The sequence below is a fragment of the Aulonocara stuartgranti genome (assembly GCF_965226115.1).
Source record: "Aulonocara stuartgranti genome assembly, chromosome: 1".
Lineage (NCBI taxonomy): Eukaryota > Metazoa > Chordata > Actinopteri > Cichliformes > Cichlidae > Aulonocara > Aulonocara stuartgranti.
In genome coordinates, this window is record NC_138939.1 from 25,152,816 (window position 1) to 25,224,904 (window position 72,089).

Here is a 72,089-nt window from a genome sequence, read left to right on the forward strand (position 1 = left end):
CATGCTATAAGTGAAACGAATCTAAACAAGTGGCATTTAGTAAATTGCACAACTGTTGTATCTGTCCATCAAATTAATTTAGTGAAATATGTGGCATGAATGACAGCATACATTCTGTCTTCTTTTAAAGCCGTCAGTCACCCCTGGCAAAACTGCAGGCGTGAACCTCAGCAGCTGTGAACACAGCATTGCTGGAATCACCTGCTTGGATGCAAACATTACACCAGGTTTCTCTGTTCTGGGTTTGCAGCAGCATGCTGCTCTTGCTTTGATGTTTTACATTAAAGGCAATTATTTGCTAAATGAGGAAGCCTTTATTCGCTAAAACAAAGCATTTCACATGTATGACTGTACAACAGCTTAATAATGACTGTTTTGTTTGTGGAGGGCAAGTAAAGGAAAACATTATAATTTGCTGTCATGCTGCTGAGAATAACACTGGCAAAACCACTAAGAGCTCTAACAGTTTTGGTTTTCCATCCGTCTATCAAGCACAGGGAACATTTTCTTGGCCAGCTGACCCTTTATGATCAATGCCCCATCTTCTGATGGCTGCTTCCAGCAGGATAAAGCCTAAAGTCTCAAAGCTCTGATCATCTCACACGGATTTCTTGAACATGACAATGAGCTTGCTGTACTCAAACTGGCTCCACAGTCACCAGATCTCAATCCAACTTTTGGGATGTTCTGAAAGCAGAATGGTCCAACATAAGTGCACCCAGTGTTGGGAAGTAACGCAATACATGTACTGGCGTTATGTATTTAAAATACAAAATATGAGTAACCGTAATCCGTTACGGTTACTATTTAAATTGGTGATAATTAGAATACAGTTACTTTGTTAAAATAAATGGATTACACGGCGGTCTTTTCCTGTTTCATATGTTGAACTATCCCCTCCCAAACAAAACACGAAATAAGAGGCTCCAATGTAAGCGTCCTGTTAATGTTGATGGCGTGAGTAACACAATGGACCTGAAGCCAGCACAACAGAGCCAGCAAGCAAGAAATGCAGGAATGCATTTCTTACTTGGAAATTCGGACACCACTTCATATTTAAAGAAGAAAGGGATGGGCGAAATCTGACTGTGCAATGCAACTCTGTCAGCAACTAAGCTGCTCTCAGCCTCAAAAGACTCCACCTCCAACCTTGTTTTAGTTGTGGCAGCTACCTGGGTTATGTGCCACTTCAGTATCTTTGACGTACGATTGCTGTGCGATTTATTAATATTACTGAAGGCTACTTGCCACCGAGCTAACACTGTTACCTGGCGTTAGCTGAGGTTAGTTCATAGACTATTAAACTTGACGGATAGCATCAACAACCTGCCAGCTGCAAATAATCATCTGCAGTTCTGAAAGCAGTCTATGAACCAACCTCAGCTAACGCCAGCTAACAATGTTAGCTTGGTGGCGAGTAGCCTTCAGTAACAGTAATAAATCACACAGCAATCACTCAAAAAAAAAATTCATTGGATGACCGTAATTTTATCTTGCCACTTATATTCCATCTAAACAAATCATGTTATATTAATCCATCTTGAATGTGTTGTTTCAACACGATATATGTAGATAATAGTAACATTAACATTCAATTAAGTTGACTTTTATTCAGTCAACATGTTTGTACCAAGTTAGTCTAATTAAATTTATTTAAATTCATGTTATATTGTTTAAACACTTTTGCACATCATAAGTCAGTCTTGTTAAATGACCTAGTAAAATATTTGTTTGTTACACCAACAATAATCTTGTTGAATAAAACAATGTAACTTCTGTCTGTAGTACATGTTGTATTCATATTACATAATGTTCAACAAAGTCAACAGATATACAGCAACTTCCAATCCACCCATCTTCTTATCTATCTGGGCTGCGGAAGTGATAGGGTAAGAGGGGCAGGGTACATCCTGGAGAGCTCGCCAGTCTACCATATAGAGACAAGCAACCATTTGCACTTTAACACCTGTGGGTAATTTAGAATTGCTAGTTACCCTCACTGAAAAAAAGGGATTGGCCAGCTCTTGGATTTACGTAAGCATCTTGCGTGTATTTAACACAAGTGCCTCATGCTTTAAAGTTAAGTGTAACTACATAGTGTAGAATCTACATGATATGCAGAGAGGCTAGATTAAATTGTTCATATCATGTTCAAGTGAAGCAAGTCAAAAATATATCAATGTTAAATCCCGCGAGACTGCACGGGTTTCAGACTCGCGCTCTTTAGATCGTGGTTTCAGGAAGGCATCCATCTCAGTCAAGTCGAGCAGCCACCTCTACTTTTTTTAGTATACCAAAAAAAGTAAATTGGGTGGTTGTTACATTAAAAAAGTCTAACTTGTAATTTGAACACAATAATTTCATGTTTCTATGAACGTAATTAACTCATGAAGAATCTGTACGAAATTCAACAACTTAATTTGTTCTTGTTGAGACGACCTGATACAATCTAGTAAGAGTGGTTAGTTGCTGAACTCATGAAATTCACAAGATCGCACAAGATTTCAAACTGCAGGACTGGAGTTATAAGAGGCAGACAACTACACACGCACCACGTGCATGCTATTGCTATTTATTGTGTATTATTACAAAAACAAAAAAATTCTGCATCAAATACAGGAAATCATAGCTTTCCTACATTTCCTAGATTGTTGGCATGGTGGTTAGTGCTGTTGCTTCACAGTAAGAAGGTCTTGTGTTCAAATCCACATTCTGGCTAGTTTGCAGGTTTCTCTCTGGGTATTCTGGTTTCCTCCCGCAGTTAAAAGTCATGCAGTTGTTAGAGTTAGGGTTAACTGGTGATTCTAAATGACCTGTGAATGTAAGTGTAAATGGTTGTTTGTTTCTATGTGATAGACTGGTCAGCTGTCCAGGGTGTACCCTGCCTTGTAACCTATCTTCCCAGCCCTCCTGCAACCAGGATAAGGATGGTAGTTGTTGAAGACCCATTCAATTTTTATGGTAACCAGGATCTAGACTTTGTTGAACATTATGTAATATGAAGACAGCATGTAGTATTTAAGTGACCAAGTAGTATTGGGGTAAAAGTTATTGAATAGTGTTGAAATAAAATGACAAAATTGTGAAGGATTAAAATATTCCAAGAGCTCAACTTACTTCATCTAAACATGTTTCAATCGCGTTTTAAGAACACAAAATGCACAGATTTACTGAATATGAAAAAGTTGTGTTGATTTAACTCAGTTGTTTAAGTTTCTGCCAAAGCAAAACATTTGTGTGCAACCAATGTCCACTATCAAGTAAATCCAACATGGCCTTTTTTTCCAGTGCTTATATCTGCATGACTTATAACTGTGGACGAAACCAGAGTACGCAGAGAGAACCCATTGCAAACTTGGCCGGATTGTGGATTTGAACCCAGGACCTCCTTGCTCTGAGGCAACAGCGCTAACCACCATGGCACTGAGCTGTTAATACAGACCTAACAAAAGTAGGAAAGCTATGCTTGATGCAGAATTTTCTTTATGTTTTTGGCCTTGACAAGTTAAACCATAATAAACGGTTACAGCATACACGTGGTGTGTGTGTGTGTGTGTGTGTGGTTGTCTGCCTCTTGTAACCCCAGTGATTTTCATGTGGTTTGACATCTCGTGTGATCTTGTGAATTTCGTGAGCCCAGGCAACTAACCACTCTTCCTAGATTGTATCATGTCATGACTGAGAACCTTCACAGACATATCATGTCATCTGAACAAAAACAAATTAAGTTGTTGAATTTCATGCAGATCCAACATGATTTAATTGCGTTCACCATAGAAACATGAAATTATTTTGTTCAAATGACAAGTTAGACTTTTGTAAATGTAACAACCACCCAATTTCCTTTTTTTGAGTGTACATTCATGTACTTGTAAAAAGCATGACAATATATTAAGTAATCCAAAGTATTCAGAATACGTTACTCACAACTTAACGGAAGATGTTACAAACTACAGTCTGAGGTATCTATTCTGTAATCTGTAGAGGAATACATTTTAAAAGTAACCATCCCAACACTGAGTGTAACTAATTAAGTGTAGTTTTTGCATCATGCGCGTTTTCAAAAAATTGTTTTTTTTTTGTGTATTGAACGAAATTTGTTTTCATGAGTTTTCGAGAAGTTTTCGAAGAACTGCTGGTTTGATTTAGTTAACTTTCACATCTATACAGCTGTGAAGAGTTTCTTTAGATAAAACTGAAGTTATTACAGCTGAACTCCAGTTAACATTTCTGAAGGCCGTGTGCTTTTCTTTTGACCACAGTAAGAAAAAACATGTTTCATGAAAACTTGCTTTGCATGGAAAAAATGCATTCCACACAATGTTTGAATTGAAATCAGTGGATTGAATCATCTGTCAAAACAACTTTTGTTCGCTTCTAAGAAAACCTCACAGGCTACCTGTAAGAACCAGAGGACTGTACAGCAGTCCTGACACAGATAATCGGATTCTCTTAACTTGGCAGATGCACTGTAAGAATGGCACTGAATAAAAGCCCCTTGACTTTATGCTTGAGGGCCAATAAAGAATTTATTATTCAAGCCTGATGAGCACCACTCGGGTACTTTACTTTCTAAAGAGCATGCCACTTAGTTTTTAAAGTCAGCATGAACAATTGTGTAGAATGAAATGGCTTGATGTGTTTTGCTAACAAATGAAATAAGAAATAAATCGGGTAACAATGCCACTGCATTATGAACGCCCACTCCTTTGTAGTAAGGTCAATAATAGGAAATCAGAAATGGAAATTGGTGACAATATACTGCCCAGCTACATACATAGATCCTTATATAATAATTATGTCATTTTCTCTCGCTATACATTGTGTATTGCATTTATTATGCAAACTGTATTCATACATTGATATTCTATAGACTCATGTAGAGGAGTGTGTGTGTGGGTGGTTTCAAGAGAACTCGCTTCTCCATCTGTATCATCGACATTAACATTATGCTTTATGCACTTTTTGGCTTTTAGTGTGAGGTAGAAGAAGAGCTCTAGGGTATGTAGGTTAATTTAGTTTCCTTACAAAATGTGAGCGCCTTAGTCTTTAACATTTAATCCAAAGGGAGGTATTTTTCAAGAAGCCAAAAGGGTGTGTGAAGGGTAATAAATCCCCAGTTCGACTCCACAGAGCCTCTCAGAGGTTTCAACACATGCTAAAAACCCAGGCTCTGAGCTATATTGTGTGAGAAATTGTGGGTATACTTCTCACCTTAATAATGCACAAGGTCAAAAGGTCATGATAGAATTTCCATTTCTATAAATTTAAGAGAGCGGCAGGGTGGGAAAGAGGTCCAACGCAATTACTTTCATTCATAACACTAAGGAACCATGCTAATTACTTGATGTATTAATAACCGCCCTTGCTGCTGTGACTTGTGGCCTCCACACTGCATTTCAATCTTTAAAATTCAACCTATTAAAATGTGATGAATTGCTCCAGTTGTTTTTCCACCTGAACAGGCCATTTCAGTGGGGGGGATTTCCTTCGCATGCTGTTTTCGGGATTCTACAAGTGCATCTCTTGTAATGTCCCCAGAATACATGAAGCTTATAGATATTCACAGACAAAAGATTTTACTTTATTTAGTGCTGTGTTTGGTTTCTTTTGTTTTCTGACTGAATTGAACTGGATTGTGAATCAAGTATCCAGAGAAATTAAACATTTACACATGTATTTTTGCACTAATTTGGATATAAAATATGTCAGTGTGATAAGGGCGGCCTTTTGCGGCTGGATTTAGTGAGGAAGAAGAAGACACAGTATGGCGGAAGCAAGAAGCATTTGTTTGACCACATCTCTAAAGCCTTACAATCACTGGCATGTCAAGACAAACAATCACTCTCCTGTCTAATGAGCATTGGCAGCCTTAAATACTCTCAGCTGTCAAGGACTAAACCATTATTTTACGTTCAGGTGAGTTTTCCAAATTCCACCAGCATTCTGCAATACACCATTTTATTAAATAAATATATACACACATTTGACCATTTTCATATGATTAAATATTTTACACTTTACCCTTACACCAGTTTCACACGATTACACACAATCGTTATGAAAACCCCAAAAACTCCATGCACTGAGATTCCCCACACTCCCTTAACCCTTGGCCTCTCCTTTTACCTTTAATTGGTGTCTGGCGCCCTGGGGAAACATTTTCCCAAACACCCTGCAGAGGATGTCGAAAAGACAGCCACTTCTTTGCACCACCTTTACTTCTAGACTTTGCACACACATTTGCCTATGTTTTCCTTAACAGTAGCCCTTATTTGCTGCGAGTAACAATTCTTTCCTCCTCAGAGACAACCACCGCATTTGTTAATGAGGAGCGACTTTGCAGGACCCAGAACAAAAGGCTACCTGCTAATTATTAAAATACTCAATAAAAATTAAATTAATAGTTAAATCTCTTGTGTGCAAATGTGATTGATGTGCAACTCTGTGCTAAAAGTGTGACGCTAAATAAAGTGCTAGTTAAAGTGCTTTTAATAAAGTGTAAGCGTGCTCTTAAAGTGCTGTACAAGTCATAACACTAGTAAGGGAGTCCTCTTCCTTACAGTCATCCTAATATAAAATCAGTGTATGTAATTTGCAGTAAATGGCCTGCATTTGTATAGCGCTTTTCTAGTCCATAGGACCCCAAAGTGCTTTACACTACATTCAGTCATCCACCCATTCACACACACATTCACACACTGGCGATAGCAAGCTACATTGTAGCCACAGCTGCCCTGGGGCGCACTGACAGAGGCGAGGCTGCCGGACACAGGCGCCACCGGGCCCTCTGACCACCACCAGTAGGCGGTGGTTAGTATCTTGCCCAAGGATATTTAGCATGCAGCCAGGATGCAGCCTGGGATCGAACCACCGACCTTCTGATTAGTGGCTGACCTGCTCTGCCACCTGAGCTACAGCCACCCATACATAAATCCAAACTTTTACTTAGAATTATCAAGACAGTATTTTAAAGTTGGTTCTGTCCCTTTAATGTAGTCTACCTATGCATCCATCCATCCATCCATCCATCCATCTTCATCCGCTTTGTCCGGGGCCGGGTCGCGGGGGCAGCAGCCTAAGCAAAGAGGCCCAGACGTCCCTCTCCCCAGCCACCTCCTCCAGCTTGTCCGGGGGAATACCAAGGCGTTCCCAGGCCAGCCGAGAGATATAATCTCTCCAGCGTGTCCTGGGTCTGCCCCGGGGCCTCCTCCCGGTGGGACATGCCTGGAACACCTCACCCAGGAGGCGCCCAGGGGGCATCCTTGTCAGATGCCCGAACCACCTCAGCTGGCTCCGTGGAGCAGCAGCTGCTCTACTCTGAGCCCCTCCCGGATGGCCGAACTTCTCACCCTATCTCTAAGGGAGAGGCCAGCCACCCTTCGGAGGAAGCTCATTTCTGCCGCTTGTATCCGCGATCTCGTTCTTTCGGTCACTACCCACAGCTCTAGTGATGGGTCGTTCGCGAACGAAATGGCTCTTAGAGCCGACTCTTTGACGTGAACGACGCGAGCCGGCTCCTTATCGCGAGCCGTCACGTGTTTTTTTTTTTTTTTTTTCTCTCAGCCTCTCTCGCACTTTTTTTCCGCTTCACTCTGCACGCGAGCCTTGTGCTTTACGCTGGGCAGAGGGGGGAGGGGCGGTAGTTACACTCAGTAGCACAGGAACAGAGCCAGAGAGAGAGAAAGAGAGGCAGGGACAACAACATTAGAAAGGTATAGTAATCATCCACAACTATTTTCGGTTGCAGATGATAAAGGATTGATAAAGTTTATTCATGCAGGTCCATATGACAGAGAATATGCATGTTCTTTTAGTTTTCATATTATAATTTATATTTAATTGTGTTGTGGTTTGCAGTGTTTTGTGTTCTTTTCACTTTAAATTTGTGAAAGGAAAAAGCTGAAAATTTAAATAGTTAAAACTTGAAATGTGAATAGTTGATTTTTGTATTATATGATTTATTTATTACATTTTATGTGGAGTGAATAAATAAAAGTATATTTACGGTGGCCCCTAGAGACAAAGCACATACAAACTTCAAATCACGTACAAACTCTGAAGCATGTACAAACTCCAAAACATGTAAAAACACGTACAAACTCCAAAACACGTAAAAACACGTACAAACTCCGAAGCACGTAAAAACTCAGAAGCATATAAAAACTCAGAAGCACATAAAAACTCAAAACACGTACAAAAGACAACAGAAGTGCTCCAGGATGCTGGGCGCAGTGTTGAGCCTTTGTTATCTTGTGGCTACACAAGCCAGCAAGTACCAACGACCGGATTTGGTGTGTCGTAGTAACAGGTAAATGAACTTTTTTTTAAAATTATTTGAATATATATATGAGTGCCTGTGTATAAATACACAAACAATACACACATGCTTTCAATTGTGTAATTTAAGTGATCTAGTAGCTCTGCTTTGGAAGTTCAGTTCATGCTAGAAATGTGTTTTGGAGTTTGTACGTGTTTTGTCTCTAGGGGCCACCGCATATATTTATATATAAACATATATAAATAAAACCACTTGTTTTTATGTTAGTAATTCCTTTTGTGCATAATTTTATATTATTGTTAATAATAAATTAATTAAAGCAACAAAACAACCTGAAGAGCCGAAAGAGCCGGCTCTTTTTAGTGAGCCGAACCGAAAGAGCCGGATCTCTAAAAAGAGCCGGAAATCCCATCACTACACAGCTCGTGGCCATAGGTGAGGGTAGGGACGTAGATCGACCGGTAAATTGAGAGCTTCGCTTTTACACTCAGCTCCCTCTTCACCACGACGGACCGGTGCAGCGTCCGCATTATTAACTACTACCTATGCATATTAACCTATATAATAATAATAAAAGTGAACACTATCCATCTCTGTGTCTGAGTCAATAAATTTTATAGCCATAGATGACCAAGGACAAGGGAAACACAAAGGAGACATGTTAGATGTTCTTTTAAACACTGAATGATAGCTGGTTGTGTGAAGAACAACATGAATTTCTCTGTAAACACATTTGCACTGCACTTTTTAGTCATATTCTGAGACTTTCTTTGTTGTTATGATGTGAGGTGCAATGCTGGAAAATGTGTCATATGGTGAGGATCAATAATTTTAATGACACCTTGTGGATTTATTATTCACATAAAAACGTAGGAAAGTGTTGTATTTATTTACTAGCGAGATGAAAAGTTCAAGGATATGCTGCTCATAAGAGATATTAATTATTCAAGTGATCTAATTCCTTGCCATCCTGTTTTCCCACTAAGCCTCCACTCCTTCCTCAAGTGTTATTTAGCACACAGAGACGCAAATCTGACATTTTCTGAAGTTTATTATGTTATTAGGGCACACAGACTGACCTTGATGTTTCCTTGGAACATTTAACCAACCCCAAGGTGGCTATTACTGTGATGAATATTCGGCACTGCTGACAGCGCCATGGCTTATTTATTTACCCAGCGAGTGGTAGCTCGCTACCTCACCATGACCTCATGCTGTGTCCTCCTCCCTCATTTGTCAACTTGCACCTCCTCTGGTGGCCATGGAGCTCCAACAAAGTGAAAGACATGAAAATAACGTGTAACTGAGCAAAATAGATAAAATTGAAACAATTAAATAAACAAAGGAAGGGAAGCTGATTTGGCAAATTATTCTGAAGTGCCTTAATCATTCAGACTTGTTTCAAAAGCTTCCCAGCTTGTGTTTCTGAAAGATTTATGACTTCCCTGCATGAAAAGCTTAAAAAAAAAAAAAAAAAAAACTGGTGACAATTTAACGGTAACTGAGTGCTCAACTTTCTGCACGGGAGCCTTGTATGCTGTTTATGTTCCAACGACCACACCCACATATATAATAAACTTGCTTTGAAAACCGTTTGCGTTCTCCTTTGGGAGTTTATGATGGTAGTTATTTAAAAGGTAGTTAAGAAATGAGATGCTGATGCAAACACCATAGCTAAAGTGCTTTCAGCCTGCTTTTCACAGAGTTAATAGTGTTATCTATAATCATTTAAGCTTTAATACGATGGTACATCACAGCCCCTGATATTAACCCTCTGAAAACCACACTATAATGGGCAACAACCTCAAGCCTAAGCCCAACTTTAACTCAACTGTTACAGTTAGTTTAGGCAGTGTTTCCCAACCGGTGTGTCGCGAGATATATTACCTGGTTCTAAATATAAACTGTATGCAAATAATGGAGGAAACTGAAAAACTTCAAAACTGGGAAATGGGTAGAAATGGAGTCGAGAATTGTGGTTGGAAAGGTTGGCATGACCAGATTTTTGTAACAGTGTGCAATGAACTTGTGATCTCATTGACTTAAACACGGTTACTTTCAATACATTGACCAGATCTGCAACCACTTGCAATAGGTTGCTGTTTTCAGAGCAACTTTGGTGTGTCAGGATGGCAATAAAACAATATTAAGTTGGGGTCCATCTCCTATCAGTTTGTTATGTCACTGAATGAGTTTCAGTTGACACACATTCACATTAATGTGTGGCAACTGAAACTTAGCAGTAATGTGAAATTATTTACGTTCAGAGTCCAGCCAGAACCTCACAGATTGTACAGCAGAGTTGCTGCTGGACGGCAACTTAACTGCAGAATGACAGAGACACTCTGCAACTTTGAATCAAATCCCCCACTGCAAATACTGTATGCCCTGCAGACCAGTTGCACTCATCGGCACAGACCTACACTGATTACAATGTGTTGCCAATCTGTCTGTGTTTATATATTAGATGGTAATTCTTTGCAAACTTCACCAGTCTGTCTGACAGTGATTATAGTCAGCCTGAGCCACAGTGCGATTGTTTGGAGATCACTTGCATTCGAAAGTGGTCGCACAAAGATTGAAAATCGTGTCAATGAGCCACAGCTAAACCACTGGTGTTCTCAAAGTGAAATACATAAACAGACCAACCTTCACACCTATAGTTTTGAACTTAATCCAAACTTTTCTACCAGCAGAAAATTATCTTGATGCACTGTGACTTGGTTGAGGTTACAGTGGATAAAGATCTACAGTAAACCTTTTCCTGGCCTCAAAAGTGTTTTTGCTGACTTAAATGAACCAATTCCACCACTGCCTCATATGTTTGTGTCAAAGCCAACCAAATAAACCAGTAGAACATTTTTTATTTAGTTTTTTCACCAAATGCCGTGAGACATGGTTGGCTATCCACACAGAAATCTTGTCATTGTAATGCTATTTAGAAAATGTACTAACATATAAACAGAATTTGTGGGTAAAGCAGCTGACTGTTAAAAATACAGCAGACACAATTTAACATATAACTGTTAAAAAGGCCACTAATACTCCCAGCCCTGTATGAGTTAGAGCAAATGAATGCACAGTACCAACAAATGTAAAATTACATAATTTTTTTTCTCCAAATGTATAAAACGGCACATTTTGTTACATCCCCCTCACTGTGCCCTGTATAGCTAGGTTTGGCCACTGGCCTATCAGATTTATGGGAAAAATTCATCATCACAAAAGAAACCTTTGCCCCATACTGCACGTCAAAGAAAACTCTAAATCTTAATGCTGGCCGGAAATGTTGAAGCTGCAGCGCGCATTCACATGAAAGAGCGAGAGATCTGAGGGCTGCCATAAGCTGGGCTCTAGGGCCTCAACAGAGAGACCCCTAAAGACATGCTGGGAATATTAGAGAGTGATTGATACACACAGCTCGGGAACAGAGAAGCAAAGAAATGTTGAGGAGTTTTTATCTTGCTTAGTTCCTTTTGAAATATGGTTTACAATCTTGTGCTCATCCCTGTTCCTCTAATAACCTATAGATTAGAGCACCAAATGTCTCCCCTAATTCTCATGAAAAGCTACATGATATGCACACATGCCTCCCACTACTCCGAATCTCACACCACAACTCAGAAAGACATTATGCCCTCCTCATATACTTTCTAACCCTTTGTGTCTCTGTGCAATCAGATTATATATGGTATCTGCATGAAAATGAAATGAATGAAAATATATCACGACTGCTGTGAAGGATCAAGCTGGCAGGCATGAGGAGTAATATTGTGGGATGGAAAACAATGAGCGGAAAGAGGCTAAAGTCTCTGTTGAGCTGAGAGGAAATGCAGGCCTAGGGCATAATTCAGCCCATTGCACATTTCTGTACACATGATAGGATTACTATTTAATGAATGAAGTGCTACTTTGATGAACAGAAGCAGGAGGTGTGTGTGTGTGTGTGGGGGGGGTAGTCACACAAAAGACTCAACTATTAAGGTTAGAGAAAGATTTCGGTGTTAGTTTACTGCAAATAAACATGTTAATGTAAAACTCTGCAGATTTTTCAGTCATGTTTTTCAAAACCTGAGCAAAGCGACGTAAGTGCCAAAACATAACCAGAAAACCTTGAACAATTCTACATTGCTTCCAGCGAATATTGTACTGCAAGATCAAATAATTCAGTATCAGCCTTTTTGAAATCATCTGAAATCTGCTTCCTAATTCCAATAAACTACTCATTAATTCTTGGTCTAAATCCTCCCTCACTTTGCCAGCCAATCATAAATAAGCACTGAGGCACCATTGCAGAGCCGGGCACTATCAAGTTAGTTCAACATACTCATACTCATCCAACATCAAGCTGGTTATCATATTGGTCAGAGGGCCCGGTGGCGCCAGTGTCCGGCAGCCTCGCCTCTGTCAGTGGGCCCCAGGGCAGCTGTGGCTACAATGTAGCTTGCCATCACCAGTGTGTGAATGTGTGTGTGAATGGGTGGATGACTGGATGTGTAAAGCGCTTTGGGGTCCTTAGGGACTAGTAAAGCGCTATACAAATACAGGCCATTTACCATTTACCATTTGATCAATTAACCAGGCTTTCCTGACCTATGTACCAGCACAATCACACGAAAGGGGTGGCAGCATTTAACCAATCACACTTATGGTTAAGTGTCCTGGCATCAAACATCAAACTAGACTATGGGAAAAAACATATAGAAGTTAATACAGACTGAGAGCAGCACAGCTGGTGCAGACAAAAGTAGAGGTTCATGAGCTTGAGTGAGAGGACAAGCACTGTACAGTATTAAAAAAATAAGGCAACGAATGTGTGTGTGCTCTAAGTGCTTTAGAAAAGACCTGCTGTATCTATAAAGTCTAGCCTATTTAAAGCCTGGAAAGAAAGCCAGCAAAAATGCCGACTGTGTAACTTAAAAGACTCATCACTATCACAGCTCTGTCATTAAGACGTGGGAGAATATGAAGGATTATGAGAGAGTATTTCATTAAATTAATGTTTAAAAGACAGTTTTTCTTCTTTCAGCTGCAGCCTTAGTGGTGTTTAATGCTCTGAGAGCAAGTAAAGAATTAAGATAAAAACAGAATTCAAACAGGTTTAGACTATTTTCCAAAACATTTGATTTAAGTAGGTGCTCTGTGTTAGGATCATATATTAAAATTTATAGAACAATAGCATTGCAGTAATGCTAATCAGAGAGAAAAAAAAACACCAACTTCTTACTCTCCACACAGACATCCAAAGGATCTTCTGGCAGTGGTGATGCTTTTTTCTAGTGAACTGATTGGTCAACAGGCAGGGATTTCATACCTGCTGAGTGCTTATCTACAACCCGACCTGCTCTGGAACAAGTTAGACTTGCAGAATAAGTTACCATGGCAATACAGCCTGATAAGAAATGAACCACCTTTGCAGTAGATAAAACACAGTGTTGAATCTGAAGTTACCTATTCATTTATACTTGTTTTGTGTTTTGGCTGTCTGCTGTTCCAAAAATACATGGAATAACAGTAATCTGGGCTACTCTTGTACATGCTTGTCTTGTTGGTCTTACCATGTTTTTCCAATATTACTGAGTGTGAAAAAACTAGTAAAAGTCTCCCCTGCAGCTACTGTCTGTGCTTCTCCTCCATCTGTTTTATTTTTGAGTTCTATCTATCTATCTATCTATCTATCTATCTATCTATCTATCTATCTATCTATCTATCTATCTATCTATCTATCTATCTATCTATCGCTTTTTATTTTTTTATTTTCATGATCTCCTTTCCTATATTTCCTATATTGAACTCACAACCTTCTTGCTTAAAAAAATAATAAAAACTAATGATTAGTTATTTATATTAGTGAAAGAAAAAATTTAATTTAGTGTAAAATGAAACAAGAAGCTCCCAGCAGCATAAAGCTATTGTCTACATTATCCATAAAGCCCACCTTATTATTTGACAGACAGATAGCAATTTAACGCGACCCAATATCACGTTGGCTTCTAATAAAATCTCCCTCTGCTGTTTCTGCAACTTATTGCAACTTCTGTATCCGTGTCTGTTTCACGCCGTGGACCTGTATGTCTATTACACGCTTTGCCCTGATAAGGAGAAAATGTCACTCCTGCTCTGATTGGGGAGGGGACCAGAGAAACTAGTCAGACATTGTTTTGCCAGAGTTACACACCGATTCAATATTAATTGATGTGGCTCTTAGTCCTGTGCAATACTCCAAGTTTTGGTATCAATTGATACCAAATAAGTATTGCTGAAACCAGTAACAATACCATTAATTTTAACCAATAAAGGCAGCTTATGAAGTGCAGAGCAGAGTATTGTGGTTTATGAAATGAATCATTATCAATTTGCAAATTCTAAACACATTTTAATGACCACTACATCCCATTTTTACTTTCCACAAAAATTTGTTATTACAACAAAACACACCTTTCAGCTTTTTAGTCATTTTGAAAGTGTTTTTTTTGGAGACCTGGGAAAAAAGTATTTAAAGCACTTTGAGTCGAGTTCTGTTGCTTAAATGCCTGTGCTACGGCTACAAATAAAATAGATGTGACTGTCAACACAAAAAGGTCCAGACAGTTTTCACAGTGCACGTTTGAAGTATATATTTTTATTTTCCAAAAACTAATTTATTCAGCACAGTTTAGTGCAATACATACTGAGCTCAGAGGACAGAAACAAAGTATCAATCCTATTGCAAAAGTATTGATCTGATATCAGTACTAGCACTACAAAACTGCAACTATGAGTGTCTGAAAACCATTTACTATACAAAGTTAGTAAATCATGTGTTACTGAGTAGTTTCAGTTATTTCCCTTCAAAATTGATTGCATGAGGGTCTTGGTGGGGTCTGGAGCGTAGAATTATACTTAACAGATTAGAAAAAGGCTGTACAGCATTAGAAAATGGCACAAACCTCAGATTGGACCTTTAAACACTATTATTGGAGTGCTGATACGTCATCAATTCACCAGTAGGTAGAACATAATCCTCACAGTTGTTCTTCCTTGAACCCTATTTATTTTCTTAGAAAAGGAGACAAAGTTAGCATATTATGCAAATTAAAAACATGAATTCATACATATGTTACTGACGAATACAGCAAAGCATCGATAACTGTTCTGCTCCAGTCCTGGTATCTGTCTGACTGACCTTTGTAACCTTGAACTGATGATCTCTCGCTGAGGTAATCATTCATGATCAATAAGCAATCAGGGAACTTGTCTCAGCATGCACTGGCCATCGGAAGTGTTTACGAAGCAAGCGATCGCTTTTGCAAATCACAGTTTTATTTGCTGTCATATAACCTTACCTTCACCCATATCAAGCTATGAAGCTGTTGGCGTAACATCCATTTGCCAATGCAGTAATTGACCTTACAACACATTATGCATTTTCATTGGGCTCAGGCTCAGTTCATTGTATTCATTCATTCTTATACGTTTACACATGCACCTGTAGTTCACAAGCTGCTTGTAGACCGAGACACTGAGAGCACTCCAACAACGCTGCACTTAAAACAAGTCTTTCATGAATATGTTTCAACCGTGTCAGCGACGGAATCTCAGAGGACACAGAGTGACAAAGACCTGTCAGGCAACCTTATAATGATGAAGCCTGTAGTAGATATTGTAATATTTGCCATTCACATAAGAACTCAGCAGCAGATGACATTCTGCTCTAATCTTGCTGCTGCAGCGCAGGATTCATGGTTTACTAAATCAAAAAGTGTTTGAGCTGAAACCGAGCTCAAAATGTCATGTTCCTGCAATGGAGACGTTATGAAGGGATTCACAGTTCTTCTAGTCTTTTCTATAGATAGCTGTGTTGTATGTCAATTACTTTGTGGTTTAAAAAAAAAATCAATAGGCCTACCGGGGGGCGGGGAGAACAACTGATGTAGTTGATTTGGCTTTGGCCTTGAAAGCTGAATTTAAGAGATGCTCTTGCTTTGCGTTTCTGCAGGATATCATATTAATGCCATTTGCATTCAAATACCTTTAAAAAAAACAAATTACTTGAACATTAACCTCAGTAAAATGATTGAGGTAAGACAATATAAATATCAGTAGTACTGGATCTTTCTGTTTTTTAATATCTGGCCAACATGCAGAGTCAAAGCAAAATTCTTCTACAGGGACATGAAAGTATGCTAAAGTAGAGCAAAAGCAAGCCAGCCAACTCATGGACTCTTTAAATATTAACTAGCACAAAGCACAGACAGCTTCTTATTGAGTCTGCCAATTGATTCTTCTTTATTGGTTTAAATTCAAACCAAGAGGGACCTGCACTTCCCGCTATAAACCGTTTGAAAGCTGGAAGTCCATGTGGAGTACATCGAGACACTTTTTGTCTAAATCAACACTGACCTGTGTAAATTATTTATTTACTTTTCTGTCTAATTCAGACAGAAAGACTGTTTGGAGGAAGACAAGCATCACCACTAGGAAAGGCTGTCGTGTTTTAGTCGTAATCGCCAATTTTTTGTCAAAAAGAAAAAAAGAAAAGAAAACATGTTCCTAAAAATTAATTTCAAAATCCTGGCAGATTTTTTTTTCCAAAAGGAGGCTGGGTATGTGACATTCAAACAGGCTGCTTTTAATTAAAATTCCCAGTTACTTTGATATAAGTTAAGTCACCTGAACATCTCATTTGCCTTCTGTAATAAAGATCAGTTGAAGACTTTTTCTACCTCCCCAAAGTTTGCAAACACTTTGCTTTTTCCAGAGACGTCCTTAAAATCAATTTGGGTTGATGTAAGTTTGTTTGAAGAATAAGATGTTTTGAGGTTCTCAGCTGAACTTATTCTCTTTAATGTTTCTGAGATTGAGGTTTTCTCCCAATTATAATGATCTAAATATTCTGTTTATATAAGTGTATAGAGCAACAAAAACTTGGGTTGGGTTGGCTATCCTGCAAGTACCTTTACAGTTTTTTCTGATTGCTTAAGCACATTTTTTGTAACTATTGGCTAATTTTGCAAAACTCTTCACACAAATAAGAAAACCTGTCACCCAATAATCAAAACATTGTAGTTCTCTTGCAAAAGCAAACACAGCTAGATTAACTCTTCACACCTTCGTAAAAATGGTGTTTCCGTATCAAACAGTACACACAAGCCATCATCTACTAAGCACACAATGCGCCAACTGCACACTGATGGTATGAATACAAAACACATCTGGCTTTTGCGTTCTCTGTGCACAAGGTAGGCTATGTCAGTTTGAGCTCATACTTCTGTCATAGATCCATAAGCATAGAGGTTTCCAAACTTCAAGTACTGGTGTTTATTCAAACACATCAAAACAAACACAAGTGTTTATTTCCAAGTATAGGATTATTTGCAGTCTGGGTTACTTGGTCTGCAGTGAACATGCTTCCTCTGCCCCCAGCATCTGGTCATCTAGCAATTCTGTAAAGTAACAATTTCAGTATTTTTACATCAATGGTATTGGTGTGTTTCTCATTGGCATATGGCAGTGCTACAAATCTTTGTGCGAAGTGACTGTACTAACCGATTCTCATTTCAAGATGTCCTTATGGTACTTGCTACAGTGTAGCGGCTCGAGTTAGGCTGGACCCGTTGGCCAGCTACCCTCAGGGTCATTCCACGGTTGATTACATGGTCCACTATTGTAGCTCTGATGTCATCAGCAATTCTATTTCTTACTCTTCCTACCCTTCCTCTCCCCCCTCCTCATCTTCCTCTCCCCCCTCCTCGTCTTCCTCTTGCTCCTCCTTGTCCTTGTCATCCTCTTCATCCTACTTCTTCACCTCCACGTCCTCTTCCTCGGCCTCCTCTACTTCTCACTCTTTCTGCTCCCTCCATTGTACTCCGCACACACAGCTTACCTGTATTATAGTGCTTAGGCTGATTGCAAAGTGAACTAATGATCTAAAAAAGTTTTGACATGTGAAAGTGTGCCAGACAGTTGGCAAATTAGTGTTAATGATAGCCATACATGTGTATACTTTTGCTAGGAGTGTGTTGGAAATTTGGTAATTGAGTGTTGTGCAGTGAATTGTGCCTAAAGTTTTGCAAAGTGTGTGTTACAAAATTGCAAACTGAGTGCAAAGCAGTTTTTGTGCTTTTAGTTTTGCAAACTCAGTGAGTGGTTTTGCTATAAGTCTGAATAGTTTTAGAGATTGTGCTACAGGAATCACAGTTAGGGTTTAAGCATTCAGAAAAAACTGTAATTAGTCTAATCTAATTGTCTTTACCACGTCAGTGAAATGCTTTAGTTTGATTGCAAAGTGTAGGAAACTTTTTTTTTTTTTTTTTTTTTTCCTAAATGACATCAGAAACAGCAGTATGCGACATTACGTGATGGCAGAGCTTCAGTTCATCCTTTGTCATTTTTTTTTTTTTTTTTTTTTTTAATAAATAGGACAGGGGGAATGAATGAGAGAGAGAGGGGGAGAGAAAGAAAGAAAACCAAAGGGGAGAAGAGACGGTGAGAAGGGGGGGGAAGAGAGACAAAAAAAAAAAAAAAAACTCCTGGGTCACCTGTATGGAGAAAAAACAAACAAACAAACAAACAAACAAAAACAAACAGAGGAGACAGCAAACAACAAAGAGCAACATAATAATAGAGAAAACAAAGCACCATCACAATAAACTAGCTAGTCATAGATATCAGTATTTACTAAGTAATAAACGATATTGTGCAGCACGCAAGATAGACAGCGCACAGTGTGCTTTGAGGCAGCAGCCAAGAAAGCTTTAGTCCGCGTCTGTGAATACCCATGTGTGCATACCTGTGTGGATCAGCATGCTTGCATTCCAAAGGTTTCTCCATGTAATGATCTGCTAGGGAGTGTGGGGGCGCCACAGCCCCGTCCTCCAGGGTGTGAAGCGGGTATGGAGGAGATCAAAACTCCAGACATCCAGAGGCCCCCAGAACACAAGAGACCATGGAAGACCAACAGAGGGGCAGCCGCGCCACTGTTCCAGTAAGAGCTGAGGAGAGTCCCAGATGAGGGCTCGCCCAGCAGCCGCGGAGCAGAAGTCAGGGGGAGTTGCAGTGACGCGCCCGTGAGCTCCGCCGGCCCCCAGCTGCGCCTGAGTGACCGAGCCCTAGGCCGAGAGGCCGGGTGCACCCCACCTCCAAAGGGGGCCCGAGCGAGCCCCAGGCCCCAGGCCCCGACAAGCGGCCGCCAAGGAGTGAGCCGGTGTGTACCCGGACGCCCACCCCCAGACACAAAGAACCACCAACACACCGACACCTGAGGGAGTCCGCCACCGGCAGGGGAAGTGGTGGTGGGTGGAGATAGGCCTCCAAACCTTGGAGGGCATGAGGTGTCCCCAGAGAGGTGGCGTCTGATACCCAACCTGACATATAGACACAGACATACAGGCACACACAGACACAAACATCCATTCCCACCCTCATGCTCTCATATTCACTCACTCCACACTCAACCAACGTGGAGACAGACATAAAGAGACGCTGTACACACAATCACACTCCCCAAGCGTACTCTACAAACCGGGTCTAGGTACCCTTGCCCCTGGAGGGGGGAATTGCACCCAGACCCAGGTGGTGTTACCCTTTTCCCTGCGGTGGGGAGAGGCAGACCACCCCGACTCCGCAGCAGCAGGGAGGCCCCACACCCCAGACCGCAGTCGGACGGCCAACTCCTCCTACTAGCCCTCCCGCTCCAGCAGGCCGCAGAGAATGGGGGTGGGAGAAGACTCCAAACCTCCCTCCACCCGCTCATTGTAGTGTTGATGCATATGTGTTCTAAGGTGCAATTAAAACCCAGGAGGGCATGGAGCTACCTGCCAAGGAGCAGCAGGTAAGCGCATAGTCCCTCCTGCTAACCCTCAATGACTAAGTGTATTTAAAATTGAGAGGTGGGCAACGACGTCAGGGGTGAGGTATACACCCTGATGGTGATTTGGACTCCGTGATTGTGCCCACCCCCAAGATCCTATATGTATGTGTAATGAGAGTGTGAATAATGTGAATGTCTAAGTTGTGGGATAAAATTGAGGCAGAGGCAGCCAGAAGGGGACAGGGGGGGGGGGGGGGGGGGGTAGCCTCCTCTGCACCCTGGTGACATACCCCTACTCCAAGGCCCTGCATGTGTGGGTGGTTGTGGAGGAGCGGGAAGAGGGAGGCAGCTGGAGATGGGGAGGGAAGGAAGGGAGGGGCAGGTAACCCCTCCCTGGGGCCAGCTCCCCCGCTGACCCCAGTAGGCACTCCCACCCTCCGCGACCCGCCAGGGAAGGGGGGCCCAGGCCCATCAGACCGGGGCCCAGTGCAGTAGCGCCCCCCAGCTCCACAGAGCCCTGGACAGTCCACCCAACCCCACCACAGAGAAAACTGCACCCACCCCACCAACCACACATCTTCCAGACTACATAAGACGGTAAACGCCCAGGCTGAGATCTTCCTCCACCTCTCCTGTATCTCCCCCTCCTGCAGAGAGTTCCTGAGAGAAGAAAGCTCCTGCAAGATGTGACCATCCCCCCCACCAGTTGAAGAGCCCCCCAGGCGGCTCGATGCACCGGCGGCACCCTGCTCCAGGGCCGGGCCCCCATGCACCCACCCGCCCACAACCCCGGCAACACACCAACCAGGACCCGAGCCCCCGAGGCCCGGCCCGGGCCCCAGCCCAGAGACGGAGCGCCCCCAGAACCTCACGCCCATCCCGGACCCACCCAGGGGCAGCCAGGTTGCCAGGTCAGTAACCCGCGTCCGTCAGCACAGACCCAAAGTGTAGGAAACTATAGCGTCTATGTAAATGACTATTAAAAAAAATCTCACCTCGTTTGATCACCAGATGAAGAGACAACCGTGTCCCACCACCTCGCAGTCTGTCTTCATGAAATAACAAATTGAAGGCTGTAGCTCACATTTTTTTTTCTGTGTATTTTCTCAATTGGTGTGACCCCTTTCTCTCTTTTTGATAACGGTTCAGTGCGACTTGCTCCATTTATCAGAAACTCTTTACCAAGCTGCCGAAACTCAATAAATTATTCTGTTAGACTGCTGCATTTGAATTGCAGCTCCTTCTTCCCTCACTTTCAGATTTCTACTCTTTGCGCCAAGCTTTCACTCTCTCCTCCCGTTCTCTTTCCCCCACTTACTTACTTACCCCTCACATTCACTCATTTTCCTGCCTCACACAAACTCCTATTTCTCACGCTAGGCAGCAAGTAATATCCAAGGGTACTTTAAGATAGTTTGATAGTTTCTGTGGCCAATAGAGAAGGCAGGAATGCTCCAAAATAGCATCAACAAACCTCGGCGATCGTAGGTAGAGGCAGTCACGATGCCTAATGCCATTTCAAATCGAGCCGCTGTGGCAACTTATTGGCAAACACATTACTTTAAGTTTCTTTTTCTCAATCAATTCACTGGAAAGCTAAAAACCAATCTGGGCCATGACAGCTCCCATGAGGCCTGATTGATGAGTCAGAGTGGGAATGTGCATATCCAAGCAAGGTTTGGTTTATGTGTCCTCAAATTCCATTGGGTGGAAAATGTGGATTGAGTGAGGCCGTCATGGATTTGGCATCGCTAACTTTGGGGCAGATTGCGGAGAGTGGATTGATGCTCAGTGGAGGGGATGTGACAGTTCATCTCAAGGAAGAATGGGAGTGAGAAGGGAAAACAAACAGGCAGATCTATATAGAGATTGACAGTGCCGTGAGGCTGACACTGTGTGAAAGAACATGAGAAAGTGGATATTGAAATGAAAGTAACCCAGACAGAGTAATTGGAAACTGGCACAGTTTTTAAATTAGTAATTAGTTTAACAAATAAACACTTCCTGATGCACTCAATAGCTGTCAGAAATGAGAAAAAAAAAACATATAAAACTTCTGCCTCCTCTGCATTATGTTTTTGTAGTAGTGCTGCTGGTGTCACTTCTTTTATGTCCAAGCAAACTCATAATGAGGTCAAAGCCCACTTACTCTGCTTTATCTGAGTATGAAGGGAAAACACATAGGAATGAGTAGGTATGAAAGACCGCTAAAATAAAGTCACAGTCATTCAGAAATCAGTACTGAAAGTCACACATTGTAAACGTTAAAGGTTACTTAATTTTATTTTTTTCTCCTTTGGTCTCCTTCTTGTGGCGGTAAAGCAGCTAGTGTGTGCAAAGGTTTCTTCACACATCATAAATATCATGAATTCTTTAACAGTTGTCACTGAGCAAATCATTAAATCTCACGCAGGGTTACATCAGTGGAAACAGCAGAGATAAAAGGCGAATGCTTACAGTAATTGCTTGAGTGTATATTGAGTGCGTGTAGCGTATTTCTTCTTCTGGATTTGTGCCACGCTTGTGCTGGAACCTTGCTGCCCTAGAAATCTTGCAAATTTACCTGCGTTAGCTGGGACCAGAGCCTGTGTTTCCACATCAGTATCTGGGCTTACAGCTGGCCCATCTCCTAACAGCGTGCCAACCGTGCCAATGGTGGTGCTGCTACATCTCTCACTGCAGCAAGTGATATCCTGCCAAGTATCATGGGTGGCTGGCAGACTCGCAGATGTGGGCACAGAGAAAAAGAAACCTGTCTGCTCACGCTAACTACTTTACGTATCTATCCAAGCGGTGTAGGTATAATAGAGAACGGAGTATGGTTTGTTGAGCCACTTATAGAAGACAAATGGAGCTGGACAGGAACATGATTTTATGTGCTAACAATTTAGAACCTGAAGAAAAGGGAATGGGACTTAGACAGCGGGCCTAATTAAGATGTTAAATGTTAAACTCACATTCTGTTTCTGCAAATGTGTTTCCTAAAGGATCCAAACACACCCACAATTTTAAAGTTAACATTAGATTAAAGCTTATCTAATACAAGGTTAAGGTTTCAGCTGGGGATGGATGGGGTTTCAGGGGTATTTTCTGGAGTGTTGTTGCGCAGGAGACCTACAGGGGGGCATCTTCATTTTCCTTTACACAAGTACATGACAACATGACAATAACCTTTGCATTAAAAATAATTTCCAAAAGTACAACTGTGGGCAGGTGAGCCTGAGGTAGCGAGAGCGAGAGGGGAGTCTGCACTAATCAGCAGGCTGCCTTCAGGGATCAGTCTGCACAGGCAAGGACTTCTGAATGAGAGAAAGCCAGAGAAAAAGAGGGCAGGCTGCGTATGTGTGTGGGGGGGATGAAGTACTAATACATTACAAAAGACCAAAAAAATGCCTGCACGAAAACCTAAATAATGAAATGATAGTGGAAGCGAGGGACAGAGACAGAGGATGATGGCAAAATACAAAGAAAGACGAAGTGTGGAGGAACAACTCATGTACTGCATCTTAAGTGAGACGTGAGAGCATGAGAGCTGAATAATGAAACCAAGATTAGGTGTTAGGTATGCCAGGTAGGTCTTTGTTGGAGAGCTCTTGGAAATATTTAAAAAGGTTAGTGTATGAATAAACATAGCTTATCAAGGTCCCTTTACGCGGGGAAAAGAAAGAGATCCTAATGAATAATAAAGAGCTGATGTGACAGGAGAGCCAGCCTTGTGCTCTCCAGCCCACCCTCCTACCGAACCTCCCAGCCCTGCAACGCAGTAATGGAATGTTTCCTACAGGACTTTTTTACCACAAAGGACAAAGGCATAATCATTAAAATGGCAGAGCAGGGTGGAGTCAATATTGCAAAGAGCTGTTGTTATTCATTGTGCAGGCTACAGATGGACTGTATATTAGGAGCATGGTGCTCCCATTAGATATTCCACTGACACATGTTCACACACACCACTATTCAACTGCTCCCAAGGTCTCTGTTACAGTTCTGTCACACACATGTAGGACACCGAAACAGTGAGAGGAACAGAGATAGGGATATAAAGGAGTCTCTGCTGGGAGGTGGGTCTTGCATAATTTTTATGAGCCACAGTTTGCATAATGAAATAGACTGTGACATGCATGTTATTTGTTCACTGGTGCTCTGCACTGTTAAACAAAACTGGGTTCTCCTCACTGGTAATTAACCCTGTTATATCATACGTGTGTAATAGACTAAACAGTTTGCTCTTTGTCTATTGAATTTGGTGGTTTTGAAGCTAGAAAACCTGTAATTTTGACATTTGGTAAATGACCTGTATATGTATAGCGCCTTACTAGTCCCTAAGGACCCCAAAGTGCTTTACACATGCAGTCATCCACCCATTCACACACTGGTGATGGCAAGCTACATTGTAGCCACAGCCACCCTGGGGCGCACTGACAGAGGCGAGGCTGCTGGACACTGGCGCCACCGGGCCCTCTGATCACCACCAGTAGGAAACGGGTGAAGTGTCTTGCCCAAGGACACAACAACCCAGACTGTCCAAACCGGGGCTCGAACCGGCAACCTTCCGAATACGAGGTGAACTCCCAACTCTTGAGCCACGATCGCCCCATTTCTTAGTACAATGTCTTTAATTAACTTCCTTCTAAATATTTTATGCAACAGATGTGATGCTTGGCTTCTGAATGGTAAAACAATAGCATCAAAAACTGTAAACTGTACATATAACAGTGGCATCTTTTGTGAAGAGGAGGAGGAAACTGATTTAAATTCAAAGCCATTTCTGGCAGTGCACATTATGTGCTATATCTCTGAAAACACTGAGTTAGCTTTGGATGAAAAGATTTGCCTTTTCATGTTCTGACTCTTATTATAACAGAAAGAGAATTCACAAAAAATGAAACTGAAAAAAAAAATCTCTTAATTTTTAAAGGTAATACACGCTTTTGGCTCATACAGATCTTTTCTTACATTAGCATAATTTTCAGACAATCAGCAATAATCACAGCAATTTAGATTCGAGTTAACTCTGGGGGAAATCAGGTGATAAAGTAGGCAAAAAAACATTATTAACCATCATAACCATGTTTTGTCATCTGAGTTGAGGAAGTTGCTCTCAGGTTACTGCTGCCTTGTACCCAGTACATACTTAAAACCCTTCATTTACTTGGCTATCAAATCATTTAACTCTGACAGGGGGAATTTGGATTAAGTTCTTTTTACGATTGTTCATTTTTAGGCCAATTTCTTTGTCAGTTTCTTTTCTTTGTGTTTTTTTTTTTATGTGTTTGACTATTTATTGCTTTTTTGCCTATCATCCTGATTGTTTGTTGATCTGTGGTTTGACACAAATCTGTTTTGTGCTTAGCGTTTAAGGTTGATTGTGCAGCTGATGACTGTGTAGATCCTCGCTCGACAGATGCAACATACTTTTGTTTAAATTACGCATTTAATCCTTAAGATATATGTGTGTGTTAATGTAAGAAAAAAAATGCAATTTCAAGAAATTCTACTGTGGTAAATGAAAGAAGTTGGCCGTCATGCCCTTTTTAAGCTTTAACTGCAAGAAATAAATGTGCAACATTACGGAAAAACTTCTAGTAGTTTCAGCTCATTAACTGTCCTGTAATTATAAATCAGAAAGTTTCTGTTAATTCACAGAAAGTTCTATAGTACATCGTGAAAAAACTTTAAATTTGGTGCAGCATGAATGCCCAAATGGGAGGTTTTTATTAGTAAAGATAGAGCTGTGAAGTCTAAACATTCTAAAAAAAGTCTAAAAATTTAGCCTTTCTTCATGTTTTACAAAGCTGTCCAGTGAGGCCGGATTAGAGTCTTTGCAGTGGCGATTCTGGTCCCGGGGCCTTAAATTTGATCATCCTGGCGTATATGAACTCAAACCCCTTTCTATAACAGAAATGTTGCAGAAAGGTTAGACCTCTATGCCCTGTTGCCTCTTGAGCTCTCAGTAACTCAACACCTTGAGTAAACAACTCACCCTGCTGCCTAACGTGTGTGAACATCCAGACTACACTGAAAGAAAGCATCTCTCTTTAAAAAAAAGAAAAAAAAACAACCTTATCTGTTATGATTTTGTACCTTTACCACATTCAGAAAATGCTAAATGTACCTTCAAAGCTGGCCAGTTGACTTATGTGGCCAGCCTCTTGAAAGGCAGCATAAGTGCTACAGCTAAAGCCATCTGAGGCAACAAAGGAAGCCGGGTTTTTAAGTCATCTGTCCGTTCTGTGCAGTCTATAAATCAACTGTGGCCTGGAGGGCAATCTTCCTGTATGTGTGGTTGTTTATCCATTGCCAGAGGTGCCCTTGATGGTCTTCGGTGGTTGCACAGTATTTCTTCAGCCTCTCGCGGGCTAGGAGTGTAAACCTTGCAACACAGAGAAAAACTGAAGGGGGTTGGTGAAATGATGATTTTAAAATGCAAAAGGAATAACTGATATGTTGGTGAATGAATTTCATCAGTTAAAAAAAAACAAAGAAAAGAAAAACACAATAAACAGTGTTTTAATAAAAACAGCTTTAGTACTTTTTTTTGGAATTTATTCTCAAAGTCTCTGGAATTTCATCATAAGGATAAACACCATCCTTCCAAGATAACCCCTCATTAGGTCTGCTGAGGATAGTGATGGAGACATAAATACTACTACCTAATAAGTATTTGGATGTGGTGTCTCCAGCTATCCATACCCATGTCAGCAACAGAGTATAATCACAGCTGTACAATATAAAGGATGCCCATAGCTTCATATTTCAAAAGTGAAGATGTGCCTTGAACCTGAATGCTATTTACTGGCCACTAGAGGGCAATCATGATGATAAACATAGCAAAGATGGCTGTAGCTACCGTAACATCATCCATTGTCTTCTGAAGTCCTGTTTTGAAGCATCAAAATGAACGTTTCCACCGTCACTATCTTGGTTGCAAACATCAGGATATGCCGAAAATATGCAGGTCTTACTGTGAACTCGCATGCTCATTGGCTACCAATGAGCACACAGCCAATGACTGTGTTCAGAATAATGAGCATTATTACCAGCTAATCACCTTATATTACCAGTTTGAATTCACATTTCATATATATAAATTCATTTACATAAATATGTAACTGCATATACTTTTGTACACACTGTCATTACTCCGGTCCACCAGAGGACCCCAGCCTACACTTTGGGAACCACTGGAGTGACTGGAGACTGGAGCTATAGTTTTTCTTAAAACCACAAGTATCACCATCTGGTGGGCTTTAAACAGAATGCAGGTTTCTGGGCGCAACCACATTGGCTTCATTTTTCCGAACCCGAAGCTAAATCCATGTTTTATACGCTGTGGTTGCAAAAAGTCTTCTGGTCATCTAAAGGAAAATCTAAAGGAAAACAGCTCTCGTTGTCCTTCCTCTGTGACCTCAGCAAAGACTTTCCTGATGAGTATATGGGCTCTTGCTAGTTTTGGGTCATACTTAATACACATTTTATAAATTATGATCACCCTAAGAGTGTGAAAAGATGTATTTATCAGCCAGTGGGTATCAATCTTTTACGGGTGGAGAACGCTGTCTGACACAGTATAAGTCTCCTATTCAGTTGGGCTGAGATGTGGTGACTGAAGGCCACAGCATGTGAGTCACATCATTTTCATATTCATCACAACATTAATCATGTAGGATAAAGGTGATTACTCAGCTGCCACTCACTGTCGGGGTCAAAGATTAGCTTTTCCTTTAATTTCTCAGCCATGCGTTTGTGTTTAGAGTGATTGTAGTGAAAACTGTGCATCTTCATTAGATGCTAAAAACACAGTTCTAATTAATGAGACAATGTTGTGAAGAAGACAGTCTAATTTATACTGGATGAGTTGTTGAGGTACAGTGTGAGGCTGGTGAGTGAGCGTCCCTCCCAGTCTCAGCGTTGATGTGTGGCTCCATCACTCTCTGTCACAAATCTCATTCCCTCCTGCACTCACTTGGATTTCATGCAAATTTTTGTTATTCCACGTCAAGAAAGGTGCGTTCTCTAAGCGACTGGGTCAGGCAGGGGGAATCACATTAACCGACTCAGATCTGCCACAGCAGCTTATATAACTCTTGCTGCTGCCGTTTATCAATTTGCAATGCTCCAAATTTTTACTGCAGCCTGATTTTTTTTCCAAGCTTTGTCACAGTTTGTATTTACTTTTCAAAGTCCATCCTGTTTTTTTTGCATATTTGAGTGTTTAAAAATTAGGAAACAGATAATGAGGCCAGCTGTACTGGGAGGGAGAGAAGAGATTAAAGCTTTTTGTTCATTCGAGCACTGTGAGGTTTATAGTGTGTAAGACTTCTCTACCAGGATGAACCACTTGAGCAGCCTTCCATGTCTAATATTAAATTTCAAGTACACATATTGGCCATGTTCCCTTTTCTACCTGGCTGCACCACAGGGACAATTTTGCACGTATCTCTGTCACCTTAATGGTGCAGATACTTTACAGTAACTACTTAGTTAAATCCACATTAGCAAATGTTTTACCCACTCAGGGGCAGCCTATTTTAAGGCTAAATGTGGGGATAGGCAGCTGCTTATTTACACATCCAGCAATGATACTTCACTGTTGTTGTGTCTTAGTTCAGCGTTCCTTCAGTTCTCAGTGGGTTCCCCACTACAATTAGCTCCTTATACATACAAATTATTTGAAATTCAGATCTTGATTATGGAAGCTTAGAAAAGAAACGGTAGAATTAGTGTCTTTCCTTTGTAATAACAGTAAAATTTACTTTTTATTAGGCACACTTGTTTAACAGCTGATGAACACAAATATCTAATCAGAATCACATGGCAACAGCTCAATATATCTAGGTATGTAGGCACAGTCAAGACAACCTGCTGATGTTCAAACATGGGAAAGGTTGAACTTCTTCAGCTTGGTAGGAAGGCATCAGTAGGTAGGTATCTATCTATCTATCTATCTATCTATCTATCTATCTATCTATCTATCTATCTATCTATCTATCTATCTATCTATCTATCTATCTATCTATCTATCTATCTATCTATCTATCTATCTATCATGTCTGGTTAAGTTCTTCACGAACAGATCAGATAAATAAGCTTTTGAATAAACACACATATTTGTACTGTCTACAGGGCTGGTCATGCACCTGGCCTGATATTTGTTTTAATAATACTTCCTCAGGTCAAACAGAATACGATGCATAAAGGCGAGGAAATGAGGAAACTAGATTTATTCTAATTTACTTAATCAGACAAACTGCCAGTTAAAGAAATGATATTCAAAGTAGAAAGTTTTACTGTTAGAGTTGTAAATGTAGAAGGTAAAACACTGTATATTAATGAGTTGGTTTTTTTTATGCTCTCAGGTACTGGGCACGGAAAATACAGAGTGGATAAAGAGAAATTTGTTAAGCTGTCAGTGCCAGTGCATCACTGTGGGGAAGTGTAGTGAAGTGTATTGGAGCTGAGTTTGGGTGCAGTAAGCGCGTCAGGTGTCTTTTTAATTGTGCTCCTGTGTGTGAGCAGGTGAGTGGGAGGTTTGTGTGTGTGTTTGAGTGCATTATACTTTGATGAAGTGTGGGTGTGTGGGCACATGGTTATGGGTTTTGGAGTTGTCAATGCACATTTACAGAAGGCAGTGATGTGATCTGTGGAAAGCCTTTTTTTTTAAAGTGCTCAGCGCAAAATCAAATGTGCTTCATGTCGCGCACAGTTTATCTCGTACACCTGGATGTAAATGCTCCTCACAAGGAAAAGAATGAATACCATTTCATGGGTGACCTTGCAGCAATTTTGCAAAAAATAATCTTTTGCGGCATGACTTTAAGAGATAGCAAACAATTTTAAGTGTGCCCACTGCCAACTTTGCGCCCCTCCCCTTCTCATTATTTAGTATCGAAAGAGGCAACAGGCTTGAGAGCTCAAGTTTGCCTGAACAAATTTGTACACAAATTCAACTCCTAATTCAGAATAAAGAACTCTATTCTCACTTCACAATCCTTTATGAAACATTGGAATCATGCTATTTGGTCAGACATTATTCAAAATACATTTTTTTTATGAGTTAATAATAAAAAAACCTCAACACCAGAGGTTTTCAGCTTGTACAATATGGACTAAGCTTGGTGCTGAATATGCTTCAGTATTAGTATATATGTAGTATATATATCGGTATTGTTGGTAAGTTAGGTCACGCCTGATAGAAGACATATTTGACTAGGATCTGTTTTCTTTTTTATTCCTGAGGTGAGAAAATAGCATAAAGTTGTTTTGTTTTTTTTGTTTTTTAAGATAAGCAGTGAGGATTTGTCGGATTTCTTGGAGACAGACCAAGATCAAAAGGCAACAGGGAGGAAAGGAGCACTGCACACTCTTAGGCTTTTGGTTTGCTGTGGGAATTCTGCAGTTTTATTACTGTGTTTATTTATTTAACATTAGTACATTAGGAAAGTCAGTTCTCTTTGTTCCTGTCCCAGTAGGTCAGCCCTACTGCTCAACTGTTACATTAACTTGACAAACAGACAATTTCACCACAGGAATTAATGTGTGTATAAATTTCAGCTGGTACTGCACTGTAACAAATATGGATATAAAGTTGAAAAGAAAGGAGAAATTTATGACTAAAAAATATTTGCTGTTTTGTGGTTTTGTAAAAGTAGGGTTAGGACTCCACATTTTAAAGCTTTAATATAAGAGTTTCGACTGCTACCATGTTGGTTTTCTGAAGCTAGAGGTTACCTTATTTGGATGAGAGTGCTAGCACATGCTAGCAAGCCTTGCTAGAAAGCTTCTAGGTAACAGCCAGATAAAATACTAAAAGTTCACTTTCCCAAATTGAAGCACAAACTTCTTAGATGGCCTGCAACACACAGCAAGCCATGCAGCTCAAAAAGACACCAATGACACAAACACGGTGGAGAGGTCCAGTTCAGTGACTCCAATTAGCAAAGGTGAAGAGTAGCAGACGCTGGGCTACAGCTGCCTGTGTCACAACAAACCCTCAAAGAGGCCCCTAATGCCAGTATCATAGACAAAGCGTTATAAAATCATTCAGTCTCCCTCCAGTTGTTATGATGGGTTAAACTATCCAGAGAGGCCCAGTTCATTTTATTTAACTTCCACATGTTTTAATGCTGTAAATTTGGGCATTTTAACATGGGAGTCTGAGCCTGAAAATGTCTTTTGGTAATTTCATTTTGGATTCATTTTCCAGTCCTGGAAGTTGCTGCTAAAATCAAGGGATCCTGATCAAGGTGTTCAGATTCCCCCACTGGAGCTCCAGACGAAATCGTGAGTCACTGTAGCAAACAGTCTGCGCTGTCTGTAAGTATGAGTTTATACACATCTTACCATTTTTCACTCACATTAAAGGAAAGAAAATCAGTGAACAGCTAACATAACAATGGCTAACGTGCTTGACAAAAAAACATTTAAGTGGTAATTGCATGTAAAAGGACTCCACGTGATTGTTATGGTTATTTTATACCGGTCCTTTTTTATCCAACTGTATTTTTCTGTTGTGTTTCTTGTTGCACTTTATAACATGGTCTGTGACTAACAGTCTAATTCCCCTAAAATGAAACTGAATTTCCATTTTATTTTATTTAACATTATAATGTAATTATTTAAACCTACAAATACCTACTCAACGACACACTATAATAAGGAGGGAAATAATTCAAGTTTTTAGCAGGAAGAAGAAATATTATACAATAAGTAATTTTAAGTAGGGGAAAAGGATGCTGAAGAAGACGGCAAGACCTGGTCACTTAAAGAGAAATGGCAGCTAGAACTGAGTTGAACAGCTTCTCTGATGCTTTGAAAGATGCAGTAAGATAAATCTGTCGTGGTGTGTGGATGAAGCGGACTCGAGCGAAGATCTCCTTGCAATGATACAGTGAATTTATTTACAGAGTGAAACAATTACAGTCCAGTGAAATCCCTCGGCCGTGGCCCCCGTGGTCCATTCACCCAGCTCCCGTCTTCTACTCTCCACCTCCTAGTGCGAAAGACAAAAAAAAGGAGTAAATAGCAATCCGAAAGCGAGTTGGAAAAAGCACACAATCAAGACACTACTAACGAGCTTAGAATAATGATCCAGCGCTGACTGAAGCCTGGTCACTGCGTTAAATACACCGGGGTCTGATGGCGGATAATTCATGGCAGCTGGTGAATGTTAATTAATCGGCGGTGTGCCGAAGCTCCGAACGGAGCTACTTCCGGGTTGGTGGACCTGCCTCCGGGGAAGCGCGGCTCCATCTAAATAAACTCAAACATAAATGATCAGGTCGCCCAGCAGGGCTAGTCAGACCATGACAAAATCTGCCAAGTATTCTCTTGGCAAATGTGCAATTGCTGCATAATAAAATGGACAGATGTATTTCAGAATTCTAGGTCATCACACAATAGTACATCAGAGACTGTTCAGTTCTGTGTTTTACAGAAACATGGCTCACCCAAAAGACCCCCCAGAAGGTCTTTTCACTGTCAGGCTACATGGCCTAGAGATGTGACCACAGCATGAAAGAGTGCAAAACTGGCTACCCCAGAGATTACGTTTTTAACTAAACTATGGACATCAAATGTTCAGCATCTGGGAATCTGGTGCAGGCTATTTTATTTACCAGAAGAACTACAGAGTACAGCATTTACACCCTTGGTTTAAGTGCATGAAGCACTGAAATAAGTCTTTCAGCATTGTCAGCAAGTATTAAAATGCATAACCTGCTGCTGCCTTAGCTGATTCTAACCATTTTCATGAAAACTCTATCTTACTTAAATGTGAATATATAATCTTTCTTACTATAGGAAGCAGGACACTTGTTTAGTGATATCAAAAAGATATTTTCATGGTCCCCTGGTCTTCTTGTGCTGACCTGCTTTTTCTGATTGTTCTTGCTCTTTGTTGCTCTCTCACTCTGTGAGTGTGTATGTGTGTGTATGTTTGTGTATGTGTATCCACCATTCTGATTCACATACCTGGAGATGGTTGGTAATCTACTCACCTGTGTGCAATTGGTCATTACCTGTCCGGTGAAAGGAAGACAAAAATTATTCAGCAGGGAAGGACATGGCCCTCTTTGTGTAAGACAAAGAAGAATCGCATCTGGTAAATAGTTATATTGTGGTCAAACAGTCCACTTTATTGACTTATACTCTGGGTAGGCAAAACACAGGGCCATGGCTGTAATGGTTTAAATACTGCCCGAGCAACTTCAGGTTTCGGCTCTACATAGTCATCTTGCAAATACTGCTAAAAAAACTTGACCTGTATTTCTGTTCCTATCGAGCAATCACAAGTCTGTTTATCTCCAACACAACAAGGACACCACTGATTTTATGCCACCCAGTGCTTAAAGACCATAATTCAACTATCGACTGACCTCACAATAGGATAACAGGATAGAATTCAATCTGTTACTTATTCTGTTTCCATTGCAGATGATTACAATTACATTTTTTAAAAGCTGGATCTCTGTAACGCCTACCACCTGGTGCAGATAAAGAGAGAAATAAATCAAAAACATCTTTCAACACTCACCTGGGGCACTCTGGGTATCTTGTGATGCTTTTCAGACTTACCAACACACCAGTATTGTTCCACAGCATAGTTAAAGATGTCCTCTGGTACTTCTTCAGTTACTTTGTCTTTGTCTACTTGGATGATACTTTCATCATTTCCAAAACCCTCTCTGAGCATCAAAAGACAGAGTAACATTTATTGCAAAACAAACTGTTTGTCAAGGGAGAAAAATATGAATTTCATATTGATTCTGTGGTATTCTTGGAGATCCTGGTTGGAAGAAGCAGAACCACTATTCATTGTATGTACTAATCACGAAAACTTTTTGTATTTCCAAGCAACTAAGGAGCTGAATGCTCGTCAAGTCCCCCCCCCCCCCCCCCCCCCCGATTTTTTTTTTATGTTTAATTTCATAATTACATAATAGCTCTGCCCAATAATATTAAGCCTGATTTCACCAGGATTCAACTCCTTATTCTGTCTCTGAGTTACAACCCATCCAATTCATTCTTGGGTCTGCAATACTCAGCTGAATGAGCCAGATCCTGGGATGAGAACCGATCTTTCAATCACCTACCATCGCCTGCCTGCTCTCAGGTAATCCAATGGGCCCATTCAATACAGTTTACCTGCCACGTGACTGTAGTCACACTATAACTGTTCTTCAGAGAGTTATTTTGTGGTCTTCATTGGTCAAAGATGCCCTAACCTTTATAAACTTCTAAGCTTCTAACTGACCATGTGTGCTCCATGGCATTCGTCTGGATTTCATTTTGGATTGAAGTCTTTAGGTCACATCCTAGGAAGCTGTTGGACGTTAGGTGGCATGGGTGCAGCCTTTGATATCTGGTGGACTGGCATAGCTATTGTCCTAAAGAGCATTCCTTGGTCCATAAGTCTGGATAAGTACTTGATCCAGGAATTTCACTGCAGGCACTCCAGCAGGCTCGGTGGGTTGCCAGGAGGGTTACGTTCTCTCTGTCTGTCTCTCTTTCTTCCATATTAGTGTGAATGTCTTTCATAAAGGCAGCTAAATGATATAGGTACAGCATCTTTTCAGATGGACTATGCCATTTATATCTACTGATAACCCCTTCAAGACTTAAGGAACCCATACCATGCTGTCTGGGACAGATCACTCTCCAGATGAGATTTACACAGGATCTCAGTTTTCAGGTTACACCCCATAAGGCAACAGAGCCAGATAAAGTGTCAGCTGGAGCTCTGAAAACTTTTGCTGTACAAAAACATATTTTAATACTATGTTGGATTAGGTTTTCACTCTGTGCAACTTTTCTCAAAAAGACAAATACAAATCTCAAGAAATATTTCCCTTATGTAGTGCTCACGTCAGCACCTATGAAGCTCCTCAATCATGCAAGTGACTAGTTCATTTAATTTTGCGTATTCAACAGGTTGATGTACAAACCTCTGGCAGTTGCTCTCCTCTCAGTCTCACCAGTCTCACTGATAAGACTGATTTTCTTGTCTGGACAATAGTTCAGTTGTAACGCTGTCTATCCCAATATGTTAACAGCAAAGCTGTTCTGGACCTTTCTCACCTGCATCTGGATTTTAGAATTTTTGATAGAAAGACTTCCAATAGCTAGACTACTGACGTTTAGCAGTATCAGCAGTGCTGAAAAAAACAACAACAACTAAACACTGGAAGCCTCCAGTACTGCTTTATCAAGCCTAGTCTCTTTTACTTCAGTACTGATAACTGCCTAGTCACCCATAATTTCAGCTGCATTTCATTTTGCAGGTGACACAACCATCCTGGGACTTATCAAGAGAAACCATAAATCAAATTACTGGTAATGAGACGCTTACCCAAGAGAAAGAAGACAGTCTTGTCTTCTACACCAACAAGACCAAGAAGCTAAACCTGGATTTTAGGAGCAAACCAAACCATCTGCCAACTCTGCTGATTAAAGGTACTGATGTGTAACGTGTGTACACCTTTAGGTTTCTGATCCTGTTCATCACCAATAATCTGAGTTTGTCAGAAAAAACTTTCTTACTTTTGAGAAAGCATAGCAGAAACTCAGTTCTGTCAGGTGACTGAATAAAGCCTGTCTGAGCCATCAGCCTTCTGTCCAGGACTATAGACATGTTATTGAGAACATTCTCACCAGCTGTCTCATTGTATGGTAGAGGAATGCCAAAATAATAGAGAGAAAGGCCCTTTCAAAGAAGCATTAAAACCTTAGAGACGACTGAAAGAAGCACACCTCTTAACAAGAGAACAAACTGCAGCCCATCCTCACACACGCTACACACCCCATCACAAAGGTGTAGAAGCTCAGATATCCCCAACCAGAAAGCATCAGAGCATCAGCAGCTATCAGCCTACTGGTGAAAGACATTCATGAAGGAGTAAAATAGCTACCAGTAAAGATTCCTCTTATGCTATGATAACAGACTGACAGATCAGCTTAATTTTAAAAACACACAAAGACACACACACCACCCTGCACCAGGAAACACTGTTGAAAGGGTTAAATTTATAGTGTTAATAACAGCTTATTAGACTTTTAACAGTATTAATTATGAAACAACTATGTGTGAATCTAAACACAGCAATCCACCTAACATAGAAGAGTGGGCTGACACATTCATCTTAGCAGAAAATAATAATCCTTAATGAACGGCTTGAAGCAGGCCACTACTTCTCATCAGTCATTGTTTCATATCGGCAGATGACCCACAGGACATAGATATAGGCTTGGATTGCCAGTGAGTGCGACTGCATGCCATGCATGAACGCAACAAGAGCTCAGCAGGATTAGTGCTGCCTTAATGCTTCATGGCATAGATTCAACGAGGTGCTGGAAAGATTCCTTAGAAAGTTTGTTGGCATCAAACAGTTGCTGCAGATTTGTTGGCCACACATTCATGATGTGACTCTCCCATTCCACCACATGCGAAAGGTGCTCTATTGGATTCATTTCTGGTAACTGTGGAGGACATTTGAGTACAGTCATGGTTAAGAAACCAGTCAAACTTGCCTGTCAGATACCAACAACTATGCCACATTCAAAGTCACTTAAATCACCTTTCTTCCATATGGTGATGCTCGATCTGAACTTCACCAGGGCGTCTGGATCATATCTGCCTACACTGAGTTGCTGCCATATGATATATGCAGTGAACAAGCAGTTGAATATGTGTATATATATATATATATATATATATATATATATATATATATATATATATATATATTAGGGGTGCAACGATACACAAAATTCACGGTTCGGTTCGGTTCGATACTTTGGTGTCACGATTCGATATTTTTTCGATACAAAAAAATGTTCATGCCTTTTTCATTTGTCATTTATTTAAATTATAAATATATATTTTAACTCAAAAGTACAGTTTTTAAATTTAATGTTGCTGAAAAAACAAAGTAATAAAAAAATTAATCTACCTGATCGAGAAATCACTCATCTTTGGAAAAGAGAGTTTATTACAGAGAAATGGCTCTTTCCAAAATAAAAGCTATACTATACGCTTCTTCTGGGCTATATTCTCAGCAGCATATTAAACATATCAGGTCCCCATAAGGAGAATCGTGTGCTAACGGCTGTCTAAATGACTCGGGTAAAGTTTGTAGCATGCGTGCTTGTTGTTTTTGTCTGCTTCCACTTGTCTTTGCACTAGGATGATGTCGGAGTAAATGTGCAGTCATATTCGTTGTGTTCCCACTAGTGCTGTCAGCCTTAATCTCGTTGAAATGACGTTAACGCCACAACACGGCAAATCTCCGTTAACGAGCTACCCCTGATCGCCCTGTGCATGGGGCTAGACGGCCAACACGTTAACGAGCTAACTGCGCTAACACACTAGTTCCCACCCATGTAATTGAGCATTGCGTGGCACATCCAACATACTGTTTTACTTTAGTCCACGACGCGCTTACCTTCAGGGTCATACGTCACATGAAAACCAAAATAATTCCAAACGCCAGATCTGAATGAGGGTGGGGGAGGTTCAATTTGCCATGTTGCAAGGAGAGCTTAACTTCTGTCTCGCTAGCTTGCCCTGCGCTCAGTGAATCTGTGTTCGACTACTCCGCCTAGGCTGCACTGTCGAGCGCAGATCCACTGAGCGCTCAACACAGACAGCATCGTCAGAAGGAAAGTTGATAAAATAAATTAAAAATCTTGTATTGTTTGATACATATGCGTACCGAACTAAAAGCACTGTATCGAACGGTTCAATATCGATATGAGTATCGTTGCACCCCTAATGTATATATATATATATATATATATATATATATATATATATATATATATATATGTATATATGTATATTAGGGGTGCAACGATACACAAAATTCACGGTTCGGTTCGGTTCGATACTTTGGTGTCACGGTTCGATATTTTTTCGATACAAAAAAATGTTCATGCCTTTTTAATTTGTCATTTATTAAAATTATAAATATATATTTTAACTCAAAAGTACAGTTTTTAAACTTAATGTTGCTGAAACAAAACTAATTAAAAAAATAAATATATCTCAGGGCTCTCAAAATTTCAAAATCCCTGGTAGCCCTTCGGGCAGGGACTCTTCAGTTTTTGGTAGCCCAAAATAAATGTAAGTAGCCCGAATAAAAAAGAGAGCAATTTTTTGATTGATGTTTTGTTTCCTGTTTTGTTTCCTTTACAATATTATACATTAAAGTATAATATTGTAAAGGAAACAAAACATTAATCAAAAAATTGTTGAAAAACAAATTACAACATTGTATAAAAATTACAATCATCAACTCAAATACTTGGTTCTAATTGAACAGAAATTTCTATGAACTTGTAAGAACTGTGTAGGACATGAATCAGTCTGTGTCAGATCCTGAATTTGAAATTTCCGCTGAAGTCTAAACAGATTTTTCAGGTTTATTTTTAGTATGTTATTTGCAATTGGTGTTTGTTCTGGGAAAGATATTGCAGACTGAGCAATAATGCGTTTCTTGCATTTCTCATGGGTTCTAATGGGGGCCTTTCTTAAAATGACTGGTCCCAGTAACAAAGGCGCTTGTCGACTCAGAAATCGAGAGAAAACCAACAACACACCCGGCAGAACATTATGTTATTTACACGGGTGCACATAAGTGGTCCGCATGTGCGCATTCGCTGTCAAAATAAAAGACGCGCACCAGATAAGAAGTTGCAACGTACGTTTGCGTCCATATAAAAAGCACTGTTTTTGTCCGCTAGAGTAGGATTTTCACGGCACATTCCGCACCACGTCTCTGTGCGTTCATCATTTGTTTGAAGCCAGCTCACCTCCTGCAACCACTTTTCCGAGAATACGTGCTGCTTTTGTGGTTCTGACTCCTTCTGACATTTCTTTGGAGGTAGAGGAACACCAAAGTAATTGCTTAAAGGAGCTTGCTTCTTCGACATCTTTAAGAGTTTTAAACAAATGTCTGTCCTCCTCCAGAAAATCTTATGTATGCAAACACGCGTTGCAACTTCATATCTTGTGCGCGTTTTTTTTTATTTTATTTTGACAGCGAATCCGCACCTGCGGACCACTTATGTGCAGCCCCGGTTATATAGCTCGTCATATTGCAGCCACAGAAATTCTTTTGTCCATGAAACCATAAAGCTGCACTTTCTTTTGCCTTATAGTCTGATTTGTCATAACTTTTCCGTTTTGTGGTAAGCTTTTCTTTGGCTGTCACTTCTTCACCCTGACCTCTCTTATTTGGCTCAGCAGAACTAAAATATATATCCTGCTGCTTTTACACACACACACATAACGGTCAGTGATTCTCTGCGCGATCAACCTCTCATATGTTTAAGCTTGCTGCGGGAGATTTCACTTGTCATGTTTGCATAGTAAGCTAACGATTGATAAGACGATGTCAGAGGAATTGGTGCGCAAATTATCATCACTCACCAATCAGTACTGTCGCTCTCTATACACAGTTCGCACGATTGCAAAGTGAAAGCAAAAAACAAGCGCAAATTCAAACGAGATTTCAATATGTCACATATTGACAGTGGCTCACCGATGCCAATGACATAATTACCCAGCTACATTTCCGAAAGAATGCAAAAGCATTGACATATATTTTTCCTTCCTACAATAGCCCGACGGGCAGGGCAGAGATAGATTTTGGTAGCCCGACTGGAAAAATCGGGCTAGCGATTTTGCAAGCCCTGTATCTGATTGAGGAATCACTCATCTTTGGAAAAGAGAGTTTATTACAGAGAAATGGCTCTTTCCAAAATAAAAGCTATACTATACGCTTCTTCTGGGCTATATTCTCAGCAGCATATTGTAGCGGGTCAGGGCTGTTCGGGGTTCTGTTTGTACAGTTATGTTTTGTTTATGTTGCCATAGTGACGGGTGACGCCCTCTCGCTGCGACGGTGTGTCCTTCGGGGTCAGAGGGCGCCCTGTGTGTTGTTGTTGTTGTTGTTGCTGTGCGGTTGCCGCGCTGAGCAGTTAGCTAGCGGCAGTGTTCTTCTGCAGATGTCAATAAACGGCTGTGCTCCCTGGCTAGCTCACGGGAAGCAAGACTAAACGACACCTCCGTCTCCTCCTTGTCTGAGCTCGCCACATTGGTGTCAGAAGTGGGATGATGGTGGCACCCCATGTTCTGACCCGAGTGACTTTTCCCCCGCCGGTCGTGACTGGCCGGTGCGCCAAAAGAAGGCACCTGGACATTTGCAAAGTGAAAGCAAAAAAACAAGCGCAAATTCAAACGCGATTTCAATATGTCACATATTGACAGTGGCTCACCGATGCCAATGATATAATTACCCAGCTACATTTCCGAAAGAATGCAAAAGCATTGACATATATTTTTCCTTCCTACAATAGCCCAACGGGCAGGGCAGAGATAGATTTTGGTAGCGCGACTGGAAAAATCGCTAGCCCCGGGACGTCGGGCTAGCGATTTTGCAAGCCCTGTATCTGATTGAGGAATCACTCATCTTTGGAAAAGAGAGTTTATTACAGAGAAATGTCTCTTTCCAAAATAAAAGCTATACTATACGCTTCTTCTGGGCTATATTCTCAGCAGCATATTGTAGCGGGTCAGGGCTGTTCGGGGTTCTGTTTGTACAGTTATGTTTTGTTTATGTTGCCATAGTGACGGGTGACGCCCTCTCGCTGCGACGGTGGTCGTGTCCAAATTCATGGGCTGCATCCTCCTGAGGACACGGCCTTCACGGTCTACGTGGGCCGGGTCCTCAGAAGGTCGGGTAGGCCCGAAGTAAACGGCCGTGAAATTGGACGGTCTAGCCTTCTGATTAGCGTCACCGCTGTCTCGGTGGAGTTTAATAAACTCAGCCGTCTGCTCCTTGCTATCTAAAATATATCAGGACACTGGCGTAAATTCTCGACTGTCTCATACTTCTGTTTAATCAGTTTTCTGTTTGACGTTTAGTCAGCTGTGTAAAAACCAAGGAGGAACCCACCCGGGGGATTAATAAAGTTTTATTTTATCTAATCTAATCTAATAACTTTAATCTCAGCCAAACCGATTTACTCACAAACAAACAAAACACTGAAAAAAGCCCAACAATAACATTTTTAGGTTGTCTAAGTGACTTATATATTACGTTTAACCCGAGCAGCGAAAGTCCACGGTGATCTGAAAATGATGTGCCGGGAGTTGTGCCGTTCTCGGACGCATCAGTGACCCTCGAGCTCCCGGCTAGCTATCGAGCTGGTGGGTAGCAGACGCCTCCGAAAACGTCGAAGCACTTTTGCAAATATGCGATATCTTGATAAACCGAGCAGATATTTGATGTTTACACAGCTACTTTCTCGCCTGAAAATATGTTAAAAGTTTATTTTGTGACCCAGAAAGATTAGTATGAGTAATTTTAAAACTTAGTAGCGGCTGCCATTGTTGGAAACTGGAGTTTGGCTGGGCCGCGCTATGAATTCTGGGATATGGTAGGCCACAAAGGACACACCCGACCCATCTTTCAAATTCGGGGAAAAGGAGGACGCATTTGTCGGCTACATTCGGAGGAGTCTACGAATTTGGACAGCCTTCGGCGCGTCGCTGTGACGTAATCGGTCTACAAATGCGGCCTCAGGAGGATGCAGCCAATGAATTTGGACACGACCGGTGTGTCCTTCCGGGGTCAGAGGGCGCCCTGTGTGTTGTTGTTGCTGTGCGGTTTCCGCGCTGAGCAGTTAACTAGCGGCAGTGTTCTTCTGCAGATGTCAATAAGCGGCTGTGCTCACTGGCTAGCTCACGGGAAGAAAGACCAAACGACACCTCCGTCTCCTCCTTGTCTGAGCTCGCCACATTGGTGTCAGAAGTGGGATGATGGTGGCACCCCATGTTCTGACCCGAGTGACTTTTCCCCCGCCGGTCGTGACTGGCCGGTGCGCCAAAAGAAGGCACCTGGACATTTGCAAAGTGAAAGCAAAAAAACAAGCGCAAATTCAAACGCGATTTCAATATGTCACATATTGACAGTGGCTCACCGATGCCAATGATATAATTACCCAGCTACATTTCCGAAAGAATGCAAAAGCATTGACATATATTTTTCCTTCCTACAATAGCCCAACGGGCAGGGCAGAGATAGATTTTGGTAGCGCGACTGGAAAAATCGCTAGCCCCGGGACGTCGGGCTAGCGATTTTGCAAGCCCTGTATCTGATTGAGGAATCACTCATCTTTGGAAAAGAGAGTTTATTACAGAGAAATGTCTCTTTCCAAAATAAAAGCTATACTATACGCTTCTTCTGGGCTATATTCTCAGCAGCATATTGTAGCGGGTCAGGGCTGTTCGGGGTTCTGTTTGTACAGTTATGTTTTGTTTATGTTGCCATAGTGACGGGTGACGCCCTCTCGCTGCGACGGTGGTCGTGTCCAAATTCATGGGCTGCATCCTCCTGAGGACACGGCCTTCACGGTCTACGTGGGCCGGGTCCTCAGAAGGTCGGGTAGGCCCGAAGTAAACGGCCGTGAAATTGGACGGTCTAGCCTTCTGATTAGCGTCACCGCTGTCTCGGTGGAGTTTAATAAACTCAGCCGTCTGCTCCTTGCTATCTAAAATATATCAGGACACTGGCGTAAATTCTCGACTGTCTCATACTTCTGTTTAATCAGTTTTCTGTTTGACGTTTAGTCAGCTGTGTAAAAACCAAGGAGGAACCCACCCGGGGGATTAATAAAGTTTTATTTTATCTAATCTAATCTAATAACTTTAATCTCAGCCAAACCGATTTACTCACAAACAAACAAAACACTGAAAAAAGCCCAACAATAACATTTTTAGGTTGTCTAAGTGACTTATATATTACGTTTAACCCGAGCAGCGAAAGTCCACGGTGATCTGAAAATGATGTGCCGGGAGTTGTGCCGTTCTCGGACGCATCAGTGACCCTCGAGCTCCCGGCTAGCTATCGAGCTGGTGGGTAGCAGACGCCTCCGAAAACGTCGAAGCACTTTTGCAAATATGCGATATCTTGATAAACCGAGCAGATATTTGATGTTTACACAGCTACTTTCTCGCCTGAAAATATGTTAAAAGTTTATTTTGTGACCCAGAAAGATTAGTATGAGTAATTTTAAAACTTAGTAGCGGCTGCCATTGTTGGAAACTGGAGTTTGGCTGGGCCGCGCTATGAATTCTGGGATATGGTAGGCCACAAAGGACACACCCGACCCATCTTTCAAATTCGGGGAAAAGGAGGACGCATTTGTCGGCTACATTCGGAGGAGTCTACGAATTTGGACAGCCTTCGGCGCGTCGCTGTGACGTAATCGGTCTACAAATGCGGCCTCAGGAGGATGCAGCCAATGAATTTGGACACGACCGGTGTGTCCTTCCGGGGTCAGAGGGCGCCCTGTGTGTTGTTGTTGCTGTGCGGTTTCCGTGCTGAGCAGTTAACTAGCGGCAGTGTTCTTCTGCAGATGTCAATAAGCGGCTGTGCTCACTGGCTAGCTCACGGGAAGAAAGACCAAACGACACCTCCGTCTCCTCCTTGTCTGAGCTCGCCACATTGGTGTCAGAAGTGGGATGATGGTGGCACCCCATGTTCTGACCCGAGTGACTTTTCCCCCGCCGGTCGTGACTGGCCGGTGCGCCAAAAGAAGGCACCTGGACATTTGCAGGACTTTGTGTGGGGTAATGGGGTCGTCGGGGACGTCGGGGACGTCCTTCCTACAATAGCCCGACGGGCAGGGCAGAGATAGATTTTGGCACCCCGACTGAAAAAATCGCTAGCCCCGGGACGTCGGGCTAGCGATATTGCGAGCCCTGTATCTGATTGAGGAATCACTCATCTTTGGAAAAGAGAGTTTATTACAGAGAAATGTCTCTTTCCAAAATAAAAGCTATACTATCCGCTTCTTCTGGGCTATATTCTCAGCAGCATATTAAACAGCTGTCTAAATGACTCGGCTAAAGTTAGTAGCATGCTTGCTTGTTTTTTTTCTGCTTCCACTTGTCTTTGCACTAGGATGATGTCGGCGTAAATGTGCAGTCATATTCGTTGTGTTCCCACTAGTGCTTTCAGGTTAATCTCGTTGAAATTACCTTAACGCCACAACACGGCAAATCTCCGTTAACGAGCTACCGCCGATCGCCCCGTGCATGGGGCTAGACGGCCAACACGTTAACGAGCTAACTGCGCTAACACACTAGTTCCCACCCATGTAATTGAGCATTGCATGGCACATCCAACATACTGTTTTACTTTAGTCCATGACTCGCTTACCTTCAGGGTCATACGTCACATGAAAACCAAAATAATTCCAAACGCCAGATCTGAATGAGGGTGGGGGAGGTCCATGTTGTAAGGAGAGCTTAACTTCTGTCTCGCTAGCTTGCCCTGCGCGCTTCCTTCTGACGATGCTGTCTGTGTTGAGCGCTCAGTGAATCTGCGTTCGACTACTCCGCCTAGGCTGCACTGTCGACCCTAGGCGGAGTAGTCGAACGCAGATTCACTGAGCGCTCAACACAGACAGCATCGTCAGAAGGAAAGTTGATAAAATAAATTACAAATTTTGTATTGTTCGATACATATGCGTACCGAACCGAAAGCACTGTATCGAACGGTTCAATATCGATACGAGTATCGTTGCACCCCTAATGTGTATATATGTATATATATATATGTATATATATATATATGTATGTGTGTGTGTGTGTGTGTGTTACATTAACGTATATGTTATATATGATACAGTTTCATCAAAAATTCATGCAAAATATTAATGCATATGTTGTCAGTTTAAGCACTCTTATGCAAATTAAAGTGCCAATTAAGCCAGAATTGACTGTAACCATCACAATAAAAACAAAAATACCCAGGAGAGGCCAGGTACAGCATGAAATTTTGACCATAACTTATTACAATAATTGTATTTGTTCACCTAGTGTTGCTGATAGCAGGGTGGGGACACAAGGCAAGCACTCTAATTCACAAATGGCACAATCAGGCTAATGTTACAGTCAGCTGGCCGTCGAAAAATGCCACAATCGCGTTGATATGGCCTATGCTGCGTTGTTTTTTTTAAATATCAATAGTGGCTGCAAAAAGCAGCATAGCTTTTAGGTGAGCTTTGAACACAGCCACGCAAAAAAAAAAAAAAAAAAAAATAGGCAGAACACAGAGCAAGTACCGCCATTAAGAACATCACCATAATTAACACAGCCATAATTAAAAGAGTTTGCTGAGTGTGTGTGGAGTAGAGGTCAAGTGAGTATAGCAGTGCACCTGATCTGTGCTGCCTAAACCAACTCACAGTCGTTGCTTCATTTAGTGACAACACAACAAACAAGCAGCACAAATTGGCAGATAATTCCTGGTAACACCTTTAACATCACCTGAGCATGTTGCTACTTAGCTGGTGCAATAGTTTGGTTGTGTTTGACAGCACACATTCAGGTGTTTACCAGCTCGACAATCCTGTCAAATTACTTACTGCTCTTTTTGCTCTTGCAACATAAGTGATAAAAATACACATATGTAAAATGTTAAAAAAAACCCAAAAACAATTATGCATATAGTAGTGTGATTTAATAATTTTTACTGCCTCAGATAATAAATACATAAAAGAAGAGAAAAATGATAGCAAATTAAAAGGGGAAGCAAAATTAATGAATGTTTTGACAACACACAGCACAAAAAAAAGCCTTGAATAGCAGAATCTTATTTTCACTTACATCAGCATATGTTGGGTGACTTTTTTTTAAACGCCACCAAGTCCCTCTGTAGTGAGCTCTGGGAATTGTGACCATATGGCAATGATAGGTCACGGTAGACAGAGGTCCAGAGAGAGTACTTGAACAAACCTTTGCTGGCAGGTAAAATTAAAAACACCCCTGTCAAAATGCAAACAGAATTAACTGCCTGCTTTAATCCCAAGGGGTTGGTACCTTGCAGGTTCTTATCTGTCTGTGTTTTGGCCTGTGGCCCTGGTCTGGCAGAAGAGCAAAGCATAAGGTAAATGAAATGGAGAACATGGTCAGGCTTGGTGGGTGGCAGACAAAGGGCAGAGGGGTGCCATCCTGCCAGTCCCAATCTTGGACAGAAAGGGTTAGGGGGGCAATGGAGGCAGTGTCTGAGCTGGATGAAACAGTCCTAGACATCAAACAGCATGAGTTCTTACAAGGCTCATTAGGAAAGACACTGCAAGTCTTTTAGTCGCCTCTTTATTGTGTTAAACAGACACACACATCTCTGTTCCCATGGTGAAGTGTTCATCTACAGGATGGGGTGGGATTTTGGTTGGAGGGGGGGCTTAAAAAGAAGCAAAACAACACATTCTCACAGTAGTTTGTAAACACTCACAAAGATTAATGCATGGGTTTTTATGCGCACCACCTGGATATCCATTTTTTGTGTACATTGGGACAAAAGGAGAATAAGAATATTCAGATTGTGCATTTGTGAATAGTTATGTTTGCATAGCAGGGGCATTTCAGTTGTCATGTTGAGGCATTTTAGGCATTTGCATGTGCTGTGCTGTTACACTGTTTGATGCTTGAGTGGTTGAGATGTAGCTCTCTTAGTCATAGGGACGCCCTGTAACGTCTGAAAACAACAAACAGTAATTTTTTCACACTCGTGTTTGAAGTATGGGTCGTTAATAAAACCTACTTACTCGCTGTAGTTGTTTTGATTGTGTGTTGCTGCCGTGAGTCACAAGATCCTGTTGAAGCTGTGAGAAAATATTAGAGATTTAAGGTGCACATTTGATTATGCTGGCAAATCAGTGGCAAAAGTGGAAAATCTGTCTATGACCATGTGACAAGCCCTTATGATCCAAGTCCTAGAGGAACTTTCCAAGTGTGTTTAAGAAGGGGAAAGAGTGGGAGACATTTAGTGGATATACTGATTGTGTTCATTTTATTGATATTTTCATTATTGTTTTCCTGCTGCTAATCTATGACAGTTGTTATATGGGTTATAGATACACTGCTGTTATACGGCAATAGGTAGTTAATTGAATTTCATTGGAATGGGAGGGGCTACACCAATGTTAGTTGCAGCTCTTCCTGACATTGTCGGGCATAAACTGGTCCGTGGCGCAAAAAAGGTTGGGGACCGCTGCTTTAGAGCAGTGTTTCACGCCTATCCCTGGCACTGGTTTTGTGTCAGACAATAGCAGTGAGCAGGCCGGAGTCACTTTACTGCTAAGGGCCTAATTGAAGTTGTTTTCATACTTGTCTTAGCTGTTATTTATCTTTTTTTTCTGTTTTCTTTCCTTTTTTGCTTAAGTCATCTTCAGAATAGATTCCTGCTGCGAATATGAAGCATTTATCCACGGTATTAAAGGTCGCCGGTTTGATCCCCGGGCTCTCTGTCCTGGTCGTTGTGTCCTTGGGCAAGACACTTTACCCTACCGCCTACTGGTGTTGGCCAGAGGGGCCGATGGTGCGATATGGCAGCCTCGCTTCTGTCAGTCTGCCCCAGGGCAGCTGTGGCTACAACCGTAGCTGCCTCCACCAGTGTATGAATGTGAGAGTGAATGAATAGTGGCATTGTAAAGCGCTTTGGGTGCCTTGAAAAGCGCTGTATAAATCCAATCCATTATTATTATTATTATTATTATTATTATAAGAAGAAATTTGACACTGTTGAACAGTTTAATGCAGTTTAATGTTTTGTTGGAAAAGTCTTACAAAACAGAAAAATGCTCTGTGCAGGCAAGGAAGACACTTCCAACTGGAATACATTTGTTTAAAAGTTTTTGCTGGCTGTCACAAAAAAAGATATTTTTTTGTCCATGTGGAGCAAATAAATAAATAAATAAAAAATAAAAGATTGCATTTCATATTTTTTAATAAATTATCATGAAAATAGCAGATGTCTGTTTCTTCTACAACAATGTGTTACATGTAGGCTGGCTGCTAATAAGCAGCATTTTTCATGAAGGAGAACTGCTGGTATATTATTGGTGTCACCAAAGTAGCAAAATCCTTTATCATATCAGGAGAAACTTTTGCCCCCAAATGGCAAATACAGACAAGCTGCACTTAGAGGAAGAAACCAAAAGAAGCTCACAAAAATATGATGGACACATGAAAGGAGCTAACAAATTCAGCTAACTGGCATCCAAGCAAATATGACCCACATTTGTAGCTGTGGTGATGTAAGTACTTTAGAGTTGACATTTCTTTTCATGAATAGTTTACAGTGTTTTGTTGTTTTTCTGTTTTCTCTGTGTAAGTCAAAGTGTCTGTGATTCTTTAGACAGACAGGGAATTGATGCAAACACCATTTAATAAGGGATGTTTTTTTTAGTTTATTTCTTTTATATATATTAAATTATATAACAGATTATAATAAGTGATAATGAAAGCAGTCATTAAAAAATACACTTAGTTATCTCTGTCACCTTAATGTTGCAGATACTTTACTGTAACTACTTTGTTAAATCCACATTAGCAAATATTTTACCCACTCAGGGCAGCCCTTTTTAGGGGAAAATGTAGGCATATGCAGCTGCTTATTTATACATTCAGCAATGATCCTTCACTGCTGTATGATAGTTAAACATTCACTCAGTTTGCAGTACAATTAGCACCTTATACATACAAGTAATTTGAAATTCAGAGCTTGATTATTACAGCTTAAAAAAGAAACCAGTGAAATACACCACAGGACCTCCTTTCCAGGTAAATACAGATAACAGGGTCATTAATGCTTTTCCTCTGCAACAGAAGTAAAATTTACACTTGCCTCTTGACTAAGTACACCTGTTTAACCTCTCATTAATACAAATATTTAATATGCCAATCACATAATAGCAATTTGATGTATGTAGCGATGTAGAAATGATCAAGATGGACTGTTGAAGTCCAAACACAGCATCAGAATGAGGGAGGGAGAACGGTGATTCAAGTGACTTTGAATGTGGGATGGTTGTTGGTACCAGACAGGTTGAATATTTCAGTAACTGCTGAAATGAACATCATGTAACGCATGTAGTTTTACCCCTTCACTATTTTTCGCTGTATTCTGGAGGAAAGAAAGACGAAGCTGACAGATGACAGATTTCAGGTCATATCTTATACACGCTGTGTTGTCTCATCATTTTTTATTCAAAGAAAGTTGGGTCAAAATGACCTAAAATATGACCAAAAACCTTTAAATTCATCTTTTGTTGTTGAACAAAAAAACAGAAGATGGGAGCCAGTGAGGGGGTGCATTTTTGCAGATCTGCATGCAGAGACTCTGTTGAGGAGGACGCAGGGAGTTAACAGGCGATCAGAGGGAAATGGGCAAAATGTGGACAGTTTGATGAGAGTTGCTTTACTTGAGAGAACGGTGGTCTGAGGTGTGGGGGCGGCTGGTAGCAAACCAAGAATCCAGAGACGTTTTGGTGCGAGAGTGGTCAGGTGGGTGAACAGGTGAGCAATCCTTTTAATTAGACACAGAGAGCCAATACTAGGATTGTGAGGTTAAGGCTGAGGAGCACAGGAGGCTGCTGACATGGAGTCTTCAGAGGTGCTTTGAATCCAGATGAGGGGCTGACAAATGACATAAAAATGATTACAATCAGTACAACATGCTTGATTGAGGAATGAGAAACAGGTGCAGGGAAGGTGTTATCCCAGGAAAGCCCCTCCCAGGAGTGAACTCAGCAAGAGCACTCAGTGGGCCTTTCCACCTGTGACCAAGCAAAACTACGGTGGCCCTGAGAGGCCAAATGGACTGCAACTTACAAAAACAACAGCAATAAGAAAAACGCTGCTAAAAGCACACAAAACACAACTGAAATAGGAAAAACTAAAATGGAAATAGGAAAAAACAGATTTCCAAAAGCACAAGAGACAATAACCTGACGGACCAGTTGCAGGAACCAAAATATGCTAAGAATTGCGCTCTCTAACTGGTGGGGAGGCTGTTATATCTTTGCAGGTGGTCTCCTCACTACAGGAGCTCACTCTGCAGGTGGGGGGAGAGATATAGGAGAGGTGGAGAGTGAACTCAACCTGGGTGTCTATTGTCTTGTGTAGTTTGGGAGATGATTGGATGATGGGGTGGGTGCAGTTTTCTCTGGGGTGGAGTCGGGTGGGCTGCCCCGGACTCTGTGGGGCTGGGCGGTGCTGCTGCTGCGGGCCCTGGTCCGGATGGGCCTGGGTCCCTTTGCCCTGGTGGGTTCCAGAGTGTGGGGGTGCCTACTGGGGTCAGCGGGGGAGCTGGCCCCAGGGAGGGGCCGCTTGCCCCTCCCTTTCTTTCCTCCCCATCCTCAGCTACCTCCCTCTTCCCGCTCTACCACACCCACCCACACACGCAGGGCTTGGGGTGCAGGTATGTCACCAGGGTGCAGGGGAGGCACTTCCCCTCTGTCCCCTTCTGGCCGCCTGTGCCTCAATTTTATTCTGCAACCTAGACATCCACATTACTCACACTCTCACATAACACATACATATAGGGCCTTGGGGGTGGGCACATTTTACAGCATCCAATCCAGAGGATGGTCGGTGTATTCCAACCCACCTCTGGCGCTTTTTTAAATGCATTTAGACACTAAGGGTTTTCGGGAGGAGCCGTACTGCTCTCTGAGAGGAAGCTAGTACCATGCTCTCCTGAGTTTTAAATGCACTTTAGAACAGCACACAGCAACACTATATATGAGCGGGCGTAGGGAGGTTTGAGGTCTTCAGCCGTCAGGGCTGGAGGGCTGGGAGGAGGTGCTGGCCGTCAGACTGGGGTCTGGGATGCGGGGCCTCCCTGCTACTGCAGATAAGGAAGTGGTCCGCTTGCCTCCACCCCAGAGAGAAGGGTCTAGGTGCGGCTTGCCCCTCTGAGGGCAGATGTACCTGGACCTGGGATATAGAGCATGTTTGGGGAGTCTGACTGTCTGTGCAGTGTCTATTTGTGTCTGTCTACACGTTGGGTGAGTGCCGAATATTTGGTTGTGTATATGGGGGTGGGAATGCACGTTTGTGTCTGCGTGCGCCTGTTCGTCTGTGTCTAAATGTCAGGTTGGGTCTTAGACTCAACCTCTCTGGGTACATCTCAGGCCCTCTAAAGTACGGAGGCCTATCTCCCCTCACCACACTCCCTGCCGGTGGCTGATGCCCACAGTCGTTGGTGGTCCTTGTCGCTCATGCGTTCATGTATGTACCGGCTCACTCCTGGTGGCCGATTGGCGGGGCCTGGCGCCTGTGGCCCGGCTGGGCTCCTTCCGGGGAGTGGGGTGCCCTCAGGCCTCTGGGCCTGAAGCTCGGTCCTCTCTGGCACAGCTGGCTGCCGGCAGAGCCCGCGGGCACGCCACTGCAACCCCCTCTGGCCTCTGCTCCGTGGCTGCTGGGTGACCTCTCGTTTGGGGCTCTACTCAGCTCTTCCCAGGAGGGTGGCACGGTTCCCCCCCTTTGGTGGTCCTCCTCGGGTCCTTGTACTCTGGGGCCTCTGGATATCTGGGGCCTGGATCTCCTCCATACCTGCTTCATACCCTGGAGGACGGGGCTATGGCTCCCCACACTCCCTAGCAGATCGTTACATGGAGAAACCTTTGGAATACAAGCGTGCTGATCCACACAGGTATGCACACAGGTGTACACACGGGTGTTCACAGACGCGGACTACACCTTTCTTGGCTGCTGCCTCAAAGCACATTGTGTGCTGTCTATCTTGCGTGCTGCAGAATATCGTTTATTATTTAGTATCTACTGATATCTACTGCTAGCTAGTTTATTGTGATGGTGCTGTTTTTTTATTATGTTGCTCTTTGTTGTTTGCTTTCTCTACTGTTTTTTTTTCTCCATACAGGTGACCCAGGTGTTTTGTTTGTTTTTTGTTTTTTTTTCTTTCTTCCCCCCCTTCTCACCGTCTCTTCTCCCCTTTGGTTTTCCTTCTCTCCCTCTCTTTCTTTCATTCTTTCTCCCTGTCCTATCCCTCAGTTATGTCTGTCCCGTTTGTAGCAACCGAAAATAAAATAAATTCATAATTATAATAAAGGTCAATCAAATGGACCAATATGGCAAGGCCATGATGATCCACTTGGTAAAATAAATCTGCTTGGCATCTTTCTTGGCCTTAAGACAACAATTCTGATGGCTAAAGATCCAAACGGGACACACAAAAAAAAAAAAAAAAAAAAAAAAGAATTGCGCTGGGAGACACTTCAAAGAAGTGGAGGATCTATTGGTTTTGTGAGGAAAGAAAAGTGTGTGTAAGTGTGTTGGTAGCCTAACTATTAATTTTTAGGTTAATAGTAAGGCTAACACACTTACACACAATCCGTCATCAGTATTATATGAATCATTACTTACCTAGCATGTTTTGGTTCCTGCAACTGGTCTGTTCGGGTATTGTCTCCCCAGAAACACTTCCTTTGTACTTTTGGAGATCTTTTTTTTTCCAATTTCTGTTTACTTTTTTCCTATTTCCGTTGTGTTTTGTGTGCTTTTGCAGCGTTTTTCTTATTGCTGGTGTTTTCTTGAGTTGCAGTCCGTTTGGCCTTTCAGGGCCACCGTACAAAACAGTGATCAATAGAAACACAGTTCTGCAGGACTACCAGCGACAACTGGACAACAGCACTCATTCATACAGGGATTTTTAAAAAATACCTATACTTGCAGTTATAATGCTTCGCTCTAAGGTTGAGGGCTATCTTAAAGACGAATTGCTTTTCTACTTCACATGATGCTTGCATCACTATTACAAAGGCATCCAGTCCAAACTTCCATTAGCAGCATCTTCCCTGTGGAGAGGGTCGTCAGTATGAGAAAATCACTTCTAATTTTTAGACATATTGACATTTTCCAACTGCTGATTGCTGATTGCTGTCACACAGAGACATTGTTTTATAATAACACACTCCTTTTGTATCAAAGCTCTGGAGAGTCTACATTTAAAGTAATTTTGATGCTAAGCACACAAGCTTTTTTAAGGAGACTTTCAAGATTGTGACATTAAATATATATTATACAGCATCTATAGAAATAGGTCTGTAATGTATTCCCTAGAAACCTTATTAGTGTATCTGTCTGAATATCACTTTTGTCCATTCTGATAGATATCAGTGGTGCCTAGAGGATGAATCCTAATTGCATGAGCATATTTCGTTTTATTCCCTAGCATAGCTAAACTGATAACTTCTTGCTGGACACAGCACAGTCGCTGTGATAACAGTAACTGCACTATAACAATAGACCTATAGTTGTCAAGAAGAGAAGTCTCTCTCTGAGAATCCCTGAAGGTAATTTCAGTTTCCTTTCATTATCATCTGTAGATTCTTTTTTTCTATCATTGGCCAAAACCTCTGTTTAACAATAGAAAATACCTTTTTTTACAGTCTGCACACAAAATCAAGGTAAAGACGCATACCTTGACTTTAATTTAATTATTTACTGGTCAATATTCTACTTCTGTTCCTAAATTCACCACCTGTAAAAGACGTGCATATAAACTGATGAGCACAATGTTCCAGCTACTGACTACTGAGAGATTACACAAGTAATGTTGATAACCTGTCAAGGCCTGGGATTTTTAGAAGACAAGAGAACAAGTTGTAATTCTTCTTTTTTAAATGTATTTCTTGTTTTCTTTAGGGAGGGAGATAGATAGATAGATAGATAGATAGATAGATAGATAGATAGATAGATAGATAGATAGATAGATAGATAGATAGATAGATAGATAGATAGATAGATAGATAGATAGATAGATAGATGTGTTAATTTGTTTAGGAGACAGTCAGAAAGACCTAATGTGTTTTCCACACTTAATTGTTTCACCAGTGGAGTATAATATTGTTTGGCGCAATGCCCTGGGGGCGTTATAAATGTGGTTCTGGTATATTAGGAAGACACTATGCTGGTAAAAATCTCAACATTTCGCAGCATACAAAATTAATTTAGTATTTAATAGAAAATCAAAATGCTGTCTACTCCCTCTTGGGTATAATTTCCCATTTGCGAAAATTAAATGGAAATTTGAAACAAAGTTATGAAAGATCACAACTGGTCAAGTGTTTGCTAACAAGCCCCCGTGTGTCTATTAAAACCTATGGATAAAAGACTGTGATTCTTCATTTTATTATATGACATGTGGCGGCTGCCTCACATAACACGTGAAATACTGGAAGCTTTGCCAGAGTTGGGCATCTGGGAGGTTTCTTTCTTTCTTTCTGTACTTGTACTGATTTTGCAAGTATCCACATGTAAAACGGAAAGCAACAAAATGTCTCCTTCTTCTGTATCTCACACGGTGTGCACCCACAATCTGCAACTTCCTGCACTGTGTAACTTGAGCGATGCAGAGAGAGAGATAAATAGGCAACGCTGTGCATGCACTGGGAGACCAAGATGTGGAGGAAAGCTGTCCTTTTGCTAAGTTAGTAACAATCTGGTAACCTGAAGTGTATTGATGACTGACGATGATTGAAGCAATCATTTTCTGTATGACTTTAACAGCTGCTCACATCACTGTGGAGCAATTTTGGCCAGCTCTTTGCTTAAATGTTGCTTCGGGTTATTGAGATTTGCAGGTTTTCATTCATGCACAGGTCTCCTAATGTCCTATCACGGCATTTCAAACAGGTTGAAGTTGTAGATTTGCTGCTGTGTTTGGGTCATTGTCCTTTTGCATGACCCTGTTTCTGCCAAGCTTTAGCTGTTGCACTAATAACCTCACATTTGACTTTTTTATGGTTGAGTGTTGGCTGTAGCTTAAGAGGTAGAGCAGGTTATCTACTAATCGGAAGGTTGGTGATTTGCTCCCTGGCTGCTCCAGTCGGCATGCCAAATGTCCTTGGGAAAAATACTAACCCCAAGTTTCTCTTCGATGTGTCCACTGGAGTATGGATGTTAGATAGAAAGCACTTATGTAGACAACGTGTAGAAAAAGCAGTTGTATGAATGGGTGAATGAGGCAAGTTCCATAAATCACTTGAAGAGCTCAGGTAGAGAAGACAAGTGCTATATATGAACAATTTACTCAGTGACTGCAAGGGGCCCAGGTCTTGTCATCTAACATGCTAGCTCAAAACTACAGAGTCTTAGATGCTGCTCGTGGGTTTTTTGCAGATTGTATGGTGACCATAGTGACATTGCTAGGAAGTGCACAACTCCAAAAATCGTGTGGCATTGTGTTAGCGCACACCTGAATACTCTAGGAAAAGTCCTGCTGGAATTCCTATATGAGCAGTAAAGGTATACTCAGTTTTTCATAGGTCTGCATAGACTCCAATGACAACTTTCTTTTTCACATAATTGTATATTGGGAAGATAAACATAATGTACAGATAGTGTTTGAGAGTGTTTAGTAGTGTAGATTAGAAACAGTTTAAATAAAAAATAGTGACATGTTCAATTTAGTTTTATTTATGTAGCCTCAAGGCCCTTCATATTAGGGTGACTGGATTGTATAAAAGAAATGTCCCTCCATCCAAAGTTACTTTTATTCAGTCTGAAACCAAAAGAACACGATTACAGAAAACTGGGCAAACATAATTTTAATATTGTTTAGCATTAAAAACATTGTTTTGTAAAACTGAAAGACCAAAGGCTAAGCACTGGCAGAGATAAATGATGTTAAGCCTTCTATAAATACGAATTACTTACAAACACTGAACCACAAAGGAAAAACATTTGAACAGATCTAAAAACCATTTTTAAAATCAATAATACATTTGGATTTAACCATGCAGTTGCTTATTTGATGATGCTGTTGACTTGATTGTGTCGATTTTACTAAGCTATCCTCTGCTGGTGTGCTTTCAGATGCGTCTACCCTCACAGGAGAAAAAAAAAGTGTCATTTCCCCCTTTCTGATGAATTATTGGCTGCTAATTTCCATTTGAAATCTACAGTCTAATTAACAGGTTTGAAACTACATCAACAGTGGTGATAACCACTGTTTTATTAATAGAACATGCCTTTCGCACAGTGCACACAAAGCCAAGGCAAAGATGGATGTCTTGGCTTTAATTAACCAGAATTATTTACTGACTAGGGCTGGCTTGTGGGAGCATCACTCATGTAATGGATATATTAGCAGAGACTGAAGGGATTAGCTTCTGTGGAATTAACAGACTGTGGGCAGTCCATCACGTGAAGTGAAGTTACTATATAATATTTATATAAAACAATACCATATAGAATTTAGTGTGTGCATATGTACAGTGTGTTGTGTATACATGCTGGCTGTCCGTGTGTCATTTATGTTTTTTTCAGCAAAAAGAAAAATATACTTTGCATCCTTGACAAGAAGGATAACAGAATGATGCCATCTGTTGTTCGCTGTGAACCACATGCCAACCATTTTTCTCTTTCCTTCCCGAAATCCTAAATCAGCTTTCTATACAATGATCTTCGTTTCCCATCCAACTGGACCACACTGCTGTCACATGTGCTTTTCAAGTTTCTCTCAATTTCTGTGCCTTTGTATTGGTGTCACACCAAAATCTTTATGATCATGGAGGGGGAATATGAAAGACAGCGGAAGCTTTTCCCTTAAGCTATATAGAGAGTTTTAGTGCTATCGTTCAATCTGGACCATTTCCAGGGTTTCCATTTTTCTAAGTGTGCCTCATTTCACAGCATGGGAACTTTTATGCTATTTACAGTAAGGCTCGTATTATATTGTATGTACACTACTCAGCATGGGAACACGAAGTAAGCGTATGACAAACTCAGCTTTTGTTTTGAGCATTATTTCTCAAATGGGATCTGCTTCCATGGCGGCCTAAAACAGCCTTAAATAATCTTGACTGTGAAAGTTACATTATGTACTGAGGGAAAGTTATTGATTACAGCGGTTCACAGAGCAGGCAGCGCATTTACATTTACAGACCCTCCAAATGCTCAGTGACAGTGAAAAACATTTTAATGAACTGGTGAAAAGCCCATTCCCTCAAGATAAGGCATCAAAATACCTAAGGGATATTTATATTATCTTATGTAATATTTACCAAAAATGGATAAATTGTCAAGCTTTAGCAGTTCTAGTCCAAGCTACTCAAAAAAAAAGATTCAAAAATTTCTTCTCCATAGAGAGGAGTAATGAAAAGTTTTTCTCTAATGTTGTTTCTGGACACAGTACATATACTTCAGTATTTAGATGTTTGTGGGTTCTGACTGGAGTAAAAAACTTACCACTTTTCAACAAGCGCAAGTGGAATTTCACTCTTTAAAATGAGCCCCACCTAACCACCTGCACACCACAAGTTTTTATTGTGATTTAACCGTGCTACTAATTTACATTTTAGTCTGTTTTGTGTCAATCTTCAATCGGTTGCAAAATGCTTGCATTTTTTAAAACGTTTTAATGATTCCCAGCTTTGCTGTTAAGAAGTTAAAGGATGTTAGTTTATATTTTGTTTATTTTAGTTAATTTTACCACTTTTCTGAATAGGTGAAACTCAACATATTTAACCTTTAGAGTAAAGAGTAAAGAGTATAGAGTATAGAGTAAAACCTACTTAAAAGTATAATTTCTGTTGCACACGTCCTTGTGTATTCGTCACTTCACTTTCATATTCACTGAATGTCGCTTTAACATTCAGGGCGGGTGTGTCAGAAGTTGAGAAGCAGTTGTAGTTACAGTAGCAAAATTATGTATGTTAGCTAATCTGTTATGCGTGCTCTATCATAAAGAATTATGCTCTTGTTCCACTGTGTTTACGGTTTAGTTAGTCGGGGGTATAAAGCTGTTCTCACTGTGTGCAGACTGATGCTTCGTTCACATGAGGAAGATCTCTGAATTTCAGCTGTTTTCCTGATGCTCCTGAAGATATTGTAAACACTCTGCCCCAAATATGAAAAACAAAATCACTAACTAAAGGTGAGAATGCGTTTAAAGTAATAAATTACTTTTTGTGTAATTTAGAAAACTAGTTAAAGTAGAACTAAAAAAGATTTTATTTAACTCAAGGTAAAAATACAAAATGTGATCATTTTCTGCCAGTTTTTCTGGAAGTTTATAGGATAGCTAAACGATGAACTCTAAATGCATGTTTAAACAACTGCAGAAAAACATCCCTCAAAAAATAATACAGAAAATTACTTTATTTTAAAATATTCATTTTACTGCTTTCTGCAGTCCATATAGGACTTAGAAATATGAAAATTCTGAAAACATTTGGCTTTTATGTTCATCCGTTAAATATAAATACCTGGTGTCACATACAGTACTGTGCAAGCGTTTTAGGCAGGTGAGAAAAAATGCTGTAAACAAAGAATGCTTTCAAAAAGTGTACACCCTGCACCCAGTTATTGAAGGAACTCGACTGGTACATTGTTCCAAACATCATGAAGAACTAATCACAGATCTTCTGTGGATGTAGGCGTCCTGACATCCTTCTGTCTCTTCATGTAATCCCAGACACACTCGACAATGTTGAGATCAGGGTGGGGGCCGGACCATCACTTCCAGTACTTCTTGTTCTTCTTTACACTGAACATAGTTCTTAATGTCCTGCTGCTGAATTCATTTAGGGCCAAGAAACAATTGTTTATATTTCTATAAACTTTTGCACAGTACTGTACAATATTTTTTTTATAAGAGAATAGGAGAATGGATAGATGGAGACACGTTCTTTCATTCTTTGAATTGCACCGCCTCTTTGTGTGTTTACAACGCACCACAATAAAACATGCTTTTTTGTGAGAGTGTGTGTGTGTCTAGAATTGCACATATTTATTTTAGTCATATTCACCCCTATTCCCTGAGGACTATCTTATGAATGGCCCCCTGTTGTGCTCTCAACTGAGACGCGGCCTGCAAAGTGGGATTAATAGGAAGTGGAATGACTCACCTGGACGGGCACAGCCACAGCACACACAGACAGAATAGGTACTTATAGAAGAGGTACTTTCAAAGAACATCCGTTGGATGGTTTTTAACCTAAGACTAACTCACTACCCTCTGAAGAAACATGTACATGTACGACATGTACATAACAATATGTGTTATTACACATATTGTTAATCCATAAATTAAATTTAAGAATCAATAATATGTCTAGTCAGTGATATAGTGTAACATACAGCAGTGAAAGGTGAAGAACCGTGACCCTCATGTTGTTCCTCTGTCTCAAGTGCTTGTGCTTCTCAGTTTTGTGTGGTTATATTTCAGCTGGTGCTAAATGTCAGATATTGTTGATGATGATGATTCGTGTGAAAAGCGAATGACTAGAAATGGTAAACAGCAAATGGCAAAATCAGCAGGAGAATGGTCTGTGTTTGCAGTTCAGCTGCTGGTCACCACTGGGTCCTACTGGGTGATTATCTAACATGACACTATTCAACAGCACCTGGGGAGCAAGGTCATGGCTGCACATTAATACAAATACATGCACATACATAAAGCCACATTCTCATCTGCTTATCCTACAGCACCAGGGTGGGGGTGGGGGAGACGCACAACCACATTCACACCATTGAGCAATTTAGTATTAGCCTAACCCCACTATCTTCATGTTTTTGGACTGTGAGAAAAGAAAAGCCTGCATACTCGGAGAGAGCCCATGCAAACACGGGGAGAACATCCACACAGATGGTGGAGTCGAACTCAGGGCCTTCTTGCTGCGATGCAACAGTGCCAACCACTTGGCCACCTTGCTGCCGATATAAAGCCACATTCATTTTTTTCAATCATTCAGGCAATACTGAATGCAGCTTTCTGAAAGAAAGCCACTTCTTTTCAAATCCTGAAGGGCGACATGTTTTAATTATTGACACTCGAGTGAGGATTTGCATTTTATGCTGTCTGACCCTGTAGACGTGTGTGGCAATGAGCTGGGTAGGGTGGAGGACAGAAGGCTAGGGGTTGGATATTTTCAGGGACAAAAAGCCTACTGAGGAGGCAGAGGAACGGTCTGGGGAGGTAGAGGTGCAGTGATTCACATGCAGTGCAGGAGGTCTCTCTGTATCACCACCACCCCTCCCCCAAATCCCAGGAGGACGGAGGGGGGGGATTGATGAAACGCGCAGGAAGGCCTAATTAAAGGCTCTCAGCTCAAACGCATTGATGTATTACATCTATTATGCCACAGTTCGATAGGTCTGCCAGGCCGAGGCTGCCGCGGCAACTGAGTCCCGCCAAACAAACTGAATAAATAATAGCAGCTGAGTGTTTAGAAAGAAAGAGAGAAAGAGAAGGGGAGATAAGTTCAACAGGCAAACTTGTGATAAAGTCTTCTATAGATATATTCATGTGAAACTACACTGGGATTTATATTATGCGTGTAAAGCTTAATTTGTAGTCCATACAGCAAGCAGGGAAAGAAACAAATAAAACAGTAAGAGGAGCCAAGGTTCATAGTTCAGAGAAAATGTTGTTAATATAAAAGTTTGCCATGTTTTTTTATTAATGAAGTGGCTCTGAACCAAAAAAGAAATTGCATATTTGTTAATAATTATTTTTCAAAAACCCTTCTGGACAAGGCATTCAAACCTTCAGATTGACTACAATTAAGATAAACCCTGTTTCAAAATCAGGTCAGTTCATGTAAAGTCATTGATTAATGTTGAGTGTTGACCATTTGCTGGTCTACGTTATATATAGCTGGCTCTGAGATCAAAGGTTGAGTCCAGTAACAACACGACTGCTTATGTATATTAGTTTAGGGTACATGGAAGAAGTAGAGGAGGGCTGAGTTATGCATTTGTTTTCATTTGAGGTTACATGAGGTTAACATCGTCTTCTGTATGGGGGGGCTGTGCAGAGAAAGGAATGTGCAAATGCAGACTGAGGACTGAGGCTGGAGGTGAACCTAGAAAAAGATGCAGATTAAATAGGTTTGAAGTGCATAAAGGAAAACTGTTAGTTTACTGCTCCCCAGGGGGCATTCGTTTATGCAGCCAGGTGAAACCAATGACGCACACAGACATAGCGCACATAAAACTTAATAAAACACACATATGCTAAAACCTAGGTAAAATAAAATGTAACATGCATGAGAAAGAAACATCACTAACATAAAAATATGGGATACATCAAACCATCAACATTTAACTCAGTCATCAGTGCTTTCCTGTTTGACTGGTGCATTACAATTGATTGATTATTTGATTGATTTCTGTGTGTGTGTAAATGGTTGAGATTGGGAATAAGCCTATTTTGTGTGTTAAATCAAATCACAAAGAAAAAACAATAATGAAAAACAATAATGAACAAACAATGAAAAATTATTATTAGACCAAAATCTCCCAAAAGGTAAATGGCCAAATTTCTGTCCATAAGGATTTGTGGCTGAATGAGCCCTTAATGCTGAGCTAAAGACACTAAGCCCAGGAACATGAAGGACACGAGGTGGATTGTGTTAGTGTAATTCTAGCATTCGACTGCATAGAGAGAAGGATATAAAAAGCAAGACGGAAACAAATTTACTAGGAGTGCTCTTTGATTCTGGCAAAGTGACACGAGAATTTGTTTGTGTGTTTGTGTGTGTGTGTTTGTGACTGTATAAATATATCTTTGCTTGCAGAGCAAACGGAGGAGCAGATTTGTGAGACAAGCTCGAGCAGTTGCCATCACAGCAGAGGTGAGATTGGAAGCGAGTGGATTTTGAGCCAGTGTGACTGATAGCGTCTGTTAGCAGCCACGGCCACAGAGAGGATGTCTTGTACTGGCGGCAGGGGGACACTAAGGCTTCCAGAAACAATGTTGTCCTCAGGGAGTCTGCAGAAATGACAGCACAAGCAGGGCCAGTGTTTCCATTCACAGTGCTCACCAACCTTCTGACACTTTTCTCGCTTCCACCTCTCACTTATTATGATGCCCCTTTACACTCCTTGCCTTCCATGTCTTCTCTTCTCTGTCACCTCCTTTACATACTGTATCCCGAGTGCCAAAGCTGAGCTGCCTCCATCACAAACAGGCGACTGTCTAGACCTGCCTACAAGTTTCTGTTGTCTGTGGGCAAGGCTCATAATATGAAAGGTAAAAGAAGCCAGCGTTTCAATGTACCATCAGTGAAATCATTACCAGCAGAGTTATATTTTTGCAGTCGCTTTCTGTGGCATTTCTTTATCAAGGATACTGTATGTATCAAATTCTAAATGCATATATCCATTATGTCTTCCACATGCCTGACAGTTATTAATGATTAGCCTTTCCAAACCCTTTTTTTGAGACATATAAAACTACATGTGTATAACAACAATACTACATGTTCCCGATCAATTTACAGAAATGTGCACAAGACTTGAGCCACTCACTCTATATATTTCACAAGGAGCCAGACTTTCCTGTATTGTTTGTAAAAGTGGTCCTCAACAATAGGTTATCAGGTTTTCTGAAGGTCTTTAATGTTTTTCTTTGGACCTTGGCTGCCTTTTCCGTCATTGTAAGCCCTGTCCTTGTACTGACCGTTTTCAGAGATGTGTTTTTTTTAAGCCCTTAACACTGACCTATGAGTTATTCAAGCACCACAAAGGGAACTATAGCCCAAAGGATGAACCACTGTTGTGTCTATGCGTAATAGACAACTTAGCAAAGAACCAATTTATAATTTTTGTGATTCTGTAGCTTTAGTTATTAGCAGCCTGTCACAAAACGACAGTTTGTTTCCATTCTTTAGTTGATTCTATTAAACATGCCAAATATAACACAGTTTGACAAGCATAAAATAAAATTACTGCAACAACGAGGTGATTCCCAAAAGGCTATTAGCCAAAGTCTTTGCATATCTTGGCATGGTGTACAGTGAGGAATCTGTGCAAGTGTCAGGACTAGGGATGGGTACCGGTATCCGGTGCCGTGATGGCACCGGTTCTGACATAAACGGTAGTAACCAGACCGAAAAGCAGCGCACATTTCGGTGCTTTATTTTGGTGCTTTTTTTTCCTGAGCTGTGATACACTTTAGATTCTAGCCAATCATTTTACGTTTCTGAGGATAGTAGGCGGACCCAGGTACGTACGTTCTTTTAGAGCAGAGCTACAGATTAAAAATGCCCAAAGCGAAGTGGTCAAAAGTCTGGCTGTACTTCACAGCAAAATAAAAACTCAGCAGCCTGCAACAAGTGCTTTAAGCTGATACTGTGACAGTGTGCAAAGGAGGTAACACCTCAAATATGATGAAACACCTGGCGACGCATAGCGTTTTTTTTTTTAAAGCTGAGAAATGCGCCGTATTTGATAGCTTGCTGCGAGACCTCACATCGGGCACATCCACTGCGTGTGGGTTGCCTGTTATCGGACCCGGAGTTAGCAACATCCCCCAAAAACCCGAAGAGGAGAGTCCTGGCCCATAGCCCTGCCAGTGTAGCAGAAATGATGACGGATGATGACGGCAGCAGCAGCCGTTCTTCTCTGCGTGAGTAGCTTAATGTTGTTCGTGTGTAATTTACGTTGAGTAGGCTAACCACGTTATTACATTAATGCATGTAAGGTGAACTAGCAAACACAGTCGTAGCTACATGCGGCTGTCTTCTTGTTTGATGACAGATACTCCCTTCACCCTGGCCAAAAAGGCTAAAATGACCAAAGAAAAAGTGGAAAACAGCTAAACATGAGAGGTTTTTGGACAAAGTTTGTGTTTTTTCCATTGTTTAAGCACTGCTTCCAGCCAAGAGTGATACCATATATGCCCCATAGCTGCAGAAAAGGCTAACATTGTTATCTTTTTACAAAAAAAACAGCTGAACATGAGAGGTTTTTGGACCAATTTTGTGTTCTCCATTCTTTAAGCACCGGTTTGAGCACCGTTTAAGCACCGGCACCATTTCAAAAGTACCGGTTTGGCACCGGTATTGGATAAAACCTAAACGATACCCATCCCTAGTCAGGACAAAGGAACGGCTAAAAACTACCTATAGCAGATGAATAGTATCTGAAAGTCATGACCTTAAGAAATAAGGGAAAAAGTCCAGCAAAGACCTGAGACAGGACCTTAAGTTGTTCTAGCTACAGTTTGCTGAACCTTTATTAGGAATAGTCTCAGTGGATGAATGAAAGGCAGGAAGCCATTCTTAAAGCAGGGAAAGAGGGAGAAAAGGACTGAACTGCACTAAAAATCAAATTCAATGTTGAGTTCATGTTTTGGTTCAATTCACTGTCTCCTCCACTGTTGTTTGCTGTTTGCCGTCCTTCTCTCTCTATGTGCTGCCCTGATGTCTTCACGTTTATGTAGGCTATAGAGGAGCCTATGCGTAAGGACAACCTAGGACAACCATGCGTAAAACACTGTGAAGCCTCTGTCATTGTTGGGGGATGCATTTCAACCATTATGAACACAGAAAAGTACCATCAGAGCTTGTCCAGCATGCAGTGAGTCAAACGTGAAACAGTGCTCTGCAAATATAGCCATGGTCATCATTTTGTAATTCGCATTGTGCTGATTCTGTCTTAGCAGCAAAAGACAACAAATACCTTTGTATAGCCAAACATATGTAAATTTGATTTCTAAGAAACAAGCGTGTAGCCTGACAAAAATTGAATTCAGACTAAACAGACTTTCCAAGGGAATTTAATCAAATACCTGCCAGTGCAAGACATTTGAGCGACAGCTGAAAAACGAATGTAAAATTTTGCTATCCCCCCCCCACCCCCTCCATAACACATGCAACTCCGTCAGTCTTCTCTCAACTTCTGTAATGTCCCTCACTTGAGGCTTGAGGTGTAAATCACCACATGTTTACCTGTCAAAATATTTTTAAGGAATGTTGATGAAGCGGAAGAGTGGCAGTTATGGAAAACATCAAAACCATTTCCACTGGGAAGTCAGTGCAGCTAGTGTCATAATACAACACATGGCACATCCCCACCTGCTAAAGATTTGCTTCAATGGAGTATCTGACATCTCCACAACTATTTCCTTAATTGATGTAGTTAAGTATGCACCCAAAGTCTCTGAATTGTAAATACCTGCTGTAATGTAGTGTAAAATTATTATTCTGCCATCAAGAAGCAGCCATAATTTGAAGCTGTCAGATCCACTGCATATTAATTTCTAAAATTTACTGTTGTTTAGGAGCACTTAAATGGAAAGTATTGCACTGTTTTGCCACTATAAACTATTCATTACTTCACAGAGAAGTTGCCTGAATGCAGTATCAGCCACTAACTTTCTGCTGCTAAATTACCTTTCAGTATGGATTTATATAGAGGTTGTCTAGGATGTGCCATAAATCCTAAATAAAATCTTGCAAACAAGTGCAAAAGGACATACGCATTACAGACTTAAAATGCTGCAGTGTCGTGTCTTAAAATACTATACCGACTACTCAATGTCAGGTTATTGATAGTATGTTAACCTTTTGTTGGAGAGGACATATCTGGAAAGCGAATGACGAAGAGGAATGGACTATTAAAAATAGGTTAAGCTTGTCTCTCCACTAGCCGTAACAGGCTCAGCTTGTTTCCTTTGGGCTCTCGGGTTCTCAGTGAATTGAAGTGTGACCCTGACCCTTTTGCTTCTGTCTGCACACACACACACACACACACACACACACACACACACACACACACACACACACACACACACTGAAGCCTTCATTTATTCAGTGCTCCTCATCTCAGTTGTGTCCATAACTAATATGACCTTGCCCTGCACTTGCTTATGAAAACTGTTGAGTACAGCACACAGTAGGACGGGATAATGGAAGAACAATGGTCGTCTAAAATGTTTCAATCTGACGCCACCATTCTGTGCCCGTTGACATCCACACATCTACACAATAGGTATAGCAGACCGACTACATTGTAAGAAGTAATGCACAGCTGCTTCTACAATGAGAAAGGTCAGATAAATGACCTTCAGGTAAATGAAATAGCTTAGAGATTTTATTGAGGAATGAAGGAAAATCATGTTCCAACCCTCAGTCGGAGAGTAGCATGAGAACAAGATGAAGGTGCAGTAGTATGAACAAAAAGAAAGTCGAGCAGTGGTGATGTGTACAGGAACACTTAGTTCCTTGTGACTCACACCGTCTGTGGAGAAAACACCTCTGGAGTTGCTGGTTTAACTGTCTTTATAAAAGACCTACAGGAGAGAAGCACAGCACCTCAAGAGGTTAGTCAGATACTCTTAAACCTTACACAGACCGCATGGACGTATAGTTTTATAAATGTGCAACCCTAAACCCTGAACTCTCAGTCCTGAAAATATCTTTAAGCCAAGTATGAGAGCTTGGTGAACTGAATCAGCTGAACCCTGGATCTCTGTTGCGGAAACAAACGCTCATCACTTTCCAGAGGGAGATTAGGTTGTCATTTTCTGTGACACTGAAATTAATTTAACCTCACACAACGACTTTATGTGATGAAACGTAGGCGGCAACTAAGAATTAAAGAAAGAGAAAAGCACAAGGCAGAGCAAGTCTGTCAAGTCACAAATCAAGCATAACACCAATAAGATGTTCCCTCACAACAGTAAACATTTGGGCTCTATCCAAACCCCAGCCTGTACACAGCCTTCCATATCCCACCAACGTTTCCTGGTTATCCTCATAGTTCCCCTCGTATCCTGGAGTTCAATAACAAGAAAAAACAAATTTCCCTCTCACTGTAATCATTTAACATTCACTCTGTGGTATCTTGGTGACATCTGGCTGATTGGATCAGGATGTGACTCCTTTCAAAGTGTCTTTGTAGGTTCTTAGTAATCTAGATCATTGTAGTCTGAAGAGTTTGGATAGAAAGCCTCTGGACTTCTAATTTAAATAATTTGATCCCCAAATTAAACCAAATTAAAGAAGAATTTGTTCATATTTCCTTTACACATATCCTATCAACACTCTTACTAGTGCAGGACCAATCACTGGAGATTGTCTAAGATCTATTAGTGGGGTGAGGAGACTATTGTCCAGCACTGCTGCATGCTTCTGGAATTGAATAAGACTTGACTCACGTGCAGAACTTGAACCCAAGTTCAAACTTAACTGAAAGTCCAGTTGGCAAAAGAAAACGATTCAACCTGAAATGCCCTCCATGAAGCGTTTTGCGACCTGTTCCTTGTTCTTTTACTTGACATGCATACATCCACCTCTCTGTCCAGCAAAACAACAGTGCTCTTGAAGGTCAACAGCAGATCTCTGCACAATGTTGTGTCTTTAAAGGCACAATAAAAAGACCACAATGCAGAAGATCAAGGCAGACTCAATATCAAAATGCACTGGTGATAGGGACCATTTAAAATAACAGAATTTTCTTGTAAAATCTGAACTAACAAGGTGGGATGCCATCTGGGAAAAAATTGGGCAGCTGAAGAAATGTGGGATGTGACAGTATATAACTAACATTTGAGTCATTCACTGTATATTTGTAAGGCATATGGATATGTCTGGGAGAATTAATGCAGAGCTGTAGGAAATTTAGTTTCCCTTCCTTAACAAGTAGTTCTTAACACTACCACTTTCCTGTGATGCTTCAGCAATATTTGTGGTGTTCTGCATAAACTCATAAAAAACAAAGAGTTTTATAAACCATTGTATAAGAAAAAAACACAACACCAGCACCTCTTAGTGTTGTTAGTGTTAGCACATCATGTTCATCACAGGGTTAATGAAGAAAAACAAGTTAACATTCTGACATAACATAATACAGTTTTGAGATCCCTTCCCAGACACCTTAACGCCCACTCACATCCTGGGCCATCTGACCTCAGGAATTCGCATGATAAGGTGGGGCCAGGTTTCACAATGAACATACCCGAAACTCTGGCTGATTGGGACCCACGCCCAGTTTCACACCTTGGCTCAGGCGATTAGAGGATCATCAGGGGGTCTTTTGTCCCTCTGTGGGGGGTTACTCCCACTAGGTTTATATCTGGGACTCTCCACCATTTGACCTTAGAACTGAAGAAGCTTCTCGGATGAGAGGTGAAACGTCTTCAAGCAACTTAAAGAAGTCCAGACACTTTTCTTTGCAAGCTCCTTTGACTACGATGACCTGGATGACTGAGAACCTTCACAGACATATTAACATTCTGACATCCAAACCTGTTTCATAATTTACTAGTACCAGCTACCCTTGGTGGCAAGTCTTTGGATTTCGTGAGGAAGATTACTCAGAGGAAACAGGGAAAACATGTAAAGACAGAAAGGTCATGGATGATGAGGAGTTTCAAAACAGAAATTTTCTTGCTGTGGAGTAACAGTGATGAACCATGATGCTGGCCTAAAATGGAACCAAGCACTGGATCTTGGTTTTTGGGAGTGCTAATCCCATCAGGTTTTGTCCTTAGTCATTTTAAATATATAAGCAATTATGCTGTGTGAATGGAAGAATCTGGGGAAGTCAAAAGGAACAATGGGGTGATACAAATATCTACAACAAATGTAGGCACGATACCTAAGGCAAGTATGAAGGAAATCAGCAGTTATACATATACCATTTAAAGATCCACCCATAAGACAACATTCAGCTGTTCAATCTACTTGTGCAGTTTTTATGCCCTGCTGGGTTAACATGGTTGGATACCACTGGTTACTGGCTTAATTCTTAATATCAACAACATGCTGGAAACATTCCTTAGAGATTTTGTTATATATATTGACATGATACCATCACACAGTTTCTGCAAATTTGCTTTCTGCACATCCATAATGCAAAAGTCCTGTACTAAAACTTCCCAAAGGTGCTTAGCTATATTGAGATATGGTAACTGTGCAGTCCATTTGAGTCCAGTAAACTCATTGTCATGTTTAAGAAACCAGTTTGAGCTGATTTGAAGTTTGGACACGTGACGTTATCCTGCTTAAAGCATCCAAGGGATGGATACACTGTGATCCTAAATGGATGGACATGGTCAGCAACAATACTTGGGCAGGCTGCAGTGTTTTAGCAATGCTTAGTTGGCTCTAAGGTGCTGAAAGTGCCAAGAAAATATCCCTCACACCACTATAGCACCACCAGCCTGCAAGGCAGAATGGAAACATGCTTCTATAGTGTTTATGGTAAATTCTCTCCCAACCATCAGAATATTGCAGGATCAATCAAGACTCATCAGCCCACATAACATTTTTCTAATCTTTTTGTGGAGCCTGTGTGACCTGTAACCACCGTTTTGTATTGTTATTAGCTGACAGGAGTGGCAGCTGGTGTGGTCTTCTGCCACTTCAAATTACCACATTGTGCAAGAGATGCTCTTCTGCAAAGGCTCCTTGTAATGTGAGGTTATTGGAGTCACTGTTGCCTTCCTATCAGCTTGAAGCAGTCCAGGCATTCTCATTTCACCTCTGGTATGAACAAGGGATTTTCAGCCAAAGAACTGTGGTTCACTGGATATTTTCTCTGTGCGTGACCACTCTCTGTAAATCCTACAGATGTTTGGGAAGATCCTGGTGGATCAGCAGTTTCTGAAATATTTGGACTAGCCCATCTGGCACCAGCAACAATCAAAGTCACCTCAATCACCTTTCTTCCCCAACTTCTTGTTTGGTTTGAACTTTAGCAGGTCATTTAAATGCATTGTGTTACTGCCATGTGATTAGCTGATTAGATGTTTGTGTTAATGAGCAGTGGAAAAGTTCCAGTACAACACAATGAAGTGGTCAGTGAATGTGATTACAATGAGCATATAGAAGGGGTCACCTATATGCTATTGCTGCTTTTAAACCTTAGCACTGTTCAAGGAGAACAATGATCTGTATTTTAAGCTTCAGGGGGATATATGAGAAGAGATTTTCAGTGACAGTTTTAACTGTTAGGTCTTAAAATCCCATCCCTAAGACTATTTAAAATGAGGGAAACTTATGGAAGGAATAAAATGTAATTTTGTTAGAATATGGCCTCTCACAAAGAGAAAGAAAAAATGGATATGTTATGCATAATGGATCCACTCAGTCTAAACAAAACGTTTTAAAATCTGACTCGTTGGTCAACCAGTGCATGCATTTGCACACATATTATTTTCTCTTATTTCCTTTTTAGAATTAGAGTATGCATTTACGTTATTATTTTTGTAATTTTATATTAATCATATTTATGTCAATTTTAGTACAGCTTTTGGTAATTCCATTATTACAGTATTTTAAATAGTGGAAAGAATAATAAGTTTTAGAGACAGCTTTGAGTTTTGTTTGTATGTAATATTATTGACAAAAGCACTTAATAATGTAATAATAACTTAATAACTGGTTATAATTACGGAGCCATTGGAGCAATGGCTCCGTAATTATAACCAGTTACTGCATGCTTGGTTTTTGTGATTAGCGCTTATTTTAATAACAATCCTATTTACTACCCTAGTTAGAGGTTATAGAGGTTAGATATGCATATAATTTTATATTAGCAAGTGCTCTCCAAAGGTCAAACCTCCTTATGGTGGGTTTAAACAACTCAGCTAAACACTACTGTGACTGTTCTTCACCTCAGTTTAATTTTATTTTCAATTCAGAGTTGCCAAGCAGCAGCAAAGAAACCTAAAGGATTTAGAGAGTTTCTGTAAAGACGCACAATCACCTTATAGACTTTCGCCTTAAGATAGATTGGCATTCTCCTGTCGCATAAGACTCCACTGACCTGATGCCACTTCATCCACGCTGTGTTGACACGGAGTCTGGCGTCTGGTAGAGTTTCGCAGTCCGAGGTGACAAGGGACCCGAGGTACTTGAATTGGGCAACTTTAGTCAGCGGCTCGCCATCGATAGTGATGGCACTGTTGGTCCGGGGGCCGCATTCAAGGTACTCAGTCTTCTTGATGTTTAGGCGCATGCCGTTTTCGGAGAGCCGGTCTTTCCACGCTTGTGTTCGGGTTTGCAGGGCTAGGCAGTGCAAACCCGAACACAAGCGTGGAAAGACCCCACTTTATCTACCACCATTTATTAAAAACACCTTTTTAGTTTGCTTCATAATGCAAAATAAAGACACTCAAAATTAGAGAGAAAATCAACTATCAGATGCTCCTCTGTGAACAAACATGTGGCTTTGGGGAGAATTCGACTTTAACAGAAACAAACCTCCAACAGAATCAGTTGAGGGAAGAGTAAAAACAGTAAAAATTATAGAGAGACCAGGACAATACCAACACAAGTCATGGACAAAAACTTAAGGTCCAAGTTAATGAAACTGAAAAATAGCAAGTAAATACATGGGAAGTGAAAAGAGGTGAGTGGAAAAGAAATGCTCAGTGTATCATGGGAAGGTCCCCCTGCAGCCTGAGCCTACAGCACCATAACTAAGGGATCGTTCAAAATCACCTGATCCTACCCTATACCCTCTAATAATGATAAGCTTTATCAAAAAAGGAAAGTTTTAAACAGAATCTCATAAGCAGAGAGGGTATCTGTCTCCCGAATCCAAACTGGAAGCTGGACCTGATAGGTCTGCTTCTAGTTCTACTTTCAGAAACTCTAAGAACCACAAGCAAGCTCACAGTCTGACAGCAAAGTGCTTTACTGGGATAATGTAATACTAAATGTCTTTAAAAGATGGTGTTTGATTATTCAAGGCTTTGAATGCGAGAAGAAGGATTTTAAAAAGAGGAAGAACATGATGTCTCTTTCTAGTCTCTGATAGGACTCTTGCTGTGGCAATTTGGTTCAACTGAAGGCTTTTAAGGGCATTTACAGCAGACTGATAAGAAGGAATTACAACAGTCTAAAACTTAAAACAACCTTGCTTCCTTTTATAACTTACTACATTACCCATCTGTGAACACAAACGAGCTGGAAAAGTTATTTCTTTAGAGCACATTTGCTCATCATAAGCTCTAACAAAGCTCCAAGTAACCTTTTTGGGAGAATATGCCATTAGTCTGATAGCATACTCTGGACCAAACCTGATCCAGGTCCTAATCCTTACACTCCATGAAAAGTAGGCTCAGTGAGAAGCAGTGTAAATTGTTCTGGAAATGCAGGTTAGCAACTCTTGATGGTAATTTGAAAGCAGCACAGTGAACTTCCAGGAACTGCTGTGAATAGAAGTGAAATTTGGATTTGTGATCCTGGCAGTTTACTCGCCAAAAACAATTAAGGGAACATTTAAATCTCACATTAGATCTTGAATCAAATATTAAAGTTGAAAGTCTTTACTGAAATACACCACGAGAACAAAGTAATGTAACAATGGTCAGTGGGAACAAAATTGGAATTCAAAATCACACAAAAACATGAAACATGTTTCCTTCATTTTTTTGGTCAGAAGGAGAGAGAGGA

General features: G+C 41.0%; 1 long non-coding RNA gene across 2 annotated transcripts; it reads right to left on the reverse strand.

Annotated features, from left to right (window-relative positions):
* Positions 1 to 31,946: 31,946 nt before the first annotated feature.
* LOC309702877 lies at positions 31,947 to 37,782 on the reverse strand. 2 transcript variants are annotated; one of them, XR_014275775.1, is made up of 4 exons: positions 37,514 to 37,782; positions 33,648 to 33,757; positions 32,146 to 33,091; positions 31,947 to 32,064 (listed from the first exon to the last, which is right to left on the reverse strand). It is a non-coding gene; the product is annotated as an uncharacterized lncRNA (long non-coding RNA). The 2 variants fall into 2 exon arrangements; XR_014275776.1 differs by having other exon boundaries at positions 32,146 to 33,757.
* Positions 37,783 to 72,089: the final 34,307 nt, after the last annotated feature.